Source organism: Lepisosteus platostomus, chromosome 2 (genome assembly GCF_059453375.1).
Source record: "Lepisosteus platostomus isolate fLepPlt1 chromosome 2, fLepPlt1.hap1, whole genome shotgun sequence".
Lineage (NCBI taxonomy): Eukaryota > Metazoa > Chordata > Actinopteri > Semionotiformes > Lepisosteidae > Lepisosteus > Lepisosteus platostomus.
In genome coordinates this window covers 65,605,298-65,677,386 of record NC_142612.1, presented here as the reverse complement: position 1 = coordinate 65,677,386, position 72,089 = coordinate 65,605,298, and the positions used below count along the sequence as shown (strand labels likewise).

The 72,089-nt window shown below is 36.6% G+C and overlaps 1 long non-coding RNA gene across 1 annotated transcript; it reads left to right on the top strand.

Annotated features, from left to right (window-relative positions):
- The first annotated feature begins 28,937 nt into the window (after positions 1–28,937).
- Positions 28,938–70,382, top strand: LOC148676815 (uncharacterized). Its single transcript, XR_015928636.1, has 5 exons — positions 28,938–29,165; positions 30,944–30,991; positions 51,090–51,171; positions 67,337–67,427; positions 70,263–70,382. It is a non-coding gene; the product is annotated as an uncharacterized LOC148676815 (long non-coding RNA).
- The last annotated feature ends 1,707 nt before the right edge of the window (positions 70,383–72,089 follow it).

Genomic DNA, 72,089 nt, shown 5'->3' with positions numbered 1-72,089 from the left:
TTTCTGGCTCTCACACCTAAGTTGGAATTGTGAAACTGACATCAAGGAGATAATAATGTGGGTGCTTTCTAATTTTATTTTTGACTAATACTTTGCCATTAAATATTTAGCTTTTGCTGACTTCAGTATCTAAGAAACTTTACAAAGAAGCCATTCCCATGGAGCAATGTAAAACTGTCTGTGCCTTGGCTCTTGTTTGCAGAGCAAACTGAGCATTACAATGCTGACATGGCCAGATAAAGTCTAAGATAGATCAGTAAAAAGCTGTGACCAGAATTTCCCAGGTGACAACAATACCATTGGTTATGCAGTTGAGTGTGTTCGCCTTGCAGTACAATCGCAGCTGCAGTGAGGGGCTGCTGCCTGTGAGTTAGAAATGTTCTGAGTGATGCCTGCACCACTTCAGGTGATGCCAGTTTTTGTGATATGGTGCCACAGTGCACTTTTTGAAGGAATACCTGTACTCTCATTGGTGAAGGTTATAGAACTGAGGTGAGTTATAGAAGTGAGTTAACTGCCAATAGTAATATAGGTATTTTATGCACCTGTAAACATAGAAGTATATAGATTTAAATGTCCGTCCATCCAATTTCAGGAGCTGTATGATCTTTAGAGTGTCGTGGTGAGCTAAAAGCTTGTGCTCAGGCATGCAAATGGCACAGGGCATACTGTAGGCAGGACTTCAAGGCAAGGATCAAGTCTTGGTGGGACCTGCAGCAGTGCTTCCAATCACACACATTCATGCCACCTGATATCATTAACTATCCCTATTTATTAATCTACTTCATGATATGCTTATTTATTACATGAATTTACTTATTCGTACAATCCTGCACGATAATTGTGCAGAGTAGAGCAATGAAATTTTGACGGCATGGATATCAGATCATGAGGAGCACTTTTCCATGGATCATTCATATGGACTATATTGCCACATATGCAGGCTATTTAAAACTCTGGAAATACACCGCATGCCCTCTGCTGGACACTAATGGTCATCTTGTACTGTATGGAAATGTGTTCCCTGTGGACTTGTTTGTACAGTATGTGCACAAAGGCCTATTACTCCAGAGCACAAAATTCACAATACAGTTATTTGAATAGGCAATAAAATCCATATGCACTCAACACAGTATCTGTACAGTACATAAATATATTTATATTAGCATATACATTTAATTCAGTACAGTTTTCTAATGTGTTATTTTTACATACACAGTAAATTAATGCATTAAGAATGCAGTGAGCCTTGAAACTAATACAATCATGACTGAATTATGGCTTCAATATAACCCGAAGTAATGCCTGTTATCACTACAAAACATGTCTACCTCTAAAATACAGTACTGTATATCAGAAATATTGAAATTATCAATATCAAAATGTCCTGAAAGAAATTACTTTATCTTCCATCTACCTTTATGTTTGGTAGCCTTTAACATTGTGTATCTCCCTTATCATTGCTGAAATCTGTGGGATATATAAAACATGTCAAATGAAAGAACACCTTGTGCTGCCATATTAATCCATGTTAATCTTACAGCAATGTTTTGTCTCAGATCCTGAAGTACAGTATTACAGTGGGAAAAGAACACATTTTAGATTTCATGTTATGTGGTTATGAGTTTCTAATCTTGCATTAGACTTAAGTGCCACATTTTGACAGAGGGTTGCAGGAACCAAAGTCAAAAAGAATGAGTCAGATATTACTCTGTCTGTGGAAAAGTACTGGAGCATCAAAATAGGCCAGAAGCTGGATAGCTTTAAGGTCCGGAACACTGTTAATGACATAATATTTCCTTAATAAAGAATAACCCTGAGGACAGCTCTTCAGAAAACTACTGGAGGAGGAAAAGGACCTGAGAATTTTTGGCAAGGTACTGTACCTAATTCTTTCTCTTCTTTCTGAAATATTCCATGATTTTATACATGCATATAAAGTACATACTATATGGTTCATGGTGATGATACTCTGAAGAAAAGTGTGAGATGTATTTTTTATTAAAATTATTTTATAACTACAGATTGGTGTCAAACAAGAAACTGTTCTGCAAAGTCATACTGGACTTCAGAAATACTCAGGTTCATTTTAAGGAAAGGGTACGCCTTTTCTAGTGTATACTAAGAGGTGTATGTAATTTCATTTTTATTTTTAAATAGTAGTTTCTTAATTCAGTAACAAACTTTAAGAACAATATTCCTATTCTTAAATTATTTTTTACATCAAAGTCTGACCACTGAAATCTTAGCAACTAATGGGCCCAAAATTAACAAATGACCCACTCCATACAAAATCAGTGGGCGGTATGTTGTTCAGTATTTTAACCTAATCTCTACTTTTTGCACTTAGGGGCCTTTAAGACAGGGTGGGCCTCCTTATCTTTATCTACTATTTTGTGGGGAAAAAATCCTTGTTTTCTGATGTTTGTTTTGTTAAATGGTGACTCATCACTAGATGTTTCTGTGCAGTAGAGGGATTTGCCTAGCTGGCGCTACTGCTGCCAAGAAGATGGTTGCTCCACTCTTGTGGCCTTTCCAGCCAATTCCCTTCTCCAGCGTCTGCAGACCCCTTTTCTTTCTTAACAAGCTCCCCATTGTACAGGTCCATGGGACTGGGGAGGGAAATGTCCGAGACTGGGGAGCGGCCTCAGACAACATCAAAGCATTCCTCAGTCCGCCCCTCAGTAGAGCAATCAAAGGTGGATCTTGGGGTTCTTGCTGATTGAGGAGGTAGGAAGAGGATTACCACCTAGTGACAATTTCAAGTCAGGGGGCATGAAAGAAAAGGGGATTTCCTGTTCTGTTCTATTCCTATTCTAGTCCAAAAAAGCCTTCACAACAAATAACTGTCTATGGACTACATACACTATCTGTATAATCATCTACTACAGGTTGAATTATTTTGTGCTGCTTTTAATTTTCATTCTCTGTGATATGTGGCTTGCAGTGTCAAAGAAATGAAAAACCCTTCAGTCCAACTCGTTTGGCTGGCAGTGAGATTTCAAAGTGGACTCTTAAGATAGTCTCTATTATAGTTATCTTAAAACAAAGTCATTAAAGCTGGGAATAATATTTACCAACTACAGTACACCCATAATTCCCACTATTCACTCAATAATGATTATGATTCAGTTACTCCTCCCAGATTCATAGCTGTATTTACGGATTTAAAAAAGTTCCACACTACAAACAATAATTTTAGTAAATTATATGTCGACGGATTGATCAGCAAACATTGCGTTTTTCAGAGTAAGATTGATAAATATCACAATCAAATTTCTAGAAAAAACAAACCGTGTATATTATTCAAAGAAATTCTTCTGTTTAAGCTAAACAAAAAATACAATTTTCAAAGAAGAATTAGGACATCCTCAGTTAATTGTCTCTGTAATACATTTTGGATGAAGAAAAAAAACATACAAGTTCATCAGTCTATACCTGGCCACAGTGTTACTTATTTTTATGTTTTTTTATATTTAACTTTGTGCATCTGTTGCCACTTCAAGAGGTAACTAAAAATATTCAGTTTTCATTAAAGCAGTTAAGGGAACTTTTTAATAACGCCAGATGTGAATAACATTTGTAGATGCTATCATTTAGAACTTTTTTTCTTTCTTGTGCCCTCTCTGTTAATGGAACACTATACTGTATACTGTAAAAATAAGTACTGTATAAACCTTGAAGTGTCTGGATAAAGCTACTGTAAGTTTAGGACACAGGATTCTTCTATTCTTAACAAGAATATTAGAAGATAACTGCAATCGTGGTCTCTAACATCAGCAGAAACAAAATTGCTTGGCAGGTCTCTCCACAGATAAAACGTTATCCCTGCTTTTTTGAGAAACATTCCCTTCCATAGCATCAATGGATCTCATCCTTTCGAGAGATTATTTATATGGAATTTTTTGCTGCTTGGATTAGTGGTGCCAGGGAATGGAATGAAGGCACAGGATACTACTGGCATGGCCATGTCTATTGCATCTTGGTCATTTATGAGAATATATGACTCACTTTTACAGTATCTCACCTCCCATGCAAACATTCCACTCATCTTTACACCTCTCCCTCCACCCCATCTTCACCCTTGCAGCAGTTCCCTGCTTCATTCCTCACAGCAGCGGTGAGTCTTCATGACAAACAAATAAAGTGAAAGGAACAAATACAGCAAATCAGCTTAGTGAAAACTAAATCCACAGATGTGATGGTGTGGTTTTTGTGACTTCCTGAATAATTTTTCAGATTCCCCTAGGAGTGATGTAGGCAGGATGAGCAGACCTGGATAGACTCATCACAGTCTTGTATATTTTCCATTTGAAAACTATCTGCCTGGCCCTGGATAGATACAGTAGAGCTCCAAATATTTAGAAATTGTTTTATAAGTGTCTCCAGCCATATGATCATCAAGTACTCTTTTTCTGAGGCCCTCTGAAATCTCTTTTGACCATGGCATGACATGTTTTCACTAATTATAAAGCCCAGACAACTACAGAGTTTAGGACAGGGCTGTCCAAACTCAGTTTTTGTTTACTTGTTACCCAATTATATAACTGCCTGGCTCTAATTTAATTAGAGAATTAATTAATTTAACCCCTTAATTGTGCTCAGGAAACTAGTAGTTCACTTACTATTTTACATACAATGCTTGTTAATTATTCATTATGTTCTACCTCATACACCACTGCATCTCAAAAAAACATTAGATTAGTAAATATGACCTTTGTTTTTTTAAGACTTGTTTGTTTTTCTCATAAGCATGGTGAAAAGTTATTTTTATAGTTATATTGGGGGTTCATAAACGTTTTCTTGGCACTGTAGTACCTTAGAAGTTAATACAAATGAGGATCTCATTTGACCTACAAACAGTGTCTGAGTAAGGTCCTAGCATACAACCTTGTGGAACACCCTTAGTTAGTTGATTAACATCACATTTTAAATAGCACATGTCAATCACTAAGATCAAATACGAGAATGTATACATGGACAGAAGATAATGATGAGAAGAAAAACAAGTACAACAACAGTTCTGTGTGTAGAATATGGTATAGACCTTACAGCCACTATAAGAGATTTCACAAAAAAGTGTGTGGGAATCAGTTTAGCTGTCCAGTACAGACAAGGCACTGTTTTTATTTTTAAAAGAATGTCATCCACTGTAAAATAACCAGTATATTATTACCATATAGCAGGGTGTTACATCCTTTAAGTGATTTTGCAGAACCGCATAACAGCAGATATTGCTTGGTTTTTGGCATTGTTGATCCCAGGGAGCCCTGGAGCTAAACAGTGTGCAGAGGGCACAATAATAAGCATCTGCTATGAAGAAGGCATGCAGAAACAAGGGAATAGACTATTGTCTGGCATTCTATTAGAAGCCAAAGCAGAGCTGCACTGGCCAGCAGTATCTTGTGTTTAAACTAACAGGGAAACGCATCAAGACAAAACCTGTGGCCTCATCTGTACTGCAATCTATGATTTCAGTCACAGGTTTGAAAAGCAGGAATGCATGCTTTGTTTCAGTACTGAATACAGAAGGATAGCTAAAAGCACAGACCTGTTAAAAACAGCAATCCAAACAAAATACCTTTAACTATATTTTACATTATTGGTATGTTACAAGAAGTTACACTGATGTTAAAAAGATTATTTTATGCATGGCAGCCCTGAATTGCAAGATGGAAATAATTGAAAAGTAAAAAAAAAAGTTACCAGTTTACAATCGTAGAAGTTATCTACAGTACATCTTGCAATCACTTACAATCAAAAAGCTAGCAACACACAAATTTGGCCACATAAAAGGAAAATCACGTGTTTTTATGTCAGAAAGTTAGTGACAAGAAACAAAAATGTGATCTGTTTAGAAATTCTCTAAAATGTTCAGAATGAGAGCAGAACATTTAGAGAGGCACATATTTGGCAGTGGAGAAAAAGTGATCCCAGACTGATTATGTGAACAGAAAAACATCCTACTACATATTTATACAGGTCCAGACAGATATTACAGATCTCGTCCCTGTCCTCTAATTAGGACTTCTAATTTCGTAGTGCACTTTCGGTTTCCATGACTGTTTTTTTAAGTTTTTTTCTTTTTGTTACTACCTTTTTAAATTATTGTTTTTTTGTTTATAGGTTTCTATGTTTCTGTTTCCAAGTGTTTTACACAATGTTTTTAAAACCGGTAACTCCGATCCAAAGAGGATATGTCCAAGATTAATAGTGGGCTCTGTTGTGGGCACTATTGGCGACGATAATTCAATCCAGTCTCCTCGGCTATGATTTCTATACCATATTTAAAAACAAAAAAAGATGTAATTCCTAAATCATCTACTATTATGAGAAAAGGATTCTTCAAACGTTAATTCTAAGAACAGCTATCACTGGCATGCAGTGCAGAGCTAAGCCATAACCTCAACCACACAATCAGATTGAAAAAAAAATGAATGGCATTAAGCTTGTCATTCAAAGGTCAAAGCTTACCAGTAAACAGTAACTAAGACAGAAAGTTTGAATTGTGGCTCTGTAATAGCTGTAGGCTACAGATGTATTTATCAAGTAGTTCTTCCCCGCTCCATAAATATAGTAATTGTTGCACCAGACCGACACCACCCCTGATTCAAAGTTATTCTGCTTTGCAGCAAATAAAACCTTTTATCACAAATATACATATATTTTGTTCTGCTCAGCTTAAGTGCAATGGTAAGCAGGCAACTGTTTTTCTTCTTCACTGCCCTTGTAACACCAAAATCTTCAATATACTGTATACTGTAGTACATACTGTACGTATTGCCACTGCCTTTTGGAAGCCTGGTAACAATTGTTTAACACCAAATCATGGTACTTTTCAAATCGCGGTGCTGCATTTCAGTTTGCACCATCTCTCAAACTGTACTGTCTGAGTTCTTCTCAGTGTGTCTGGATATTTTGCGTGTTTTGAAAGCAGTTTGTTTTCATGGAAATGTTGAGTACTGTATGTCTGCGAACTCAATAACCTACTGAGTGAGAGAGACTGCTATCAGCTTTCAGCAGCTTTCGTAGCTCTTTACCACAAGGACAGGAGAGAAATCTTGGAGTTCTCCTCTGAATACCCTGCTGAAGATGAAAAGCACCAGAAGAAAACACTTCTCTTGTTTGGTACAGTACTTTAAAACAAAATATCATTGGATTTGTGTCAGGCCTGAGATTCTGTTACGTGGCCTTTCTCATTGCTGTGGACATTTTTGTTTGTGATCCTTCATTTCTTTCCAGTAAGAATTATTGCCAGGGCAATGACTTTTTTACACCACCGTCTTTCCAAGTGCAAGAACAAAAGGCAACAGAGGGTAGGATCCAGTGTGTTAGCACACAAGATGTAACAAAAACATGACAACTAGACAAACAAAATAGGACCTCACAATGAAATTGCCAAGTGCACAGAAACTTCCTAAGTCTATATAATTTCTTTCATGTTGTATGGATTTACTATTTATTTATTAATCTAAAGTAGAGAAGGCTACTTGCAATTTCGCATACAGAACATATTTTGATAATTTATTTTAGAATTTTTATAATCTTCAGCGTAAGTTCATGCTGAGTGAGGTGTCTCAGTCTATAATTTTACTGGCTTCTCTACTTTAATTTCCCAGAAGTGGGAATGTTTTTCTAATGACAAGTAATATGTTGATGAGAACACTTGAATAAGCTCTTGGCAAGCTGCTCACATTCTGTAACGTCATTCCTCTCTGTTGGAAACATTCTGTTTTTTAAAACATGACCATCAATGGATACATTTAATAAACCAAAAGTATGTCCAGGACAGGATATATTGTTATAAAAAAAGTTTAATGGAGAGAAAATCAACATTCTTCATCATTTCACAGTACTACCAATGGCATTTTAAAAGCTTGTTGGGAATTGGATCAACAGTGTTAATCTTATTTTGAAATAGAAAAAGAAACTAAAAAATACATCAACGCTTAAAATCTCACGATGGGAAATCATGGCATTGAATTTAATTGTGGTACTGTATGTAAAAACAATACTCTATATGTATTTTGGGATTTAAAAAGGTTAGTTTAGATAATGCATTCCTTATCTAAACATTAATACAAATAAAAAATTAAATTTAATAACATTTTGGTCGTAAAAAAAACAAAGTGAATGATGAGATTTCGAAGAGTTAATTAAATCCAATGCAAACCATGAAATTGAAGTTACAAGGAACCCCAAAGAATGAAAATGGAACAACAGGGCCAGGGAATGGTTATTAAATTAAATACATTTGCCATTAAATTAAATACATTTGCCTTTCCTGATACACGATTAAATTACTTCACAAAGTATTTTGTTAACTTTCTGGCAGTTTCCCATATTTTTTAACTCTGATCTTAAAATGTAATTTGATATCCCCGCTGCTGTAAAAGTGTAACACATTTAATGTGTCAAAGCTAAGTAAAAATAAATCAAATGCATAATTTTTATAAGGAATCACACAGCAAAGATTCGATTTTCAAACATTCTAAGGGAATTAAAGCATGTGGATCATTTCTATAGTTTGTATATAATAAGCTATTTGTTTTTTTCATTTTCCAAATGATTACATTTACCAAATAAATGGTGCAAGGCTCAGCTAACGTGCAATAAATAATGATATGCTTATTAATGTATAGTTTAGAGAACTCATCTGCCTGCCAGTCTATCATCAGCACAAGCAGTTAAGCAGAATGTTGAACAAAGCACATTGTGAATGTATGTACTGTTGTGAAAGTCTAACCACATACATGGAAGTAGTAGTGAACATGACAAACACTATACAACTTTCCCATCCCCCCTATTCCCATGAACAATTTTATCTTCATCCTGTTGCTTCAGAGGATCTACAATTATGACTTCCAAATCATTTTAGTGTTTCCTTGAGTACCTCCTGTTAACTCACAAAATAATTGTTGAATTACATCATTTTCTTCACTGCTGCTTCGCATACGCTAGTGTAAATCGAATTGTGGAAATGGGGCAGTGCCAGCTGAGGGCTGAACATAAAACATAAAATCTGAGGTCCTGGTACTGCTTAATGAACATGACCGTCAACACATACAGTAAGAACATTTGTTTTTCTTTCCAGGGCAACTCTGGGACACCAGAATGAACTGTCAAAGCAAATCTTTGATATAGAGCAGAAGGGAGTCAGTGGGATATCCAGCCAGGGAGTGTATCATAAATGTTACTTTCAGAAAATTTCATCCCCTAGGAATACTGAAAAACTCCTTTTTTATCTTTGTTCTCATCTGTGGATTGAACCAAATCCAAATTTGTAATGGCTGCAGCTGTTTCTGCATATCCTCACAGGCTGAATGTGAGGCTGAAAGACCCCTCGTGTAAAAGGAACACCAGGATTCTACTACACATTTCAGTTAAATGGTGGTGGTGAAAAATACTTAGAAATGCTAAGACAGATGCTTTTAATAGAACTTCTGATTTGTAACAACCAGATTTCAACAAAATGCTTGCCAACAGCAAAAATAGGAATAATATTGCTATAATACAGGAGAAATCCAAACTAATACTGTACTGGTTGCACAGGAAATGCTGACTTGTTTGACAATAGAATACGTACAGTACACTTTTAGCAGCATTCTTTTGAATGTAGCATACCTAGCATAGATAACTGTGGAAATCGAAGAACAAAATGGGAAAAACAAAACTCTCCACTAGCTGATGAGTTGTAAGCCACCTATGAAAAAGCACAGTTCATACTGTTTCTTTTCCAGGATTTAATTAATTAGTGGATCTGAAGAGTTCACCAGTATAGCTAAAGTAGTTCCTTTTTATCTTTATCAACCATTAGGAAAACACAGCTGGACCGGATAAGGAACTAAGATGGTACCTACAGTACCAGGAAGTGTGAATCCCTGTGCAAACCACTTAACACATGTTCTCTAAAACAAATAATCCCACAGAGCTATGTCTGAGGACAAAGGCTTTTACCATGCTCCACACAGATCCGTAAAACACAAATCTTGCAAAAGAAGTGCACAGTACTGTGACACACTTTGTAAATGCGTTTTTTTTATTTGGCATGAAAGTAAAGCTGTGTAAACAGCTTTCTTCTAAATATTTTCTTTTTGAGATCATACATTCTTAACTCATTTTGGTGTCTGAAACCTTCTGTAACTGCCTACCATGTAAACCAGAAATTCCATGCTCAGCAGTAATTGATTGAATAAATAAAAAAGGAGACAATCCTGCCAAGAAAATGTCTGGAGCAAAACACAAAACTCTCCCACCTGGCAACTCCCATGATGTCCTCAGCAATAAAAGCTATTGTTTTCCTTTTTCAACACAGGATTAAAAAAAGCAAAGTTAATGAGAGCTGTAAGACCCGTCCATTTAGGTCATACACTGAAAACCTATTTTGTTATTGCAGTTGAAATGCTGCATTAGTCCGCTCTTATGACTCTTGAGTGTTTGTTCTTGTTTTAAAGCATGGACACGGACACTCCCATATCACTGTTTGGTTACAATCAAATTAAGACTAATTTGTCTAATCTAATCTTAAGACTAAGACCAACAAATTTGTCAAATTAATTGAGCTAAGAACATAAAAATCGTATTGGATTTCACATTCATGCCTGTAGTGTGCGCTACTGAATGCAAAAGATATTACCTCAAGTGAACAATAACTAAAAATTAGTCTTCGTCACCAGGACATTATACCTCATCTTTGGTGTTTCAGAAGAAAGCTTATTTTAGCTTTAGATTATTGCTTTAGAATGTATTATTTCTAATTTTACAATATTGTGTTGAACAGTTGTGCCATCTACCCTGTGACCTGTTTATCCTGGATGGACTCCAGATTGCAGCAGCCCTTACCAGAAATAAGTGGCTGTCTTATGGATAATTTAGCATCAACTGCTTGACAATATTATTACACCTTTAACATGTTTTTTTTAGGTAAAAGTGTACATTCAGATTTCCTTCCCTGAACACCCACTGACATTGACTACACTAGTCAAGCATTTCTCAAAAAGAGTAGGGGTGTAACCCTGGCGTCCTGGCCAAATTTCCCATTGGCCCTTACCAGTCATGGCCTCCTAATAAACCCCATCTATAAAATTGGCTTCATTACTCTGCTCTCCTCCCCACTAATAGTTGATGTGTGGTGAGCGTTCTGGCACACTATGGCTGCCGTCGCATCATCCAGGTGGTTGCTTCACATTGGTGGTGTGGGAGGGGAGTCCCCATTACCTGTAAAGTGCTTTGAGTGGAGTGTCCAGAAAAGTGCTATATAAGTGTAAGCAATTATTATTATTATTATTATTATTATTATTATTATTATTATTATTATTATTATTATAAGCCATTGTTTTAATACTCCAAGCACATAAACCATGGCAATGGTATGTCTCAAGGAAGCAAAATGTAATTTTTCGTCTTACCTTCACAATACAAAAATCTAAAAAATCAAGATAAGGAGGAGCTCTAAAGTTTGAATGGATTGAGCAGAAACAGAACTAGCATTAGGGTTATTAAAAGTGCAGATTACAGACTACTATTTCCAAAGTTGTTAGACCTGGCTACAATACTTCAGATTTGTGCCCAGAATAAAAGAGAAATGTACAGTATGGACTTTTTTACAACACTCATAATTAGGCTTTCAAGTGGAAACCTGTAGTGATTATAAGGCTTTTTAGGCTTCCAAATGTGACAGGGCTCATTGGTATTGGGCGTTTTTCAAAGGGTGACATCAAACATTTGGAACATGTGGATAACTCAAATTCTCCAATGACAGAATACCTCTGACACGGCAGAATGTACTGCTATCTGGGGAGGGGAGCTGGGGTTTTGAAGCTGCAGTTGTCTGTGAGCACCTGTGATCAAATCCTGGCAGGTGAACAGCTTCCCTCACATAAGCAGGGGAAGTCCAGTGAAAGTTTTAAAGAATTTTCCTTTCAAATTTTGAAAAACAACTGTAGTAAAAGATCAGGTAGTGCAGCACCATATTAGGTACAGTAGGTATACAGATAAGATATCAAAACCTCTTTTTCTTCTTCTTGGGATCTGCTTCGCCAGTTTAAGTGAAACCTGGCAGATTTCTTTAAGGAAAAGAAAAAGCACACCTTACTTGTTTATGAGCCAGCTGGAAGTTGTATGTCACTCTGTTTCTACTAGGCTCATCTTGCTTTCAAGACTTGTGCCAGTACATCACAATCGTGGTGAGATCTTAACATGAACTGAGGCTTCACTTTTACATACAGGTTTTGTGTGTAAACACAAAGCTCTTTGAGAAGATGCTTTTAAAAGGTGCTACATAAAAGTCAGGTTTAATATTAGTTCAGGTGGTTAGCTGCGTCAGCATGCGTAGGCTGCAAAGGAACAAGTAATAGGTTTATTCCATGCTGAAAAAAAGAAGAAAGAGAACACAATGTTTCGACCGTGGAGCCTTCTTCAGGTGTGAGAGAGACAGGGCAGTAGGCAAAGGTAATGTAGCGGGAGAACAAAGGTTGGGAGGGAGGAGGAGTGAGAGTCGGGAGCAGGGGACAGAAAGAGAGGCCAATCAAGAGGTGTGAAGTCAGAATGGGTGCAGAGAGGTGTGAAATGAAACTTCCAATGAATGGAGAAAATTTAAAAGAATAGTAGTCTGTCGTTAAGGGAAGGGAGAATGTGTGATCCTAGCTGCAGAATAATTTTAGTTTCGGTGGTCTTTCTGATGTATGAGTTCGGAAAACCGTCTTTGAGAACACAGACGGAGAGATTAGAGTGGTCGTGGCCGTCAGAGGTGAAATGAGAAACAATGGGCATGGAGAGATCTTTAATCTTCACAGCCCTGACATGTTCTCTGAAGCGGTCTCCGAGTCTCCTTCCTGTTTCTCCAATGTAGATGGCTGGGCATTTACTGCAAGAGATACAGTAAATAAGGTTGCTGGAGGTACAAGATGCTGTCTGGGTGATCCGGAACTGTCCTGAGGGGCCTTGAATGAGTGTGGTGGTGGGTGTGTACTTGCAGGTGATACAGCGAGCTCTGTTGCAAGGGAAAGTGCCTGGTGTGGATGGTTGTTGAGGGCGGTCAAGGGAGCTGTGAACAAGGAGGTTATGCAGATTAGGTGGTCGGCGATATGAGATGATAGGGTGATCAGAAAAGAGGGCCCCAATGGAGGGATCATCCTGTAGGATGGAAAAGTTGTGGTCAATGGTCCTGGGGATAGGAAGTGTGTTAGGGTGGTAAGGAAGCACCAAAGGAATGCGGTTGTTATGGCGGGAGTTCCTGATCGGGTTGATGGTCCGGGGGGTGTTTTTGGCTCGGGCAAGGGCCCTGTCAATCACACTGCTGGCGTATCCTCTCTTGATGAAAAATGAGTACATTTCGAGGGCTTGGTTCTCGAAGTCGATGTCATCGCTGCATAATCGTCTTAACCTAAGGAACTGTGAAAAAGGAAGAGAGTTTTTAGTGTGGTTTGGGTGAAATGAGCTGTACAGGAGGTAGCTGTGTGAATCCGTGGGTTTGTAATAAACTGAAGTGGACAGTCGGGGGTAGTTGATAGAGAAGTTGATGTCTAGAAACGGAAGAGTAGTGGAAGATATGGTAACCGTATATTTGAGGGACGGGTGGAAGTTGGTGAAATGGTGCAGGAAGAACTCAAGCTGATCGTTGGAGCATGTGGCAGCACCGGCGCAGTCATCAATATATCGTTTGTAGAGGTCAGGGACATAGCCAGTGTAGGAAGCGAAGAAGCGTTCTTCTACCCAGCCGACAAAAATGTTGGCATAGCTGGGTCCCATTCTGGTGCCCATGGCAACTGCACTGACCTGTTGGTAAAAAAGATTATTGAAAGAGAATGCGTTCAGTGTGAGGACCAATTCTGCAAGGCGTACCAGGGTGTGGGTGGGTGGATCAAGCACTGTGCGTTTGTCCAGCGTGTGCTTGAGGGCTGTAAGGCCATCATTATGGGGAATGACGGTGTACAGAGATATGATGTCCATGGTTAAAATGTAGCATTCGGTACCCTGAAATTGGAAATCATTAAAAAGTTGGAGTGCGTGGTTGGTGTCTTTGATGTATGAGGGAAGATCTTCAACCAGCGGTCTCATGAGGCTGTCGAGAAAAGATGAGATGTAAGTAGTTGGACAGTTACATGCTGATACGATGGGGCGTCCAGGGGAGTCCGGTTTGTGGATTTTGGGGAGGATGTAAAATTGAGATACCTGTGGATGTTCCATGATGAGCCAGTTTGCCTCCTGGGGGAGCTCATTACTGCTGATAAGAAGAGAAATGGTGGATACCACTTCCTTTTGGTAGTCAGTGGTAGGATCCTGTTGGAGAGGGAGGTAGGCAGAAGTGTCAGTTAGTTGTCTAGAGGCTTCAAAGATATGTAAATCCTTACGCCACACCACAACAGCACCTCCTTTGTCCGCTGGTTTGATGACGATATCATCCCTGTTGCGGAGAGACTGGAGCGCCTGATTTTCTCCTTGGGTGAGGTTAGACCTATGTTTACTGGGTATAGAGAGTGCCTTGGGAGCTTGATTAGAGCATTGGTTGATGAAATAATCAACTGGTGGAAAATGGCCGGAGGAGGGAGTCCAACAGCTCTGTTTGGGATTAATGTTGTTAATGACATCAATAACCAATAACCAATAACTTATTTAGCACATATAAGTTTAATATTATATGTGCTAAATTTGCACATAAGTAGAGACAGTAGCAAAAGACACTTTTTAGGACTTGCTAGCATTACAAACAGTTCTTTCCGGGCCCTATGCAGACGACACGATCCGGAATTGTGAGGTAACACTGGGGAAAAAGTCATGAAGGAGAGGGTATGGAGACAGGGGGCGCATCCAAGGGGTGCAGGTGTCCAGGGGGAGTGAGTCAGGGGCGAACGATCCAAGAGAAAATCCAAACGGGTAATCCAAAACAGACACAAAGTCCAAGGCCAGCAGATCCATCCAGGGGATTAAAACCATGAACCGGGTCGCGACCGGCGAAGGGAGGGGAATCAGGAACAGAAGGTTAAAAGCATAATGGAGCCAGACGCAGCAGGACCCCGGGCTCTCACTGAATTCAATGAGGAAACAGGAATGACGTCTGCGTCTGGCTTTTAAGGTGGAACGGAAATGTGCAGGTAATGGGAGAGAACGAGGAAGGGCTGGAGCGCCCTTAAGAGGAGGAGTAGCGATCGTGACAGCTAGATACTGTACCTGGCAAATTAAATTTAGTGTAATAATCACAGAAAATAGGTACAAGATATAAGGCACTGAAACTGAAGAAGCAGTTGACTGAAAGGGATTAGGGCAGGGTTTTTTAACCTGGGGTGCCAAATTAATCTAAGAGGTTATATATTATTATTATTATTATTATATTAAGAGGTTATATATATTATATGATATATTTCTGGAGTAATGTATAATTTAAACATTGAAGGCCCACCTAATACTGTGTAATGAACTTAAAACGTGTCATCATGTGACTGATGATGAAAGACAATACTGTACATGCACAATGCCACATCACAATATACACACACCTGAAGAAGGCTCCACGGCCGAAACGTTGTGTTCTCTTTCTTCTTTTTTTCGGCATGGAATAAACCTATTACTTGTTCCTTTGCAGCCTACGCATGCTGACGCAGCTACCCACCTGAACTACATCACAATATATATGCCTTGGCCAGTTATTTTTTCTCTCATCAATATCTTGAGCATCTAAGCAGGTGTAACAAACTACCACATACCACAACAATCAAAACTTAAAGTATAATAAAATCGTGAACACCAGACTACTGCCCATCAACAAGGTGTTAAAATTTATACACTTTTTGTTATAGCTAAATTTTGATATAATTAAATATTTTATTTTTTGAGAACTGAAATGTCTATTAGCTTTTATTTCTGGAAATGAATAATTTTATTGAGTCCTGAATTGAGGATAAGTTTCTTTCAAAATGTGATGTGTAATAAACGTTTGATTTTACATATGATATATTTATCAACATCTTAAAAAACACAAAAGCACAACCAAAACTGATCATTTCTTTTGGTGGAGGGTGCAGGGCTACCATGTACTGCTGTAGGCAGTGTGGGACTTCTAAGAGGTTAAGTACCCTCTGATTTAGTTGGTCGCATGTACTCCATCTTCTACACAAAATGGGAGTCAAAAAAGGCTGTACATTCTGTATGTTTTCAACACTGATACACAATGATTCAGATTTTGCCACATGTCAAAAATTACATTAAAAAGAAATATGTATCATTTGAATTATCATGATTATACTTGCAGTACAACACTTATAATATACCAGTTAGCGTTTCTGGCATAAGCAAGCACACAAACGTGTTATGAAAAGGGGGTGACACATTGTTCATAGTACAAACTGAACACTGATGCATGAAATCAAATTCTCTGGTCCATTTCCAATATATCTTGGGTGAGCAGGATATGCCTTAATGATGAAAAGGATCATGTGATCACCTCGTTAAGTGACGAATAAGGAAAGGATCAGGTTTAAAATTTAAATCTATTTTTAAGGGGTGGTTTGGGGTGGGATGGTTGGAGAATAGATTTTCTGTTTCGAATACTGCATTTGTTGAATACATACATACTATGTATTTGCTAGATACACAGACACCAGTTAATGCATTCCATGTCCTTTGGCTGAAGATGATTTTTTGCTGGAAAGAGCAAAAGATTACGAGACACCCAAATTCCAACTCTTTTCTCATTTTTCTTTTTTCTCAAGACATTCTAATTAATTCGACATTTTTATCTTTTGAAACGATGTTTTAGTTCGTATCTCTGATGGTGTAAATCTGGCATCTAAGGACTAATTCATTCAAAATTGAGTAACACCTGCCCCCTGGTGGTCTTTCTTTGAATATATACTGTACTAAGCATTACAACTCATTACTTTATTTATCCAACCATTTTCAAACTACTTTATCCAATACAGGGTCATGGGGCTGTCCAGGCAAGCAACAGGCACAAGGCAAGGTACACCCCGAACATGTTCCCAGTCCATCACAGGCCACACAGACAAACACACACTCATACCAGAGCCAGTTGTCCCAGAATCCAACTAGCCTAGAAGTAGTTAAACTGTGGGAGGAAACTGGAGCACCTGAAGAACCCCCCATGCGAACACAGGGAAAATATAAAAATACTCTACACAGATAGCACACAAGGTAAGGAACTGAGCCCAGGATCCCAGCTTTACAGTGCAGCAAAGCTAACCACTGCAACACCATGCCACCCTACTCTAGTTCACTTCAGCTTAATTCATTTACCTTTGTCTTGTCTTTTCAATGCAGAGTTCAAGCAGCTCCTCCAAATACATTTGGTCAATTGCCATTTTCAATAACTTCTGGAATGATGATTATCCATCAAGGAAGATCAATCTTGTGTGCTAAGACGTGCTAGTTACAGATTTAGATAATTTTTGCAGTGGATTTTGTGGAGCGATTTATGATGCTCCTGGAATGATTTTTTCTTGGTTGGAGAAATAACTGTTTAAAAAAAGACAGAAAAAGACATTGAAAATACTTGTTTAAACGTAGACCTTTCTGCTTCTAGCATAAAGATCTTTGAAGAGACTATTATATTGCACTACTCAATATACTGTCTGTTTGAAACATATTAAGCATGTTAAAGATGAAAGATTCATTAAATTAGATTTACATCCAAAATGGACAGAGTGTCAGAAAAGACTAAACTAGACAAACAGCAAGGACAGCTGGACCAAGATTTCTGATAGACCCATAGGAGGCAAAACACATCAGCCAAGAAGATATGAGCCAAGTAGAGGAGGAGAGATTGACATATTCAAGTGCTGGATCATGAAGATCAAGGATGCTGATGATAATGATGATGACATCATTGATGAGGATATTGTGAAAATATTTCTTCCTTGTAAAAAAATGTCAGACAAAGCTTGATTAAAAAGCCGCCTAAGCCCTTGCCTGATTTGGCGGTGAGCACCACTGCCAAAAGAAATATACTCTCTAATTTTACAGTGTATTTTGGTGTTTTATTTTAAATTGACCTTTTTATCATGATGTAATGTTAACAGCCATTTAATTTTCAAACAGGCCTTCATGCAAGGGATGATACAAAAACAAATAAAGAGGAGAAAATCTGAAAACATCTGAAAATCTTTCATTCTTGTTAGTATATAAACTTCTCAGCGTCTAATTTAGTTAAGCCCCAGATCTTTAGGTTTTTGGGCGAAGACTCAAGAAATGTATATGCATGTATAAATAAACAAAAACTGATTACAGGAAATCTGTAGCTTTGCTCAGTTTACAGAGACAAATGATGCCAAACATATGAAAATTTCAAGAAGAAAGGTTTGATTTCAACAGCTTGGCCTGGTTTTGTTTTAAAAACGACAAAATATTAGAAAAGGATCTTTGCAGGGCAGAAGATCACTTTATTCAGTCAGTAACCATCTATCACTATCAAAAACCTGTTTATTCCTAGTAAAGATTGTGGTAATCCAGACCCTACAGTATCTCAGAAGCATTGGAAATAGGGTACAATTACATACAGTACTCAATGGGACTCCAGTCCATCACATTTAGTCAGCAATCACCTATTAAAATCTAAAAGAGAATAATGATATTTCGTAATTCATCATTTTGTTTGGAAAACTAGTATGCAAGAAGTAAATAAAGCTTTTTTTGGCTAGCAGCTATATCACCCTGCAACTCACAACTGGCAGCCCATTGAAGCTCAACAGGCGTGAGCCTGGTTAGTACCTGGCTGGGTGACCTCCTGGGAAAAACTAAGGTTAGTCCTGGAAGAGGTGTTAGTGAGGCTAGCAGGGGTCGCTCACCCTGTGGTCTCTGTCAGTCCTAAAGCCCCAGTATAGTGGCAGGGACACTATACTGTAAAAAGAAAAGGCACCGTCCTTACCATCCTTCGGATGAGACATAAAACCAAGGTCCTGACTCTCTGTGGTCATTAAAAATCCTAGGGCGCTTCTCGAAAAGAGTAGGGGTGTAACTCCGGCATCCTGGCCAAAATTCCTATTTACCAATCATGGCCTCCTAATAAACCCCATCTATGAATTGGCTTCATGACTCGGTTCTCCTGCCCACTGATAGCTGATGTGTGGTGAGCGTTCTGGTGCACTATGGCTGCTGTCACATCATCCAGGTGGATGCTACACATTGGTGGTGGTGGAGGGGAGTCCCCATTGCCTGTAAAGAGCTTTGAGGGGAGTGTCCAGAAAACCACTATATAAGTGCAAGCAATTATTATAATTATAATAATTATTATTAAGTGTAACTAAATCTAATTAGTTGAAGACATGCAATGTCCAAGGGAACCAACACTGTTATCAGGGTTACATGGTTTGAGTAAAGGATAGATAAATCCATGTTTTGGAACCTAATCTTAAATACTCAGAAGCTTATTTATTTGTATTACTGCTATTTCTTGAACTGAATATCCTATTTTATGTGCATTTAAATGTCCTCTTCATTTTTATAGGTTAAAAAAATGAGACAAACCTGAAGCCATTATGACATCATAGACCACCCCAGTCATAGACCTAAGATTTTGATGTCCTCTCTCTTTCCACATGATGGCACCCATGAGCTGCAGATCATCATTGGATGCTTCATGAACTATATAATGACCTACAAAAATAAGTACTAACTAGTTTTATATTTGTTGCTATAATCATCACAGCAGATTTAAAATTTCAAAGCCACCCACTGGTGACAAACTAGGTCACAATCAACAACGTCATTTGATAATAATGGCAATTCATTTGTTCATCACTAATGTAATCCCTTTTATCAGTAGGGTGTGAGAATCCCATTCCAGCTTCAAAGCAGGTCTAAACAGAAAAAAAGATAAATACAATTCATTTGCTAATACAAACACATATTTTCCCAAGAAATTCATTAATAGCCTACAAAACAAACACGTGCAAGGACAATGAGCTGAAAGTATAAGAGGGTTTCATGGGATGATTTATGAGTGTGAATCTCTGAGTGTTTTTAGTCATTATTTAAATGAAATAACCAAACTGTACATGCACATCAATAATAAAAATAATCTTAATGTCTCTGAATTGGAAATAAATATGCAAAATGTGTTAATTCCAAATTCTAAATAGCAATAATACTAAGACTGTTATACAATATTAACACAGAAGTTCCTGCACTCATTGAATATTTGTATTATTACATGAAATACAGAAGACCACTTTTCCCTGAACCATTTATAGTGTTAAATTACACCGCTTTAACTGGAAGTAATGAGATAATTGATATTATGTGAGCTTCATTAATTGCACATTAAAATGAGCCACTGTATAATAATAAATTATGGAGATAGTTTTCCTATTAGTGTAAGCTTGACACTGATAGCCCACCAATACGATGATGTGAGGCTTCTGCATAATGATGTTGCCAACAGTGTTAAATGTAAAATTGACAGTACAGAAAAAAAGACACCTACTGTGGGATATACAGTCTTTTTCCATCTTATTTTCAGAACTTATGTATAGTATAGGGTTTAAAGGAACTGTATAAACCCTTTTCTTATCTGTGTTTATGCAGAGACATTTTTACAAGTTTGATAAGCATGCTTTGTTGTACCATAATGTAACGTACAGTATCAAATATATAACACTACAACCAAGAGATGAACAAACGACTGTATTAGATTGCGCTAGGATGCTGCTGAATTTTAAATTTGAAGAAAAATGAAAAAAAAAACAGAATGAAGTATTTTAATACCCATCCATTTTCCACTTACTTATTTCAATTTGGGGTCAGGAGGAAGCCGGAGCCTATCCCTGCAAGCAACAGGTGCAAGTCAGGGTACACCATGGGCAGGACACCAGGCCATCACAAAGCAGACCTACACAAACTCAGACACAGACACACACACTCACACCAGGGCCTGTTTTCCCAGAAGCCAATTAACCTACTAGTATGTCTTCAGACTGTGGGAGAAAACCCATGTGAACACAGGGAGAACATACAAACTCCACACAGACAGCACCCCAGGCCCACCACGGAAACCAGGGCCCCGACACTATAAGGCACTATAGTGCTAACCACAGTGCCAACATGCTGCTGAAATATTTTCTATGAATATTATATATACAGTATATATATATATTTCTTTCCAAGTATAAACAGAAATTATTTGACAATTGAACATAAAAGAAACCTTAAAATAATCACTTCTTTATCTTGCGGCTGCTGAGCATTTGTTTTTGAATCTACAGATTTGCTGCTTATTGTATTGATCTCCTTTGGAGAAGAAATTCCAGAAGATGCATCTGCCTTCAGAGGCATTAAGAGCACTGAACAGCTTTAATGGCATGACTGATTCATGCACATGCTGAACAGTCTTGCAGTGACACCTTCCAAGCCAAGGAGAGAGCCAGAAATACCAATATCTGGTTGAATTTTCCAACACATTTAAATTGAAGCATTTGTCTTGTACGGGTTCTTTTTTTTTGCTCATGCGTATACATTAATGCAAACAAAAATTGTTTTTTGAAAATTGAAACCCTATTTTGCGACATTTTATTGCCCCTCGGTTCCATGTGTTTTTATACCGAAACATTTTCAGACATTCTTTTGCCTAAGAATAGCACTGTGTGTTTGTTTTTAAGTGAGAAAGCACCTAACTCACTGAATTTTCTTTTCTTCTTTTGTTCTTTAATAGAATGAAATCTCCAATCTGAAACAGGCTGACAAATGATTCTCCTTGAAGAATCAATTTTTCCTAATTCCAATAGCTATTCTTTGTACCTGTCTAGTCTGAATGCAGACCAAAGCCTTGCTCTCTTGATAGGTCAGCTCAATGACACTGCTCTGAAACATGGTTCCCTGGATTTATCAGTGGCCATAATTAGGCTCATGTGTTTTTCTCAACTTGCTTCTTAACATCGTTGTGCAGGGGTTCTGTATACTGTAGGTACTCCGGTTTAGATGTATACAGAGAATGTTTATCTAATCAATCCATTATATTGTATCTGTAAAAAACATTTATTTAATTATAAGCAATAATTACAGTCATTAATTCAACTGATGAGTCTAACAAAAAATATTTTTCAACAACACGTATTAATATCCCCTTGGTTGACTGCACATGGGTGGAAATAATGTATTTTGCGTAAAACGCATTTTATCGTTGAACTGTAACCGAAGGGTTACAATAGACCACAACTAAAAACATAAAGAAGGGACAGAAAGCCAGGAATGTTAAAATGATACAATTTGCTATATGACAGAGGCATTTGTCTCTGCTGGTATTCTCCTGGAAAAACTAGACAATGTGAATTCCTTAATAAACATGTACAGTAGGTCTAGTGCAATTCTATTATCAAGTCCTTGAGAGGAATTTTAGTCCCCAAAACTGCTGATCCATTCAAACAGAAAATCAAGAGCTGATAAAGTATTGCCAGAGTTTTTCCATTGGTACTATTGAGTTTATAGATGGAAAAGTTCATTGCAATTTACCCTGTTTCTGTTTTACAGGAGGTATCAAATGAAGGGATATCTGAACAAGAACTTAACTTAGATGTTGCTCAAGGGACTGAAAAAAACAAATGCATTTGAGGTTGATTTTCATCTGTGTCACTGAATTTGTGACAGATAATATAACAAAAATGATTAAGGAATACAAAAGCATCCTTTGAAGCTTGTTGCCAAATCCTGTGCATTTGACTTGTAAAATCCATATATGGCTCTAGCGAGTAGTATCTGGGAAAATAATTTCCCAGAGGTAGACTAACTAATTGCAACTGAAAAAATACAGATTGTCACAGCACAAAACAATATTTTAAACATTGCAATTACATTGCAGTCTTTATTTACAAGAAATGCTTAAAGGCTAATATATATTTGGTTTTTACAGCATGTTCAGAATGCCAAGAATAAAAAATACTGTTAAGAATACTGTATATCACTGACCGCCTTGTTATTATGATATCTAGAAAAAGATCTGTTCAGGGATCAGTGCCAGAAATGTGACAAACATTCATTATATAATCATTTAAATAACAACAAAGATAATATACAGTAGATATAGTAATCTGACTCTGGCCTGGGGTCATTACTCCTGACCTGGCTTGAATGATTTTCAAACCGACACTTGCTGTTGTATGTGAAAACTCAGGAATAAAGGTGGGGATAACATTATCAGGAATAGCCACTGGGTCATAAGTGGAATGGTCACTCATTAGCCCCCTTTCATGGTAATAAGGCGGGATGACCATGGCGTACTCAGACTATAAAACCCACTGTAACACTTGCAATTTGGGATACTTTTGGAGATGCACCTTATGTGCGTCTTCTCCCAGTTTTCTCTGGAAATGGCCGTTTTCGTCACAATCTTTTCTCATCTCAAACTTTCACTGAACTGTGCTGTGACTCCTTGCAGAATAATATCTATCACGTTTGAAGGGCCAAACAGTTTTTTGAACAGGAGCAGTTTGTGCAATGGGAGACATTGCATCAAGCAGTTAATAACCCAGTTTGGATAGAAAAATTATCATATCAGTTTTTCAGATGAAAGTAAAAAGCTGCTTTGGTTATTGATGAAATCTGCCAGGTTTTAACTAACCTAGTCAAGTAGATCCTCAGAAGCAGGTTTCAAAAGATTTTTGAATATGTGGTTTAGTCTACTATCTTGATTGACACAGGACCTCATTTTTTTGTCACAAATTAAATGGTCCATCTGTCTCAGCAGAGAGTACCTGTCAAGTCTGTCTGCTTGTCATGCGCCAGGTCTACGATCACAGTTTAAAATAAGAGAATCAGATGAAAAGAAAAATACATACAATCATTAAATGCCCGACGAGTCTTCTCTGTTTTTGGAAAATTGTACATTGTTACCTTATGAGATTCATCTATCACAGAAATGTATTCATTGGTACAAACGATTTATGCAACAGTGTATACGGTACTTAAAAATGAAATGAGAGATAAAACCTATATACTGCAACTGTTCATAGGCACATATAGCACTGTACAAATTAGACTGGAAGTCTAATATGTGCTCTTTAGTGGGTAGCATGAATGTGTGTAGTGAGCAGAAAGACATCCATGTATTGGTGCTGTTTGTTTACTTATTTAAACAATTGACCCACAGGAGAGATCAAGGGGAACAAGTTCAATGTCTCTCTCCCACAGTTCTCAAAGCACCTGAAATTACCAGAAATTAATTACTTCCCCAGCATCCTGTCATCTTTTCTTGTTAAATAACACAAGATGAAAATGTATTTCGGACACTTGCGTCAATGGAATACATACATAGCAATTGCCGGATGAGGGTGTTAAAAAGGTCTGTTTTGACTATTAATGTGAACAATGGTTAAAAAATGGAATAGGGGTATTTAATTTAGATTTTCCTTTTTTCCAGTACATAATTTAAACCTCAGTTTGATCACAGTAAAGTTGCTTTCTCGGTGTTGATTGTTTTAAAAGATTCAATTTTAGACTTTAATTAATACAAATAAGCAAACATTACAGAAATGGACCTGACCTGCTTCCATTTAATACATGATTTTGTCTGCAAGAAGCAGAAATCACATTAATCTTATATGGAAAAATAAAGAAAATCAAGGCAGTAAAACAACTTGAGTCAGTTTATTGAATTAGCATGAAACTCAAAGGCTTTTAAAGATAATAATAGTACAACTACTAATAACACAGTTACTGGTAAAGAATGCTGTTTAAGTTGCTGCAGATAAATTAAGAATGCCCAATAAAAATTGACATTAACAAAGCATTAGTGATTCATTAGCACATTAAATGAACATTATTAGTGCATGTTAGACTTAACAGGTCATACCGTATAGTACATCTAGTACTGTACCTCCATTTTTGTCTGAATCCATGATGATGAAGAATGGTATGTACTCTACATACTGTATTCAGTGCTTCGGTGCTCTTTGTCTTAATAGCGGCAGAATTTCCTGTAGAGGAAAATGAGATGGTACTACAGAGATTCTGGTAATGAACACTGCAATCAGGTACTAGACTTCAAAAACCGCACTCAGTACAAAAAAAAATGTGTGATGAAATTATATACGATGATCTATATCTTGAAGAATAGCTCATATTAGTGGCAATGAGCCATTTTCTGAATGGCAAAAATGATAAAAGAATCGCAGCCAAATGATTGTGCTCAACACACTGATCTCAATAAATATTGCTTTATTTTAATGTTTGTCTTGTAGTGATGTCTTGGTTGGAAATGGATGTGCAATTCTGGTCAGCTATACTGTGGCTTTTCCCTATTCCTACATAATTCTAATAGCAGCCTGGAACTGGGGTTCATGACCACTGGAAATAGAGCATTGCTATGCTAGCAGGGGGTCCACAATGAATTTTCAATATGTGTATTGGCAGAGCAATGGAGGGAGACAGAGGGAGAGGTGAAGTGTGCTATCATCTGTTCCAACAGCTCTTGAAACAAACAAATAGAAAGTTCCTTCAAATGGATCAGCTGCTTAAATTGTTCCTCATAACTCCTTATTTCTGTCAGCAAACCACGGCACAGACTTGGTGACAGTAAATATGTCCGACCCTGCCCGCACCACATACCTTTCGCAAAGAATAAATAGAAAATGTGTGCTCAATACACAGACAGTTAATTACAAAGCAATCAATGAAAGAAATGTAGTCATCTTCATTAGACACTAGTTCTGTAATAAGGTTAGTGCCTGGAGAATAGCTGCATCTAAATTAAGACATTTAGTCTTGGCCTGTTCCGCTGTATACCAAGCAGCTGAGAGGTGAAGTACACATTCATAGCTGTAATTGTATGCGGTATATGTGTATTCAGGAAATAAAATAACATACTACCGCTTTCAGAAAATCTAATAGAAAACAGCACAACCAGCAACAGATCCATGGGTACATTAACTCGTATGATTAACTCAGCAAGTTTTCTCTACTTGAGAAATAAGGAAGAGACCCTGAGGTGACGATATCTCCTCTCGTCAAACAGCAGAATGAAACTAAAGCCTGAGCGGCATCACATTTGCATAATAAAGATTTGTTTTGAGCTTTAATTTTTTTAAACAGAATTTTTTCACATAGGAATTTTAACTTGTTTTTGGATTGACTAAGATTTAAAAGGTATGCCTCATAGTATATGGGTCCTTACAGTTTAAATAATGTTCATTTAAAGCTTATGGGGTTTGGTTTGGTCTTTCAAGTTAAACCTGTTTGAGTGATATAATATGCAATTGGGAAATATTCCCCATTTTAAAGCCATAAAATGTGGTCCTTTGTTGATGAATTTAGCTAGCTGCTTTGGTCTTGCACCCACAGGAGGATATAGAGGTTTGTTAGAGGACGCGCTCCTCCAACAGTTTGCTATCAAAATACCTGCTGTTTCACAAATTGTCAGACTGCACAATGCCTTACAGAAGATTTTATGGTGTTTTTAACAGACATTCTGAAGAAGGTCAAATTGTAATCTCGCGCATTCATTCTCCTATGTATTAATACTGGCTGACTGCCCACACTCTGTGCCCATCGTTTCTAGCACTCATCACCTTACAGCTGCCTCCTTGGTTCATTCCTCTTAAGTGAGGGGGGGCTGTGTTAGTGCTGATCTTCGGCCAGCAATGTATTTTCCTCAGCCAGGCAAGTTAATGCCAAAGTATTAAATACGTTATTCCTTTAAAATCATTGGATTATTTTTTTGTTAGAAGAATTTGAACAGACTACTGAAGTGATAGCTGGAGATTAAATACTGTACATTTTTTACTGATGATGCTCTAGGCACTGTAAAATGACTCAGCTCCACCAAATCTTGGCAATTCCTGGCCTGTTGTTCAACTCCACATGCAGCATCCCATTTGAAGTCTAAAAATTCCATAGGCAAGGCTAAATACAGTGATGTCTACAATCGGTGAGACTGCAGTAGCTCTCCTAATGTCTTGGTCATCAAACAACAAACATTGACTAAATTCCCAGCCCAGTACTTTAAAGTAAAACTGTACCCCTGAAGAAAATTCCCCACAAATGTGTCAAATCAGATTATAACAAAATTGAACAGTTTGTTTTAAAATACTTTTAATTTCATAATAGGATGAAAAAAGAAAAGGTCTCACAACACTGGGGCCTTTTGTTCAAATTTGGACCTACTGTATCTGCATGGAGTTTGTATGCAATACCTGTGTTTGCATGGGTTTCCTCTGGGTGCTCCAGTTTCCTCTGACTGTCCAAAAACATACTGATAGGTTAATTGGCTTCTGGGAAAATTGTCCCTGTTGTGAGTGCGTTAGTTTCTGTGTGATCTATCAATGATGTACCCTGCCTTGCAACCACTGGTTGTTGGGATAGGCGCGACCCTGAATTGGAGGAAGAGGTTAGAAAAGGAATGGATGGATGAAAGTAGAAACCAAAAAAAACCTGAGATTTAATTTAAAATAATTTAAATTTAGTTATCACTATTTTCAATCTTAAATAACATTTTTCTCCCGGACTACTTTCAGAAATACAGACTAAATTTAGTCTTACTGTACGACATACATAACTCGAAAGACATATAAACAAATTCAGATTTCAACATTTGGATTCTGATGATATATAGTAGTTAGTAGATTTAAATGTCTTAACTGCACAATCTAGCTACCTAGAATTTTTTTAATTTAAAACTCTTAATTTTATTTCTGGAACACATTTACACATTTCAGACAGCTGTATTTTTAAACTCAGCTAGCAGAAAAAAAATTAAAAACTGATGTCTTACTTCAGGGTCACATGAAGGATACAAAACTAACAACAACAGGGACCCTGTTCCTTTAAACAGACAAGAAACGTATCAGAGAGCACAAGGAAATCAATACTGGCTATGAAAGAAATAACTGAGAAACAAAGTTCAAGGACAGTTGCTTTGCCAAATGTTTTAAACTTTTTAAATAGAATTTAATTTCCTGTGCTCCTTAGTTTAAACTCATCCAACTGAGGTAGCTCTCTGGCAACAACAAATCCACATTTTGTATCTATACCTTAATTAAACAGTCTATCTGCCTACAGAAGTAATTAATCCACGAGTCTCAATTTTATGCTTGTGTTCATGTAAAAAAGATAGTGTTTGGCAATTCAGTAATTCTTATGAGAAGTACATGAGAATCCTACGAAACAATAAAATACAAATTAAATGATTAAAACAGATTTCTCAAACTTCTTCACTATGCCACATACTGTACTGCATAAAGGGAGATACACAGTTGTCTCGGCCTTGTAATTCTACAATTAATTAAGACTTGGCATTCAGCAGAAAGACTAACAAAATTGCAGGAGACATGGCATGCTCGTTGTCCTATTTTTCATCATCACAAACTTCTTACAGGCAATTCTCCTTTCTCTCTTTCACACTGGGGTGACAAAGGCAACTTCACTCATTCTGGAACCTGCAATTAGTATAACACAAATTTTTGGGATCTCCTTTTTATACGCATGTTTCTGTTCTACAACAGATGCCAATGGTGTTCCCTGGGGTTGGCAGAGTTATCTGTATTCCCAATGCAAAGGGAATAAAATACAAAATGAATATAAGGGAACTGGTTTACTCTAATTTTTGGTTTAATACAGGATAAACTCTTGGCTGTGGTATTTGAAACGGGGACTTGAACATTGTACTATATATGTGGCCATTTTCTCAGACAATATTCTAGATAATATAAATCCTTCCTCTCTTTCCATCGTTATTTGAAGCTAGATTCCAGTGCCCTGTGTGCACTCTGTGTAGGAGACACGGTGGGCATATCTTTATACATTTTGGGAATGTCCAGTAGTTAAGTTCTGGAAACAAGTCTGTTTTTCCATTAGTCTAAATAAGGATATTCCCTGTTCCCAGTGAGTTACCTTGCTGGACGGTGACTCTAATCTGGACCCCTCAGAGCGGCAGAAATGGACTTGGCTGGCTGGTCTGGCTGCAGTTTAACAGTTGTTGGCACTGTGAGGGAAACCTCCCACATTGCCTCGCTTGGCATCACTGGAACTTGTCCTGTCTTGATACTGTTTATAGGGGACTTCAGACTGCTTGCATTCAGTGGGGGGGCATGGGAGGCTTGAAGTGCTGCTTCCAGCCCAAGCTTTGTTATGTGGGGGTTCCATTGTAGCAGCTGGGCTGTAAATTAAGATTCTTTAGAGAGAAATCTGCAACATTGAGGAAGATGGCCGAGAGGAGATTGTACTTTTATGAGGTGAGCATTTTATTATATTTTTATTGGGAAAATAAAGACAACAAAAACATGTCTACAAAAGGAAGATACATAGGTGTCAAAAACATTAATACATTTTTGAACAGCAATAATAACCCCTCCATGTTTCATTTACATGGCAGCAGTTTAATAATTAGGCAGAATGAACATATGGCAGGTTGGTTTGTCTTGTGGGACTTCTATAATATTGTGTTGATTGTGGATTCCCAGGCCAAATCACAATGGTTTTCTGAACTAACGTTCACTGTGAATGTTGGGAAGAGTGAAATCACCGCCAGCAGAAATACTGCTGTGATCGAAGCTTCTCACGTCAGACCTCCTCATAGATGGTAGCTGTCGGTAATGAGGTTCTGATTGCTGTGCTCCGTGTCACTTGGAGAATGCTGCTGAATGGAAATGCGAGCATGCTAACTAGGAAGGTTATTAAAAACAGCTTACAGAGAGCACATTTGTTTCAAGCTAAGAAAACTGGAAGCTGATAGGCTTCAAATCTTATATCATACCGCTTTTAGCTTTTAAGACTGTAAAGATATATTATAATTTCTGTAAAACAAGGTAAATTGCAAGCAGCTTCAAAGGAGAAATGCTGGCAGATACAGAGCTCAGTGCTTCGCATACTAAATGTATAATTCAGTGCTGGAAAACAAATAATGATTAAGATGAAAAAGAAAACATTTTCGGAGAACCTTGAGTTCTGAAATTGTGCACAGCCAGATTTTGATTGAGGAGTCAATAAAAGAAACTTAAAAGATTTTGTAAAGCAAAGTGGTTAAAGATTTGTGTACAGAGTGAGTTGGGAAAAAATCAGCATCCAGCACACCTGGCAGGGATGGTTTTATCTTAATGAAAAGAAGCTCTGATGTCTCTCAGAATGACGGATGCCTGGGGTCATTTCATATAAATGTTGCTAGAGATTGATCTATAATGAAGCAGTCACAGAAGGAAATTTTCTTGGACAGCACGCCCACATACGTATTAACAGTGTTTTGGAAATGATCTATTTTCCAGTGATTGCAGGATTTCAGTGCCAAGCAGAAGCTGCTTAAAAATATCCATGCCAAATCTGTACACAATATAAGGGCATAAATTCCAGTTCCAGAGTTACTATACATCATGTACAGTATCACGGCATGAACATACAGTATATTAGTTTATTTAATTTACACATTTGAATAAAGAGGGAGAGAAGTCAAATAACTTCACAACACAAAATTAAAGGGAACTGTTTACTGTAGTGATGGGGAGGATTCAACTTAATCCATTTTCCATATCGACTTGGTCTCCAAGGGTGAAGATTGAGTTCACTGCACTATTGCAAAGGATTAAGTCAGTAATTGTCTGTCCGATTCTGGCCTAATGAGGATTCCTGTATGCCACCAGAAACACCCATCTTCTCTCCAGTGGTAACTGTGATTAGTAGCAAGACATGCAGCTTAAAGTAAAAGTTACAGCATTCTTCCATGTAAATGAATTGTTAACAATATTGTAACCTTCAAACTTAAGGAAATGAAATGATTGATTCCCATTGGATCTCTCCTGTTTTGCTGCTTAACATCCTTTTCTTTGGTAATTTAGGAGCTACAGCATGTTTTGTTGGCTATTGAAATCTTCTTGTAATGTTGCATTGATGTTTTTAAGTCCCAACCAATTAACTCAAAGATTAAAAGATTAATTGACTTTGAATCAATCAGATGTTAGGGTGTAAAATAGACACCTCTGATTCAGATGAGTATTTTACCTAAAATGTTGTGTACTTCCAGATTGCCCAAACCACCCTTTGATTATCCAGTTCATCCTGACGAAACAAGGTGAGGCCTAGTAATGCCGAAAAGAAAACTGCTTCACGTAACCAAATGTTAAAACTTCATGGGCTTTATTTATTAAACACATCAGATTAAAACAAAAAAGTCAATATTTCTTTTGTACCCAAAGTCGAGATGCCTACACTATAGATTCACAGTACATTAACTATTTATAAGTATAATCTATGTAATATATGTATGTATGACAATGTGGGTAATCAATGAAAAAGGCAAGCAGACGGTTAGGATAGTCAACAGAGTAGAATTTAAAATTGATGTTATATTTCAAAGTTATGTTACTAAATCAATGTTATCAAAGTTAGAACTGTACAATGTAGTAGGAAGATCTCATTTAGGAAATTGTGTACAATATTGTTTATTACATTACATAAATGATACTGCTGCTCTGTAATAAGTCAATAAAAAAACAATCAGATGCACTCCCAGCCTTACAAGTAGAGTATATCTTACACTGACAGGATAAAAGGGCTGAACATTTTTAGCCCTGAGAGAGGTTAAGAAGACTGCAAGAGAACCTGATTCATGTATTCAAAAAAGGCATTCACAAAGTCAACTCGTTGGACCTCAAAATATTCAGTGCAACACAAATCAGAGAACACAAGCTGAAACTGTAAGAAACTACTTTTACAACTGAGAACAGGAGGCACTTTGTCACACAAAAAAATAGTGGTGATTTGGAACAAGCTACCTAACTATATTGTTGAAACTGATATTTTGTCTTCTTTCGAGAAACAGCTAGATGAGAAACTGATCAATAATCTACTACAAACCTAAACAAGTAAGATGGGTTTAATGGGCTCCTCTGGTTTGTAACATTTCTAATATTTGTATGGATATACTGTAATGCTGGAGGACTCAGGTGCTTGAATTATAATAAGCCAAGCGTTTCAAATCAAGGACATGGGAGCACTTGAGGGTTTTCAGTGAATGTTTATGGATCCCCAGAAAAAAAACCTTACCTAAAATCTTGCAGTATAGAATATCACTGGTCCTCTTGCGTCTGTATACAATATCTGCTTTGAATGCTTATTAATAGTAGTGTTATTTACAATATTTACTAACATATAGATGTGTATTGAAATTATTTTCTTGAAAAAGGCTGCATCAATCAGAAAATGTTGAGAACTCCCTGGGTTAAACTATATGCTTAACCACCAAAAATGTTCTTATTGAAAAAAAAATGACAATCTCATTAACTTGATTATTATATTAATTAAAGAATGATAAAGATGAAAAATACAAATGACACATATAGCAAAGAATATGAAATTATTGTAGTCTTATCAAGCTGTACCTCTTGGTAATACTGTGAGAGGTGAAATTACTGTTTACTGAAAAGCTAATCTAATCATATTGCAGGAACTCACCTACTTTACATTACAAAGAGAAGCAACTGTGACTGGATAAGCTAATTATTTATCTGATATTTACAGCAGTGCTATTTTTCTCCAGTGTGGGGATGTGTTTTGTTATTACTGTATGTATTGCACTCAACACTGACTTTTAATAAGCTAAACCACAGTGAAAGCATGAAATTGGACTGGAAAAAAATAGATGAAATACAGGAATACCATTATCTTTTCCATTTAGATTTTATAAAGCAAAGTAAAATAAGTGACACTTGGAATAGGTAGTAGGATATTGTTTTCAGAACATTCCACCTCTTTTGACTTCTGACTAATATATTGCTGTATAAACAGGAAAAGTGCTGAGTCAATGTATGTTTTGCCAAGTCACATGTTTGTAAAGCGATTGATGTCTTCTCCTGAGACTGGTATGCAAAGGAACTTGTTGTGCTGGCATTATTTCTCATCCCCTTTACAAGTTTGTCTAAAGCTTGAAAAAATAGTGGCCTGCCTTCAGTTCAAGCAGTACGAATGAATCATCTTGATGGGAGTTGATTGGACTTACAAGATAATATCAGATGTAACAGGCTGGGTGGCACAAAGATTAAGGTAAAAGGCTTACTATCGGGAGGTTACCTGTTCAATCTCCTGTATTGCCTCTGATCCACTGTGTGTTACTCTGAGCATTTTTCTAGAGCATTGCTCTGTCCTTTGGCTGAGAAGTAAAACTGTGGTCCTATTGCAAACACTTCAACAAAAATAATTCAGCAGTATCTGTTTTGAAACTGTTTATTATACTATTCTACTATACTGTTCTTTTTGTATCCATGGCCTACAAATCAAAATGTTAAATGCTTTCCCCTACAACAAAACAAAATCAGAAGCAAAGGCCTCTCTTATTAAAATACACTCTGATTTCCAGTAATTTACCCTGTTGTTTCTGTCTAGCTGTGGGCTGATGGTGCTTCCTGCACCAATTTTTCAGTGTTAAAATGGGCTCGAGACCTTTGTATATTATCCCCATCTACAACCTTTTAACAATGCAAACTCACTCTGTGGGCCTTTATTTTCACAGTGCAGTAGTAAAGAACTAAGACAATTGGGAAGCAGAACATTTGCCACTTTATGCCCCTTTTACACTGACTTTGCTCAATCTGTTGTAATCAATATTTCCTTGTTTTTCAACATTCCACCTATTTGGTTAGGGAGCGTACCATACGGAGGTCAAAGATGAACACAAAGTGTAAAAAAACAAAAATCTGTGATGTTGTTCAGCTTCTGTGGTGGCTGGTTTACTTTTGTCAGCTCCACTGAATATAATTTTATAGCTGACAGATGGCTGCACAGCACGACATCCTGCAGGTCATCCAGATTTGCATATTAAAGCACTTTCTGGCTGTGTGAACTTCTTGAGTTTAGTTTGTTAATAATTATTCAAGTTTTTTTTTCCTCATGTCATAAAATAATTTAAATAAAAAAAACTTTCTTTATTTAATATTTTTTTCCAGCTTTTAAAATGTACTTAAGAGCCAAAGTAAATTCAACATTTATGCTGAGATTTAAACTTTTTCCCCCCGACAAGTCATCAAAAAAGCAGTCCTTTCCGTTTGAAACTTTCCGTTTGAAACTGTAATTGTGTGACATTGACTATTTTCTTTTTTATATATACCAACAAGCAAACATCTAAAAGGCAAATTTCTTAAAAAACCTTAAAATAACCATGGAGCTATTCTAATTCTACTGTAGTTATATTATCTTGAAATTGCTCCATTGTTTGCATGCTCAAGCTCGCCCACAAATTGAGTTTATAACAGGAGTTTGGGTAGAAGGATAAATATAATTTTAGAATCCGGGACTTTCCTTTGTGAATCTCTCTCACAGCCCCCTGGCACCCCATCTACCCCATTGTAGCAACACCGTTGGCCATTCCTCATGATAGTGAGGGGGATTTGGGTAGCCTTATCTTCAATGCTGTGCTGCCATTCCCTCAGATATGTGAGTCTGCCAAATATGGCATTTATTAGGATGTAACTAAATTACTGGATTAAGAGATATACAGTACAGTACAGATACACCATGTGCTACTCACTCTTTGCTTTCGTCGGGCAAAGAACACAGGTACTGTTTGTGGTATGTGCGAAGGTGTGGCTGGATTATCTGTATAACAGCAAGAAAGAACTGTAGTACAACAGTATTAGAGGATGACAATAGACAATAGGAGTAAGAAAAGTAAACCACTTTAATCAATACTTAAACTATAATAAATTAATGGTTACTTTTACAAAACATATGGTACACTTAAGTCAGCATTAAATAACTAATCTATATTAAATAACAGAAGTATATTACAGTAACACTGAGTTTACTAACCCTAGATGACTTTGTTTTATCATGAGTTTACTATAATTCTATAATATTATAGTAATAAATTTAGAATTGTATCACTAATACACGTTGTTTGTGTGAATATATCACATTAAAGGGATTTCACAAAATTACTAAATATTTGGTTCCAGTTTAATATTTTGGTATTTTGCAAGATCCCTGGTTTCATGCCTTCACTGTAATGTGTAAAGATATATACTGTACATATATTGAACACACATAATGTACTGTAAACCTTTCATCTTTACTTTCTAAGTGACTCCTCCTTGTTTATTACTGAATTTGCTTTTATACAAAAAGCTTTTCGAACTCAAGCTCTGAACCCGCGATTGGAAATGAAAGCAGTATAATTCTAATTTTCTTTTCCCGTGTAACCACTAACAAAGATTTTATGGTATAAGGCGCCTATGCCTTCCTGATGACTGACTGGATAAGAGTCTGTATAACAGAATAACACAAAAGGCTGAGGATGCAGCACGAATGTTGGTTTGGCATGTTGGTGGTGTGCGATTACACAGGCATTTTGAACTAGACAATAATATTTACAACGGACAAACATTCTAATCAGCTTCTGATTAAGTCTAGTCATTATGTGGTCTTCAAGTGTGGTCTTCATGTCATGTCATAGCTTCATGTGCAATTGATCAAAATTGCATTGTACGGATTGTATGATTTAGGAGTATTCAGGAAAAAAACATGCACTACTGTATATTTCAAATAAGACTTTTGTATACTCATAAAAAGATGTTAGATAATGTAAATGCAAACCATATACACTTTTCACTCGAGTACTTTTTAAAAGTTTTCTCTTTTAAATTTTTTCTCATAAAATTGAACACCTCAATAACAAACATCATAAACATACACATTTTACTCATCCCTTCCTATTAAAACAAATAAAAAAAAGTGTTACACTATGTGTTTGCAGAATTCAAAAGCTTTTTCAATTTATTATTAAAGAGCCTTTAGCAAACTAGAAGCTTCTAGATGCTTATAAATATTTCTTCAGAACTGAGCACTTTAAACTGGGGTGCTGCTATCAGCATTTTTTTGTTATTTCAATTACAAAAGGGATAGCAATAATTTATTGTGACCAGGCTCAAGTATGATTGAGGATGGCCATTGGCATTGCCAAGTGTATAATCTACATCAAGCTTTTTAGCTAACGTTTCAGTTCTGTCACACTTGCTGACATTCCTTGTAATAAACTTCGATTCAGTCCAAAATGGAGGTATTCGGAGCACTCCGATCTTTCATGGGCCATGTGCTGCCAAACGAGATACAAAACCACAAATAAGAAGGTAAAATATAATGTATTTGGACCTCTAATTTGTCCACCTCAGATTGCTATCAGATGTAAGACCAAAAGTAACTAAAAAAAAGTTATGCTTTGGCCTTAGCTGGAGAATTTGCTATACAATATTTTATTAATAATGAGGAATGATAGTCAGTTTCTACAATTCCTCAAATTATTTTTATCCTAAATTTATCACTGCATCCTACTTAAGAATGTTAAGGTATGGTTTTGCAGAGTTACAAAAGAATGTAGGTTATGAAAAAGCTTATCTTGCTTAATATACATAAAGCTGTAATCCCATTTGTGTAATATACAATGTTTTTCATGATTTTTTAACACATTTATCTAAAGATGTCATTATTGTATGCCTGTATCACATGATCCAGAGCAATACATGATTTTTCTTCCATTTTGAAAAAGAAGGTGCTTGTAGTATAATCTGTTTTAGATATTCTGTATTGCTGTAGTATTTTAACAAAGCCATCAGGAGTCTGGGGAAAGGTGAGACTTCACACATCTGTAACATAACCATGGTATTATACTGTAAGTTGTCAATATACTTTATATATACTGTATACACAGTGTAGCTGTGATTTTAATGTCATATAACAAGTCTAAAACATTTCAATATTCATATTGTTTAAGTACTAGAACACCAGTTAGCTGTTATTCAATTAAATTATGTATCTCATATTTATCGTATTACTGAGAATAGTTTTATTGACTTTCAATAGGTTGTCTCTCTATGCAGTAGGACTGAATTGGAAAAGTTTAAATCAGGGGCACACATTCATTTCTGCGAATCTAAATTAAAGTTATTCTGGTTAAATATGCCCATCATAAGGAGGAACTTACTCAATTTTCAAGATTGACATGCAATTTCTTCCATACTCAGAAGATTTATAACATTTATGTTTTGTGAATACATTTACATTTCTATTAAAAAACACTCAAAACAGCACTGTCATTTGAAGTATTAATTTTCAATTTGTCAGGGATGATACAGTATATTCAAACATTCAATTTTCTAGTCTTTTTTAAAAACAGACCTCCTGAAGTAGGTATACAGTAACTGTGTCTGAACTGGGGCCCGTTTTCTTTTAAGTGGTTAAGGTTTCATACAATACAGTTACAGTACAGGATTCATGATGACATGTTTATATCTCTTTCTTCTGTTTCAAACCAACTGAGCAGATGTCTCCCTTTTAGGTAATGAGTTGTTAACTTTTCATCTTTTGATCTTTTAATAATATTATTCTTAAAAGAAAATATAAAAAGGACAGGCACACCATTTGAAATATCAAAGTGTAAATGTCACTAATGATTTCCCTCTTACGTTGAAGCAGATTAAATTAAACCTTGGTTGAAGGAGGACAAGAAAACTTTTCTACGAAAAGTTTGTAGATTTCTTATTTTAATGATACCCACTTTCTTTTATCTGAAAAAAAAAACATTCTAATAGGCCTTAGAATTTTTCAGTGGACTGTAGGGAAAACTATATCAGAATCTGAAGATCATGCTTGCTCTAGTACTTTTGAACTCTTTCATAAAATTTTGAATGAGGACTATTAAAACTTCCTGGAGATAGTGACTGTGATATGATCCTTCAAAATATCATTTTGGAGTAATTTTGCTTCCGATACATGTTGACATTGCAGATCTCATTATAGGGCATATTTTTCAAATTCCACCCAAAGCATACAAAAGCTTAAAAATTCAATATGTTATCACAACTCTTATGATAATACAGCTATATTGATTTCCTCTGGGTTTTCCCCCTCTAAATCCAATTCAGTTTGTAGCTCCTGTATCAGGAGTATTTCTGTAAAGGAAGGGTATTCCTTGAAGATCTGAAAACTATAAGAAGCCAGTCATGGAATTTAATTTATTTTACAGCATACCTATTCAAACACTTTGCTGCACCATGATCAGCAGGTCTAAATGAATGTCAGATAGTTAGTAACTGGAAATCCCCCCGATAGGAAGTGCAAGAATATTTGCAATGAGTTTATTATTTGGGGCAAACTGCAATTTTTTTAACTGTAAACCTGACTGTGGACTCATCCAATTATGCTTAGTTGATGTTTGAAAATTTCACAGTGACAGCTCTTATTCAATTATGGCCAGTTCTATATAGCTGTGGGCTCTGTTTATGGAATTTAAGCAGAACTGACATATGCATATAATAAAAACTACCTCCTCAGCAGCCTTCTATTTAAATTACAGCTCAAACAGATATATTATGTATGCCAACCACAGCTTGATGCTCAGACCAAATGCATGTTAGAAAGGATTAAAGGGAAATAAATGGATTTTTTGGAGGGTGTATTCAATCATTAACTCCAGCTCTGAAAATAATATAGAAAAATCCCCACCACATACTCAGTGGTACATGACTACAGGAGCATTGCTCATGCATTTCCTTTAATCATTTTAAACAATATCAAGTCACTTAAAATCAATCTAATTATCGTAAAATGTAACATGTTTTATTTTTATCTGCATGGATATACAGTATTTTAAAATGCAAAATGTTTGCAGCCCTGTGCAAAACAAATGTAGTGCTTCTTTACTTTCCTGCAACCGACAGCCTCATCCTATCTCTCTTTAGTGAGACTGGCTTGTAGGATTTTCACTTCTAAATGTTTACATCTGTCGAGTCCCTCATTGCAGTACTGTGCACATTTTACCTACCACAGCACCGGGTTATGTAAAATAATCCCATTCTCCCTCTGCACTGATGCACGTCTCTCCCAGCTTTCACCTCAGTTGATATGTTATCCCACTGGGGGGACTTTTATTCCACTGCCATTGGTGCTGCTTACATTCACAAACATTTCTCATTATTTTGCAGAGATTTGTATAACTGATTTTCAGCACTCTGAGAACTGCTGCATAGCATTGTCACTTTCATCACTATTAACATGTCACTATTTATCGTCAATGCCTAAATCAGTTTTTAGGTCTATGAACACTGTGCACAACATTGGAGCAGCATTCATTCATTCACTCACTGCTTCCCATTCAGATTTCTGAACTTGACATCGACTATTTCTTGTCGATAAGCATAGAATGAGGGCACATTATCCTTCTGTGAGGAGTACTACGTCTTGGGCAAAAACCTGATAATACATCTATCTCAGAGGCAGATCTGCCATGGGGACAAAATAACAACAAAAGACAATTAACGACAAAAACACACCATTGAAGCTGGGCAATTCCTCAGTGGCTAAAATAAACTATTGTTTTCAACATACTGTACTTTCCAGGCTTTGGCATGGACCAATTCAGTATGAAGAGCCCTATTCTTTACTATTGTGATCCAAAGAAGATTACAAACTCTAGCAATGTTTTTTCCCTGTAATTCAGCGTCATGTCTAGTCCATATCCGTATTCTCTTGGGTTCATTTCTCATCCATATACCTTTCTCCTACAGTTAACAAATATTCTTTTCTAAGTAAGGAGTCCATATGTGCAATTCCAGCACAAATATAATTGTGAATCTGTGAATAAATCAGATGGAAAAACACCTTGAGAGACAGGGACACAAAGTTATTTTTGACAAAAAGAAAAAAATAGATGATGCTTACACTGTGTCATAATTGGCAGTTCTAATATTGCAATGTGTTGCTAAAAGTATAGCTTTTGGTGATTGCAAATTATTTGGAGAATGTCAAAGTGATCATCAAAATGCTCCATCATCAAATTGTCTTGTATATGATTGCAGCATTTATGAGGAGCAATCAACACACACAAATCATACCAAAGGAATAGTCACATTTTTCTCAGTTTCATGTAACCAGCAACAGGAAATCAGAAGAAGGGATAAATGTTAAAGAAACATTTTGTATCTTAATATTCTAAAGCAAAATTGCAAAAATAAATGGATGGATAAAGTGCATTATTGATTATTTTGTATATCAGAATATTAAGCTCAATAATGTAATCTTCTAGTCAGAATGTTACACAGACCCTGCTATTTTTAAACTGCTTTTTATTATAAATTTAGATTGTTCAATAGTTTTAAAACTTTTGTTCCTTTAGTATGAACATATTATATCTGTCAAGGTTTACTATACTGCATCTTTTTTATAATTTTATGAAATTGTCTGTTCAATGAGTATCTTGCAAACATTTTTTTTATTTGTAGTCCTTTAATTTTAACACAGTTCTGCACTGTTGAGATGTTACCAGCAGTTTTATTTGATGTTCAGAGCTTGTAAGGATTAGTTTAGAATCTTAATGTATAGACAGGCTGAAAAATTAAATAAATGTAATAAAAGTCGAATACATTTTTCAGAAGGTGGAAAGTTTTTGTGCCTTTAAAATAGCTCCTAGTTATAACAAATATGTCTCCCTCTTTAAAACAACTTCAGGCCTTATTTAACTCCTGTTGTCTTTTACCGAGTCATTCCTTCACCTCAAATTACAGGAAGAGTCCTAGAACCCTGCCAATAGATATATCCATAATCCTTAATTCACTTTCATCCAATCATTACCAAAGAGTCACTTTTTTCTGGTAAAGGAAAACATGCAAACACAAACATATGACAAGAGACCAACAAAATCTTTGTGAAATTTGAATTTCCCCCATATTTTATAAAAGTATATTTTTTTTACATAGGATATAAAAATGTGTGCGTTAGCACTTTTGCCTTTCAGTTTCAGGGTCTAAGGTTCAATTTTGTTCTCATACTGTATGTCTGCATTTATATGCTTGTATTTATTCCTTGTGTTTCTGTCGATATTTGCTGGGTGCTCTCCTTTTTTCTGACCTCTCAAAGGCAAGCAAGCTACAATTTACTGGCCATTCTAAACTGTCTCTTCCTCTGAGACCCTGGAATAGACAGTTACGTTCAGTTTTAGGGAAGTCATGTGTTCTCTCTCCCACTTTGTACCATCTGGAGCTTTGTGATAAGGGATAAACAGATGAAAATCTGTTCATACTGTATGGTCAATGGTCAATGTCCGATCATTAGATAAATCTATACATGTTGCATATACTGTGCATTTCAGGTATTACTTGACATCTTAAGAAAGAAGTAACAGCTGCAGACTGGGGGTGGCAGATTTCAAGACTTAAAGAATTAAAGGGCTTTTTTACCACCTCAATCCATCCCCTTTATAATCTACCCCAATTCATCCCCTTTATATTTCACACCACATGTCTTAATAGAGGCAATTACCTTCCCATTTTATTGAACAACTGCATTACACCAGAATAATCTGTGTGGGTATAATGACATTTTGATATGATTCCACTTGTCAGGACACTGACTCAATGTTCCCCGAGTAAATTATGTGTATTCCTTTAATGGATGTCCTTCATATTTACATTGATCACTTTGACATACTTCAAAGCCAGCTGCCTGGATACTAATAATACAAGTTTGTTTTTTATGATTGTACCATCTAAGTTGTAATGTATTATAGTCTCGGTCATATATGCCCAACATGTAGTTATCTTCACACTTTGCTTTGTTAGCATTTCTCACATGTCTCAGTACCACTTGTACATCACATCTTAAATGAATACATCTATCTAACTGGTTCTTCCAATTCAGGGACATGGGGGGAAGCGAAGTCTATCCTGACAAGTAAGGTGGGGTACAACCTGGGCTGGAAGCCAGCTCATCACAAGGCACACACCAACACACACACCCATACCAGAGCCATTTTTCCCAGAAGCCAATTAACCTACCAGTATGTCATTGGACTGTGGAGGGAAACCCAGAGTACCAGGTGAAATCTCACTCAAACACAGGGAGAGCATACAAACACCAGGCAGGCAGCAGCCCAGGAACTGAACCCAGAGCCCCTGCACTGTGAAGCAGCAAAGCTAACCACTGTGCTGTCGTGCCACTCACACTGATACATGTGACAGTGCAAAGTCACTTGCCTTTCAGCAGCATTGGGTGCCTCAGCATCTTTTCTCAGTCAGTCTCAGTCCCCTTTAGTTTCCACTTATTTCTCTCAGCTCCTGTCTTATTGTTGATCTTGAAGAAGTCCATGGGGTTTACTATGTCAGTACCTTTGAGGAGTCTGCATACTTCAATCCCCCTTAAATCCTCTCAAAGTCTTCTCAAGTCAACAAGTTTCAGTTTGCTGTGGTTTATACCAATCCTTCCAATGCAGAGCACTTCATGTTTTCTAGACATCTTAAAAGGTTTAAGAAGGAGAGGGATAAAATGTTCATTTAAAAAAAAAGAAGCAAATTGCTCAATTAAGTAATTCAGACCTTGTACTGAAGGAAATCTTTATCCCTCGTGAATTTCAAGGAGCCCTTACCCATTCCATGTTGCTCTTACAGTAAGTAGTCGAGTTCCAGTTCAAACTTCCAGGACTTTTAAAAATGTTGAATTATGTGAGGTGTTGAAATCTAGTGAAATAGTTACATAGCCAGACTGTCATCTGGGAAGGATAATCAAGTACAATTTAAGTTGTACCACTCTGCCTCTATGGAAACTGTCAATCTAGCCTGAATTGCTTCTTACTTTTACCTGAGGCTTTTAGTCATTCTTGTCTTGATTCAGCCACACTGATGTGTTTTAATATCTATTCAGACTCAGGGTCAATTAAAGCCTACTTGGGAGACGGCACATACAATACAATACTGGAACTGTTCCATACATAACCAGAGTCAGCCTGTCTCTTGAAATATCAATAGCAATTAGCAAGTTGTTTATATGCAAATTGACCAAAACATTTGAAATAACAATTTAGCTATATCTAATGCAAAGTGTAGTTCTTAAATGTTATGAGGGTGAAATAACTTACTTCTTCCGATAAGAAAATAAAAACAATAAACATGTACCTTCAAGGTCTTTTCTTATCAGCAAAATAAGGTTAGTAAGTGCATTCTTTTAAACAATTTATGTAAATGTTATTAACAGAAATCACTTGGAGTTACCGTCTAATTAGCAGTGCGTCATGGTGGTCCGGACACTAGATTTGTAGCTAGATGGTTTTATTCCTGGACGGGGCACTCCTTTGTGGCATGACAAGAGAATGTGATCACTGTTGAGGCAGAGCCCTGGATTAATGGCGACGCGTTGCCTTAGTAACCACGGCTGTGCTGGCTAATTAAGAAACATGTAAAGGTTTATTCCATGCTGGAAAGAGAAGAAAAGTAACACAACGTTTCGGCTGTGGAGCCTTCTTCAGTCGTCATAAACTCCACAGCCGAAACGTTGCGTTTCTTTCTCTTTTTAGCATGAAATTAACCTTTATTTATTCCTTTGCAGCCTACGCGTGCTGACGCAGCTACGTACTTGAACTACTTCTGGCTAATTAAGGACGAGTCCCAGTTGTGGGGGCCCTTTAAGAGCACACTAAGCACCACCCCGGAGCGACGAGCAAACCCCAGTAAGAGGAGAACTTTCCAACGACAGTTCCAGAGGAGATTGTGGCGCAAATCTGCATTTTTGCTTCATTTTATTTTCTATTTTCCTGTCTGATTTCTCCGGTTGAGAATTTCTATTTCCTTTTTTGTTTTTTGTTTTTTCGTTGTCCTCACGCCGGTGGCTCCACCCCTCAGATGGGGGCGTCGACTTTTATCGGTGTTCACCGCAGCTCCTCCCACTCCCACACTGTTACACCTTGTTACACTCAGATCGCTTCAGTTAAATAGCCATTTTCATTAAAAGGTAAGTTTGACTTTGAATACAATTTTCAACCAGAAAAATTAATCCTAGCACTTCCTCAAAACATGGCATTGTATTGACCCTGCAGACCACACAGGATTGCTGGTAATGCCATAACCTTCCTGAGGGCTGTTTATACATTTATCATCTGACTTTGTGAATTGATTAAGTTAACTGTGTCGTTTTGCAGGCAACTTCAGAAGCTGGTGGAGATGCCGGAGAGCAAAACACATCTGGTGCTGTGGGGAAAAAGAGGAGCAAGCTGTTGCTAGTGGATAGAGGACAGCTGTAGGCAGAGAAGAGCTTATCAATGGAGACCTACTGTAAAGAAGATTACTGCTACAGATGTTTAGGAAGTAGTGACTAGCTGTACCAAAGACCAAAAAACTGACATGTCAAGGATTGGTCCTACATTCCAGTGTTTACTGACAACCACCTTGTCAAATTTAGACTGCGGCAGCTAAATAAATGTAATTTCCGCAAAGGATATGAGGAGCCTGTGCAAGAAGAAAATTATTTAGTGCCTCAAAACATTTGATGGAAGAACAAAGTAGATCAATACACATAATAACACAACTACTGTACATGTGTTTGAACAAGTTTTTTGCTGATTAAGTGCTTGGAGCATTCTCCTATATGTGAATCAACTAGTTTATGTTTTCACATGTTACTGTATGTTTTTATTTTTGGTTCTGTAGGCTGCACCTATCCCTCGTCCTCTGCAACGTCATGTTAATATTGGTGAAGTAGTCTAGGACTGTTCCTAGTCATGAGCAGCAAAACTACTTTAAGTCATACACTCTGCTTCTGACTCTGAAGTTCACTCATTGCCCAGGACAACAAGGATTTAAGCAATCATGCAAATGTGGAATTTTATAGTGCAATTGGCTATTTGCAACAATGTTTCTACGTTCATTAAGGTATGGTGAGTAGCATTAAAACACACAAATGAGAATTGTAGCCAATAGCATTTGTTGTATTTTAATGTCTCTGGGTATATTTTCATATTTATCACTGCACAGAAGTAAACAGTTTTTTTATACAGACAGTTTGGCCTGTGAGGAATATAAAATGAAAAAAAAATGATAAGGGAACTCCAAGTCACCCCCTGATAATCTTAAAGCTCTGGGTTTTAATAAAATTGTTTCCAGGAAATGAGATAAACAGAGATCCTGCAAAGATAGGATCAGTAAGTTCAGAATCTAAATGCTTCCTTGAGAAGTATGATTGGAAATAAGAACGGTCCCCAGGGAATGAAAGACAGCACATGGCTCCTGTGCTTTATTCACTTATCAAGTGACACTATGTAAAGCTCGAGTTGTACATTTGGCACAGTGTGTGTTTCATTAAACAGTACATGTGTGTAGACTGCGATATTGTACAGATCATCACAAAAGAGTATTTTCCCTGCAAACAGTTTGATCTGACAATACCAACTGACAGCACATCTATTTCTAACTGAAGTATGGAACAGCCGTGTTGTTTTAAGATCACAATCTGAGGAGAAGCACTGCACACAATGTACATCAGAAGAATTATTTATATATTGTTATGAAGTTAATAAACCTGATTTTTTTTTTCTCAATAACAAAACATCAATAGCTCAACTACTAACATTTAAGGATATTTGTGTTTTTATGTCCAGTTTGTATTGGTACTGTATCAATAATGAGCACTTTTCAGGGTGGTATATGATTTTCTAAAGATATCGCCTAATCTTATTTTTGTTTTTCTATGCTGGGGGGCAAATCCTACAATTTAATAAGCAAAAACAGTCAATATAAAATGTTCATATTTTTTTCAACAGCATCAATTCAATTAATACGGCTTACCCGGTTTGTTTTTAGAGAGATCCTTTCATGGAATATAAGTACAGGTAATGATTAGAGTAGGCCTTTCAGTACATCAGCACTCATCATTTTTCTGTAAACTAATTGATTTTTTCACAGCATCCATCCTTAACTTGAAAGTTCCCACAATGTCTCTGCCTCCACTCCTGATAATCCATTTCATCCTGATAAAAAATGTTTTCTAAGTGTGAAATTGCCTTTTAACAAGTCTCCAGTTACTGTATACCCCCTTGTTTTGCTGTGGCTTGTAATTGATTCCCTTCAGAATTTTGAAAATCTTAATTAAGCTTTTATTTAAGCTTTTAATTTTTTACTGAGACTGAAAAGATGAGTTTTTTGACCCGTCAACATAACATCTCTTTATTCCCTTGGGATGTGCCTTGTTACTCTTCTCCAATGCTTCAATATCCTTTTTATAAACTGCAGACAAGAACAGTATGCACTACTTCAGATGCAGCCTAACCAGTGCAGTGCACTGTATGATTTCAGGATAAACTGTCTAAAATCTAACTAAGCATTTTGCCTTTTATTGCCTTCTGTGCATTGCATTGACACAGACAAGGTACTACAACCTCTAACATTCTGACCATTTCACACACTGATGCAAATGGAACCACAATGAATCCAGAGATAAAATAAACAAGTCCATCCCTACAAGTTTTGTAAATGTAATCATCTGATATCATCACAGAACCACTGTATATAAAATTATACATGGTGGGCTCCTCTTATAGGTTTTGCTCTGTGATATTCAGCTTCTCAGTATGGCCTTTACCAACAAATGAAATATGAGTCAGGCAGATATGCAGTTAGCAGTCAGGTTATAAAAAGTTCAAACCTGCAATGGGTCCCATATTCTGAACTTTTCCAATGCTAGCTAAAATGGAGATTGTTCATACTACGTAGAGCAAGAGAATAAACAAGAGTATCTTTTTTCTGACACTGTTACTTCTTTGGTCTATTTATTCATCTACTACTATGGGTCCTAGATGAATGAAAACATCATACTGCTCATAGCTTTAATAGACATTAGAGCGCAGAGATTTAGGTGCTGACAGGCAAACCAAGTATAGGATGGGCTTGTCCTTGTCTTTATTGCCAGTATGCTGTACAATTGCTGTTAGACTGGTGATGCAGATGACAGAAAAAAGTCCTTAGTGGAATATAAAACAAGATCAACTTCACTTAAGAAGATTATTCTTGTACACAAACATTTGCTGTGTAAAAGATAAAGCATGCTTCCATTTATCAAGCGACACTGCAATAAGATAACTTTAATTACATCTATTAACCACCAGGGGGCAGGGATTTTTTTCTGCAAAACTGCCTTTTCTTAGCACTTTGTGTGAAATGGGAAATAATTGGTTTGGAAGAGCCTAAAAAAGATCCAGAACACAATCACAAATAACAGGTTTCATGTTGAGTGCTGGATAAGTTTTGAGCATAACAGCATTAAGAGACAGAGTGCTTTGCTGATTTTGCAAATCACAGAGTGAAAATACATTTGCAATGGTATTGTGCAGCATATTATACATTGCCATTTACTGCCAGAAAGATCATTCATGCATTTCCAGTTTCCAAACAGTGTGTTCCTTTAAAACATTTTCTTGGATTTGAAGAATTTCCCAGTAAAACATTGTGGTACATTTAATAGCAAGACTGAGGTTTCCACATCTATGATGATAAATTTGTGTTTATTCCCCTCACCCATCAAATGAAATTTCATTCCTTTCATTTCTTTCCCACTTTATGTTCAGGGAAAGTCGATCCCTTCTAGTTATTTTAATCAGTTAATAACCTCTTGGATGACTGTAATAAATTCTTCATGTTGCCGCAAATATTTGTTGCTAATCATCTTCTTAATTCTGCATGTTAGGTACACTGGTGTCTGAATTTTTGCATGTGTTACCTCAGAGGTATTCATACAACACACTACAGATGACCATTAAGTCAATCCCTCTGCAAGACAAAATAGGAGAAATTAGGTGAAATACTATATACAGTTTTGAATAATTCCTATAATATACAAAAACCCAATTTATTAATTATGGTATATTGTATTGTTCTTCAAAAATAAATGCTTGCTGCATGATTCCGTCCATCCGTTTTCTACCCTCTTTGTCCAAAACACAGTCGTGGGGGAACCAGAGCCTCCCAAGAAACCCAAGACAAGATACACCCTGGACGGGCTCCCAGAACATAGCTGGACACGAACAGACAATCACACTAGGGCCAATTTTCCCAAAAGCCCATGAGCCTAACAGTATATCTATGGTCTGTGTGCGAAAACTGGGGCACCCATTGGAACCCCACAGTAACATGGGGAGAACATACAAACTCTACACAGACAGTACCACAGGTCTGGAATTGAACTGATGGCCCCAGTGGCGTTGGGTGGAAATGCTAACCACTCCACACTGCACAACTGTGTGACCCTGGTAAAGATATTGATTCTGGACAATTATGTGTGAAAATAATAAATAATACAATGAGACACACTGACTAGAAGATAAATTGTAAAAGTGAATGAAAAAAAGAGAAGCTCATATATAGCTTTAATTTGTAACAATGGATGGGGGAGAAACAAATCTGGTCTTTAATAGTCAATTTGTTTTTCTCAGCTTTGAGGCAAATCAGGTGGGTTCCAGATAATGTCAAGCCTATTAGCTGTTTCTCAAAGAGAACAACCTCAGTCGGACTGAATGGCGAGTATAATTAATTGGCAAAGACAATACCGTTAATTGGAAGATTTAAACAAGGTGACAGTGCCACAGTCAAAAACACACATTTCCTGTCTCACGCTCTTCTTTTTAATTTCATTTAATGGAATTTGCAAGAGCAGAAATCAGTTTGCTTGCTTGGAACTGGAAAATAAACGATAAAGCTACAAAAACAGACTCCACTTAAAAACAGAGCCATTAATGGTGTGGAAAATGAACAATTCCCCATGTAGGCAAGTGCTTTGCCTTCCAATATCTTGAGGTCAGACATCTTCCACAAGGACATTTTTGTAAGTCATTGCTTATTTTAATCATTTTAAAAATAAATATTTGATTCCAGATCCATTCATTATGGAAGAGTTAAATATAGGCTTTTAGTGACTCTGAACTCATAATTTGTTATCCATACTTTTTTTTTCTTCTTAAACCTAAGGGTTATAAGCAGTTTACAGAAAGTTTTTACTCTCATCTCTGGCTTTTTAAATGAATATATAATAAAAATTAACCGTTGGTTAAATGTCATCTGTGCCTTTTTCCACCCTCATTTTCAAGTCATGTTATCTTGCAAGTCCTGTCAAAACATTTCTATAGGAGACGTCCATAGAAATGTAAAGATATTAATACACATGGACTGCTTTTGACATGCTAAATCAGGAACACTACAGGCAGAGGTCAATGCCCCACAAAACAGGTCAATAATTCAGCAAAGTAATGCAGCCAGTCTTTGCTCCCTACTGGGAACTATACATGGCCTGAGGACAAACACGACATGATCACAAGTCCTTCAGCACTAAATATGCTGCATTTAAAGTGGTATTTACATAACAAATTCTCTAGAGGTCAGAGAAACTATAGATTGTATCAGTTGTTCATGTTTGGAGGCTTTAAAGTTTGGATAATATTTTCTCCACCAAATATATATATTGATGTCATGAAAACCATTAGGGTTATGTAAACCCACAATATACAGTATTATTTATAATAAGGAAACTGTATAACAGCCTTTAGACACTGAAGCCAAAAGTGGGATGAGTCAAAGGGATTTTTTTCTTTTTCTCTGTTGTTCGTATAAAAAGGCTTGGTGTAATGATGCACCTTTGATGGAAGATAAATAAGATGAGAGGACAAGATCAGTGGCACAGAAAATGAGCTGCCCCTTTACACTCCAAGAAAGTGTTACTCTCCCAGGTACACTTCAGGCACTTTTGTCATGTAATGAGTTGGGGGACGGAGGTAGTGGTAGCCATTATTGTCCCCAATGTGAAGAGGCACTGTGCATCTTCAGTTCCCAGTGGTCTGTATTGGGCATTTTCAAGACTTTCTTTCTATCCAAATGGGAAAAAACTGTGAAAAAAAGTGAAAAAGAGTCACAATGTGTGACATAGAGCTAATGCTTTATCTATGTTTCTCTAGTACTTTGTGAAAAAGTGTGATACTGTACTTTTATTGGGTTGTGGGATGACAATCTGAAACTGATTTAAAAAGGAGGTTTCCATTGCATTTTATACAATACCAATGTAATTTGTAAATAAAAACGTGGAACTACAGATCCTGAACATTGTAATAAAAAGGGACTCTTTTTGGAATGAATGGATGATTTTTGTAAAGAAAGACTTAATTTTGATATAATTGGCAATGGCATCCTATCATTAGGTCTGTGAGACTTCAATTTACACACAGTACAGTAGCGATTGATGCAAATGAAAATTGTAATACATTAATTCTGCAATATTTGAGCTTTATTCTTTCCTTGAAAAAAGCTCATAAAGTAAAAACATATATAATAGTTCATTGTATAGTGAGGGATTAGTGCTTTTTAGATTACATTCAGTTGTAATGCAGTCTGCTGAGGGAAACACTACATGCTAGCTTCTATTGAGAACCTGAAGAAGTTTTTTTCACTCGGAGAACCAAAGTGTCAAAAGGTTGTATTTTTTCACTTCTGAAATGTGAATTAAACAAAATATGCAATAATGGTGTGGTACAGGAGATTATTTGTGTTCTGGTCAGTGTGGACAACATTCTAAGGTGTAAAGGAACACAAAAGGTTTATTTTGTGCCGAAAAGAGAAGAATTAAACACAACGTTTTGGTGTGACACCCGAAGAGTGCTCCACAGCCGAAACGTTGTGTTTCCTTTCTTCTCTTTTCAGCATGGAAATAAACCTTTACTTGTTTACTTGAATAAACCTTTACTTGTTTATTAACACGCTGATGCAGCTACTGTATCTACTTGAACATTTTAAGGTGTTAGAGTATGATCTATTTACATGTGTTACAGGGTAGTGTACCAGTCTATATACAGTATACAGTAAGTAAGAAGATTTGGATAATGATTGTGCAAACTGTTGATTGTGACCAACCAGCAGTTTTCAGGTGTTATATAGTCATCCAAGTGAGGGAGGACATATTTTTTCTCATTTTTAACAGGCATACCAAAACATACCTTTATTTATGGGTTATTACTGTAAGTAAAGCTCTGAATTAGACTTCTTCAAAAAGCAGCTTTCTTACAAATGTAGAAAGTGAAATAGTACTTTTTAAACAGCCTCATGGCCTTATAGGACGGTTTTGCAGTACAACTGAGCCATTCGTCACAAGAAGAAGGTCAGTTTTGGCAATTATAAAGTGAATAACTCTTCTTTAAATAAGTCTTGGAAAGCAAAAGTTTCTCCTAAGGTAATTGTACTTGGAAATATTGAATGTTTCAAGGATCTCCTCTGAATGAGTCTGAAGTAATAAATTTATAGAGTGTACATACAGTACACACCAAATCACCTTCAAAAAAGTCCTTTGTAACTATTGCTAATAAATTGAAATGGCAGCAATATTGTTTTCTTCAGGACAGGATTAAAGGCCCTGATGAAAATGAAGTAGAAGACCTTGCAGGACTTTGAAGTTCATTTGAAAGGGCACTGTTAGCAGGTGAGTCTTTCTCTTCAAGACTCCTGATAAATGTTTTGCTTTAACCTTTACTGAAGGTGACATAAATCAGTTTCTTATGGTGAACTTACATTCCACCTTGAGAACACCTAGGCTTTATCAATATTAATGGATATCCTCCTTACTTAGCCAAAGCTATTTCACACTTGGTTAGCTAGGGTATGAGACTGTCTCCGGAGTTGTATATTTAGTGAAGTCTGCCTAAATATTTTCAGGAGCTCTGATTAGTATGCAAAAACTGCCACATATAGTTAAATACTATAATCTGTTACAAAAGTAATTTCTTTGCTTTTTCTTTATCGAGCATCTCTCAACGAATGTATCACTAAAGCATTTAAACTTTGCTTAAAGGATCTTAATTGGTAAATGTTCAATAAAGTACTAAGTCTTTTCCTTGGTGTTTGGTTTACAGGAGAGAGTTTTTTGCTGAGAGATCAACAAGATGGGAGTGTTTTTGTGATGAGTTTTAAAGGGTTTTGTATGATTCAAACTTTTATGTAAAACATTGTGCAATTGTGTAAAAATTAATTGGAACCAAAATGGGATAGAGCACAAATGAAAGGGAGCATATTTTGTTGACAAGGCCAAGAATAATCCAATATGAAAATTCTCATTGCACTGAACTTTGGGAACTCTCTAAAAACTCGGCACTGCCCTTTCAAAAAGTGAAAAAAGAAAATCAAAGCTTTTCACATTTAAATCAATAGCATTTACATTGCTCTGTTATACAAAGGTTAAATGCACACAAGCAGAATTACATAATTGCACATAGCAGACCGTTACTAAATGCCTATTTTTTATTCTTATTTTTAGTTTTTTTTTAACAAGAGACAGGTAAATCAAAGCAAGCTTCTCTTTCTCATAAAATAACATATTTCACATTAAAGCAAAATGCAAGCTAAATAATTCAACATGTAACTGTAACTCTTTAATAACTGCTACTTGACAAAGTTCTTTATGCATTTCCTCTTTTGCAGGCTGGTCGGTGTCATTAAGCTGGTTGGGTCGTTCTGTAACCTCTTTCAATGTGTGGCCAGCAGCCAACAGATACAGTATACTGTATATTCAGCATTCAGTTTCCCTCATTGAATGCAACATTAATGGCAGCTGCCTGGGTCCTAACTTTGAATTGGTAGATTCACCCAGGAAGGCCAAATAATGTACAGTATAAACTATAATTATGAAGGGATAGTTACAAATGTAAAGCATTACTTTCATATTATTTGTCCAGATAACAAACTACTTGCAACCATGCTCAAAGATATAAATGAATGAAAATACTGTAAAATACAGGATATATCAGAAAAATAGGTAACCCTATTCACAAAACATTTCAAAATATTTAACATACATTAGTATGTTAATATTTCGAATCATCATTCATATGATTTTTAGTAAATAAGTGATAATATTTTTTCCCAATTGGACCTATCATATGTAGATAGTGAATACTTTGAATGTAGGCTTTTACAGTGATTCATCAGAGATTCATTCATTTATAACTGCTTCAAACATTTGCAAATTTGCAATAAATGGAATATTTTCACAAAAACCTTAAGTATCAATCCAAGAGTGACAAGAAAAAAACGTTTTTGGGTCGATATCCATGTTTTGGGAGAAAATCAGAGTATTTTGATTGGTTCATAGTTTATTAAAAACAAGAACATGAAACCAGTGAAGCCATAAGAAAGGATGATAAAACTGGATAGCTCCTATTATCACATCCGTTTTTTGTGTTGCACAACCTACACCGTTTATGTTTAAGATATATCTTATAGCATTACATAAAACACCCTTAGGATCTAGCAGACCATGAAATAGAGTTTGCTAGGCTAAGCATTGAGCCAAGATCCAACAGAAATTCAATTTGACTGTCAAGATTTGAGGCAGTATAGATTTTATGCTTGTATGCCTACACTGCATAATGCCTTCAAGCAAAGGCATTAGTAAAGGGAAGTCAAGATTGCATGTAATTGTAAAAGCAAATCTACTTTGTTGCCATTTATTTCAGTTTCTAATTTCACAGAGTTTTGATCACCTTCTGTATAATACTTTAAGCAAGCTCCTTTATTTTCACCTGTTTGTAAAGCACAAATGAAGTGTTACACAGTCAACATGCATTTCCTTCTGCATTATATGTTGCAGTTATAGCACAGCCAAATGTACTACTATGAAGGAGAAGGGCATGTGGAAGGAAAAGAAGAAGAGGATTTTATCAAGCCATGCTGATAGACAGTATTAGTGGAAGCATCCATCCATTCATTTTCTAATCGCTTTATCCAATACAGAGTTGTGAAGGAGCCAGAGCCGATCCCGGCAAGCAACAGGCACAACGCAGGATACACCCTGGATGGAGTGCCTGTACATCACAGACACAAAGACAGAAACACGCTCACAGCAGACCACATTTTCCCAGAAGCCCATTTACCTGTATGTCTTAGGACTGTGGGAGTCAACCAGAGTACCTGGCAAAAACCCACACAAACTCCACACAGATTGCACCCCAGGTCTGGAATTGAGTTCAGGACCCCAGCACTGCAAGGCACCAATTTTGACCACTCCATCACCATGCTGCCTTAGTAGTAAGAAAACTTAATTAAAATATCAAAAATGGCAATAACTCTACAACTGTTATAAGATTTTATGTGAAGGCTGAAAAAAGAAATCAATAGTTCTGGCATAAGCCCAACATCAACTCATCTTTCAGTGCTTTATTGTAATGTCATCAGAGATTAATTTCTAATTCCTTAAGTGATTACCAACAGTTCTCACTGAAGAAAGATAAGGAGCAAAAGAATGTCCAAGACACTGTGGACTGGAAAAGGTTTAGAAAGGTGGTTGGAAAAGAAGATCTAATGCTCCTTGATTTGGGGAAAAATGGCACACAAGGTGCACCACAATGTTAAATATCTACAGTCATTTCCCCAACTGATGACTTCTGTACGGTCCAGTCTATGTGTTTTGAATCTTTGATGCTACTCACAGTTCACCTGACATCAAATAAAAACAAAACAGGAGTCACATGATTCCTCCATCTTGTTTCTCCTTATCCATATAAGATATTTTCGAGGACCTGTCATTTGCCACAGAAGAATGAGTTCACGATTAATGGTTTCTTTGCACATCATGGCTCACAGCAATGCCCTCTCTGCCCACGTGTGGAGAATGAGGAAGGGCAGACAGGCTCACCTGACCCAGCCATTTCTTCCAATCTCTAATCTTCTCATGGGCTCCCAGCTCTGCAGCGACATGCTGGAGGTCAGCTCCAACTGGAGGAGTGACACGTTACTGACCAGCATCACAGCAAGCCTGCAGGCTTTTGTGATGTCGCAGATGCTGTTACTTTGCGAGGTACCAAGATAGCATTGGCCAGCTAATCCCAATTTTGCCCCCAGCAGTGTTGTGCCAATTGTGTGCTGCTGCTTGGAGAAACCTGGTCACAGTTGGTTAGTGACAGGACCTACAGTAGCTTAGCACGTGTGAGGTCTGGATCACAGAGCTCAATCCGCACTTTTTACAACTGAACCACCCAGGATACCTTATTAGACCATGTTTTAAATGTGAATCATATCATGTATCAAACAGTAATCATGTAATTACGCATTTTACATTTACAGTTTATTTAAATGTGTTTCTTCCACATAAATGACACTGCACAAATAATAGATACTGTAGGAAAATCTAGCATTATTTCTGTTGATAACAAGCCAAGCAAAACTAGGTGTATTCACATTAAAATACACAAAATTCACATTAAAATACAATGTTTGTATATATACACAGTACAGTATATCTAGTTTTCACACTTCTTTTTCTTAGTGCATATTTACTGCATACTATGGAATATCCCAGATGGCCATGCCTATACTTCCAGTTGAAAGTTACTTTATTGTGTAAGGTGACTTTAATTGATGGTAAATGTTCTTTCCTGGCTGCCTTACATTAAATCATGAAATCTGCTTTGCAAGGTACCATTGACAACCAACATCTGGGATGATTTAATGCCATCTCTGTGCGCCATGTTACTATCAACGAAGGCTCAGACATGACAGCTCTCTGCAAGAAGATAAACTCAGATGAGGTTTTGAAGCCTATAACATACTACACACACAAAGTCACGTCTTCTGAAGCTGCAAAAGACAGATAGAATACGTGCATACATTAAACTAAAAGTCGGCAATGCTTGTGTGATGTGCCATTAACTAAATGTGCCCCTGAAGTAAGGGTGAGATATTGGACGCAATTGGCTTTTCCTTGGAGGCAATCAGAGATAATTTTCTTTTCCCAGGATAAGATACCCCGAGGGCTTTGAATTATATCTTCTTTTTTCTTCATTAAGAAAAATCTTCAGAGACTTATCAGCACCCAGCTTCCTCTGCCATTTCAGTGTAGATAATTGATTGCATTGAGAAGGATTTTTTTTTATTGGAAATGTATCTTTCCAAGGGAAAGAGATGTAACACTTAATTAAGTTTACCTGCTGAGGAAAGACATGACCATTGCAAGAGTGACCTTTAGTCCACTTTCATCTCGGGATATAATTGAAAGGACTATCCATCACAAAACTAAAATCCTTTAGTTCTAAGAGCAGCAATTAATGAAAATGAAAGCAAACAAAGACTGCATAAGTCTCCTATTTACATAATTTTGTATCTTTTTAACCATTTACTATATGTGATAATCAAGATAATATTACAGCAGATGTCACTTCTTATCATCAATCTGATTCTAGTGCAAGTACTAATATTTTACTACACACAATTCTTAGCTTACCATTAAACACATTTTTGGCATTTTGTCAGGAAATTACAACTATGTACTGTATATTTTGTAAAGGTTTCAATTATACAGATCCTTCAATCCACCCACCAATCTCTTTTCTCACATACCTTCTTCCTATTTCACAGTTTACTGTAACTGGCCATCAGGAACTACATTTGTAATAGCAGTCACAGACAGCCTTGTAAGTCTTTTTTGATGTTCAGTATTCTTGTAAACTATACCTCAGACCTGCTGTCTGTACATAGCATGTAATAAGCAATCAAAATTTTGTTTCGATCCACACCTAAAGCTAGTTTTAACAGAAGATACTAAGTGGATTTAATTAACATTAACTTTTATTAAAAGACATGTGGACTATAGAATTAAAAGAAAACAAAACAAGTTGCCCTGAACAGAGGAAAATAATAACAATAATAATTGCTTACACTTACCCACAGGTAATGGGGACTCCCCTACACCACCACCAATGTGCAGCATCCACCTGGATGATGTGACGGCAGCCATAGTGTGCCAGAACGCTCACCACACATCAGCTATCAGTGGGGAGGAGAGCAGAGTAATGAAGCCAATTCATAGATGGGGATTATTAGGAGGCCATGATTGGTAAGGGCCAATGGGAAATTTGGCCAGGATGCTGGGGTTACACCCCTACTCTTTTCAAAATATAGTCCAACACTTCTCTGGTCCAGCTAGACTGTCATTCCCTCAGTTAAACTAACTACGCATCTCAAATTCCTGAAGCATTCCACAGGGCTAGTCCTAAGCTATTGAGTATGAGTTTCAAGGGAATGATTGTCAGAGATCCCCAGAAAATAAGGTAAAGGCCATCATAGCAGCCCCAGCCCATGTGGTTTATGTCTAACCCAGTACGATGATGGATAAGGGCCCAGCCTCTGGCTGTGTCCCCACACAGCTGAGGACCTGCCATAAGGAAGCAACACGACTAAATAAACTATTGTTCTTTATTAAAGGGAATTTAGGAGTGGTAACTCTGGCACATAAGGAATCACCCTGCCACAATTTTCAGCTTTAAGTATATTTTCTTGTTTTCATATTCATTCAGATCAGCCCATTGACTACATTCCTGACAGATGTTTTTTTTTTCTGTTGAGTCTATCAAGGGCATTTTCATTGAATGTCTTACAGAATTTAAGCAACAGCGATAATTTTGCATGCATTGCTGCATGCAGAGATATATTTTTTTTTAAATTACAGAATTAACTAAAAGAACTTGAGCTTTTTCTCTGATGAATGTTAGCCTGAGTTCTGGTATCCTTGAATTACCCCTGATCCCATGCAATTCTTGGAATAGTGAGTTCACATCACATTTTGGAAGACTTGTATCTCACGGCCTCTTTTATATTGCACTAATGGGAATACAAACAGAGCTTGAGCACCACCTTTGTAGCAATGTTCAGCGTAAAACTTGTTTTAGTAACAAAATGGCAAGTAGTGAAAAATACTTTGGAAAGCTTTCAGGGTTATGCCCTCTGTGTTTTTTATTTATTTAATCTTCAGCACTAATTTCAGCAGTCTGACATTCTTTCATTTTTTCTGTTTGTCTTTTCAGTGGTTTTGCTGAGCGTGTTACCTTTCTGCCGCTATGCTGACTCAATCGCCTGGCTCATTTCCCTTCTCGGATGCCTAAGTTTGGATGTGTTTTGTCAGCGTCAGGATGTCTCTTTTTTGCAAATGTGGTTCCTGGTGTATTTATCCGAGTTGGATATGGCAGAAACCTATGTCAAACTGATTTATTTTGAATTCAATTCAAAATACTTTCCTCCGTAAAGGCAATTTAAGCAGCAAGCAGTGCAAATACAGTACAACGCATGCCAAATTAAAACAGTAAAATCATGCTAACATAGAAAAAAAAATAGAAAAAGGTCCATAAAATGATTATGTAAGTAACTTAGTACGTGCGCATTGTCAGGGCTGTGTCCTATACTACCAATAAAATAATAATCAATAATTTAGATATTAAAACATTAAAACATTTTTACACTCATTATTTGTGAGCTTGACAGCTTCGGGAACAAAGCTAAATTTTCTTCTCTTTGTCGTGCTCTGCAGAGAAAACATCTTCCTGAAGGAAAAAGTTCAAAAGACTGAAACAGGAGATGGGTCTTCAGTGATGGTACAGGTCTTCCTCAGGATCTGATGGACATAAAGGTCTTAAAGGCTCACCAATGATTTTGGAATTAAGGTTCACTTACATTTTGAGGGCATTTCTTTATCATTTGACTGAATGATGTGAACAAACAGATAAAAGAACAAGTTAAAAAACTTTGAATAAAAGAACGATAATTGTTGATATAATTTGTTTTTTCTTGAACTCCAAAAGAACTCAGTTTTCTCATCCATATAAGCACTGCTGGGATTTCTTCACAATGACATCAGTGAACTTAAATCTATCATCAAACACAGTGCACCAATAATAATATACTCAGTGGACTTTACCAACCAGAAAAGATAGACAACTATGGAATTATTACCTTTAAATTCTAATCAATACTGTTTTCTTATTAGTATTAGTATTTGTTTTGGTGGTAACAGTAATAATAGTAGCACTTTCTTTTGCAGTTATAATGGTATGAAAGTATTACTTAATACATATTTAAAGCTGTTTTTTTTCCATGATTTTACAGTATATTGTCAATTGTGGCCTTGAGACTTAAAATATTAATATGTACAGTACATTGGCTCCTCATAGGGAGCTTTATCATAAGCACGGGAACTGAAGTAATGGATGAAAAATGTTAAGAATTTAGTAAAAATGGACTAAATAACAATAACTGCTATTTCTAGAGCCACATGTGGGTTTTTACAATAGGCTTTATAATGGAAAAAAGCTTAATTCAGCCAAAAGGCAATCTGACCATTACAATTTCCATTATAATATAAAGTCAAAAAGACTCCCCTCTATGGCTCAATTGTTGTCTCTTTTGAGATTTCTTGTCATTTCTCTCCATCTTCATTTTCAGCTATTTTATCTCCAATTGCCATTGACAAATAGTCTCTACAGAGGAAGCAGGAGGTAGTCTTTGCACAAAGGGCTGCATGTATCCAGGACAAACTAGCCAGCTCTATTGTTGAAGCACGTTCCCTGCTATCCTTAAGAAATGACTCCTGGAATCCAAATCGTGAGGACCTGATGTTCTCTTATATGAAGTCTTTCTTGTGTTGTGTGTTTTTGCTAGGGAAAATTATGTCCTTTACATCTTTCTCGTACACCTGAACCTCTCTGAGTGTGAGTCAGGCTGAAGAGGAAAGAAAATAGGTTTACGCAGACAGGTTGATTTACACAAACAGGGTCAAAGACAAGGAATAGACCCCTATTGCGACCTGTCCAAAAAATGCGTGTTTCCTCCTACTCAGGGGAAAACACTCCATGAAGATTGAGACCTGGATTAAAACATACAGATTGCAGTTTGGTTGTAACTTCATAATGGTTGCTGGATTGTACTTGCTATTTAATCTGAGCTTTAGTCATGATACATAAAATATATCAGTCCCATTAAAAATAAATCTGAAAAAATAATTTCATTATGCAATGGCACTATTTATACGCAAATTATTCACTTGAGCGATTCTGTTCTTTAACAAGCATGAAAAGGCCACTGATTTGACATTAACAGTAATAACAATTATTATTAATAAGAACTTTATTTTACTATTTATTTTAATGAACACCTTAAAGTGTTTAATAAAATGCTGTTTTTTTCTGAAGCTAGTCTGAATGAGGAGTCATCAAGACAGCTTGTTAAAGAAACAATAAGTGCATTTATTTTAGATTCGAGGGTTTGTCAGATCAGCTGTCTTTTGCCTCTCTGCTTTGAGAAACTGCATTGCTGTTCCCTTGGGTCCTCCCACTCAAATGCTCACCTGCTGGGAAAAAGAAATCACCTGCAATTTTTCAGCAGCCCCAGCAAAACCTGCAGAAGGGTAGAGCAGCTGTCATTTACACCAGTTAACTGTTAATTCACTCTGCCTTGGTTCCACTTGACACTGCTTTAATATGCTATGATATTTGGGGTCCTTTTGGAATTGCATTCCAGAGCTGGATTTCTGTGATTGCATGGAAACCATAACTTTGAATTATGCAGTTATAAAACCAGAAATTAGAAAAACAGTCAAAACTAATCATTGATTCATTTTATTAATCATGTTTTCCTTCATTTCTAACGTCTCATCCTAATTTACCTGTAGGTGAAAAAATCCATGCACATAAATATCTGTGTTACCTCAAATGGGTTTCACATACTGCCATTCTTACCAACTGCTAAGAATGAGGTCAGTTATTGTCAGCACTACTTGGAAACTTAAAAATCAAATAAGATTTGGTTAAAAATCTGTTCACACCAAGATGTGCCCCACAGCTCTTTACAGCATCCTACTGAGTTCTAACTGCAAAAAGAAACAACACAGATTTAATCAAAGGAGCACCACATCTCTTCTGCAAGTATGTTTTTTTTTCTTTCCCCCACTCCTTTCAATTGGAAATGCCACCTGAGAGTTGTAGAGATCAGAGCGTGGATGTTTGATGACAGCAAAGGAAAAGAAAAGGCTGCACTAAGTGTTACCAGAACATAAGAATCTGTAGAGTCGGTTCAGCCTAGATGGTCACCCAGCTGTAAAAAAAAGTCAATAATGTGTCCACAGGAAAAGAAATGAAATATCTTGGCAAGGACATTGCAGATTGAGAAAACGTCTATCTAGACAGGTTGGCCGCAGATGTTTCAAAACCTCATTGAAGAACGTGATCTTTGTGATTCTGTTTAATTTGTTGTAAGTGCCTGACAATACTCATCTGCCTCAACATCAGAGAATAAGAATTAAAGCAACTAAACAGTCATTATGAAAATTTGTTTCCCGGCTTTGGTTCTGCCTTATATCAAAGTGCACTGCCTGGCTTTGAAGTTTTTCATCTCATTTAAATCAGGAGAAGGTGTACAGATATTTTTACAGGCTGGTGAATTAAACATTGTTTTACTCTTTTATACTACAAATGCAGACCTGAAAAACAACAGTGGTCTTCATCATTCTTTATATATATTTATGTGTCCTGCATGATGCACTTAAACAGCTGGAGTGAATGTGTACTGGGCCATTTCATTGTTTTCACATAATTATAAGACAGTAGCACATACAGTTGTCCCCACATAAGAGCAATTCTTTAGCTCATCCGATATCCCAAGATAGGAAAGTATTGTCTTCATTGTGCTGATTTTCTAACAGATCATAATCATCTTATTACTATTTAACTCATGGAAATAACCCATACATTAATCATGATCATTTAATTTTCTCTCCAAATGATGTGAAATAACTAGGTGCTCTGTTGCATAATAATATCTGTAGCGTTTGCCAAGACCTATTGCAGTAACTGGTGAACACAGCAATTAGAGGTATAATTGCAAGATGAGCCAAGTAAATAAAGGGACTATTGAATTTGCTAAAATAATTGTGAAGTGTTAAGCACCTGAATATGTTCTGTTTAGTGCCACACATGCCAGATAGACCTGTTGTCGTCAAAGGAGTGCAGTTTGACAGTCAAATTTTGAGTCTCGGCAGATTTCAGTGTTTTTTCCCCTTGGGTTTGGAATGCAGGTTTAAAAATGCAAAAGAACAAGTACAGGTTTATTCCATGCTGAAAAGAGAAGAAAAGAAACACAACCTTTCGGCTGCGGAGCCTTCTTAGGGCGTGAAGATTAAAAACATATCTAGTGTCCAGTACCACATTGTGGTTAAAGAAGAAACAGACCTTAGGGTTGGCAGCACCAGCTACAGCCTAGGAAAGTGGTTGAAGATATCGTACCATTAGAGCTCTCAGTCATCACTCTTTTAGCACACTACTGGCCCCTTCTCAGCCTACTCACCACTGACGCACGCATTAGCCTGAAGTCAAATGCCACCTAGAGCCATTCTCACTTGCTTTACCAGTATGTAGGCTGACCTTGAACTGCAGGATAAATGATTTTCAGAGCTGTTTCAGAGAATGTCAGAAGGCCTAGAACTACTATAACTGGGAATACAGGTTTAATATTTTTAAAGATTGATTTTTAATAAATAAATAGATTAGGCCTGCCAATTTTAACATTTAAGATTCCTCAATTTTTTTTACTTCTTTTTTTTTATTCTTCAGTATTTGCAATTCCATGAGCTTGTAATTCAGAATGTCTGACAGTGCCTTTTGGGCACCACTCATGCAACTAATAAAGAGCTATCGAATCAATCACGAATGCTTCGTACTGTCTCCTACCAAAAAATCACCAACTGTAAAAAGCCTTACAGCTACAAATGATATAGTGTTTGAGATGCTATGGTTTCAAAAGACTCTGAGTGACCTGCCTTATGATTTTAACAGGCTTCAAATTTATTGCAGGTACTTGATATGGTAGATGGTGGATTGTAAAGACAGCTGGTTAATAGCATCTGAATGTTTTATTTGTCATCCTGTTTACGATACAGTGTTTTTTATTCCTTTATTCTCTAGGTGTTATATATACAGTATCCAGTTTGTTTCCCAGAATATCACCCAGAGGTGAGACTGACACCACCTTTATTGCTGAAGTAAAAATGAAGTGAATACCCGATAAGCTTAGGTTCTTTGTACAAACTAGTCTATAAAATGTTGGGTTCCTTTCAGGCCTCACATTTTTCTACTTGAAATACAAGAAAATATAAAAAGTCTATTTCTCCATTCAGATAGTGAGTCAATAAAAACTGCTGACATTATGCATTTGGTCTAGCTTTACATAATAACACTATTGCTTCTATTACTACTAATGTTTTATTTAACCATATACAGTATGCCAGCTGAAGACATGTTTCTGTATACAATGACAATCTAGACAGTGCCCATTTATGCAGCAGAGCGTTTTAGTGGAATAATATTAGTTTATCAGCTTGTTTGAAGAGTATAGCAGCACTGCCTCACTGAGGATATGAACACATAACCTCCCAGCTACAACTGCAACGTGCTAATCACTGCTCTAACAGAATAGACAAGACTTGACAGGCAGATTGACTGACTTCTTTATAACTGCTATTCTTTGACTCACTTTTTTGTGATGAGAATTTTTTATTTGACCTGATTTTCAGGGATTGGTAATTGATTGTTGTTGAATTTCGGGATGGAAACAAAAGCAGGTAAAGATATTTGTTAGTTTTGGCCTTGTTAATTCCAGTGCATCCCCATGAAGACTCAAATTGCACAAATTGCAGTTTAAAGTAGGCAATCTGTGTTGCCTGTCTAATTGGTTGGATTTAACAAGGAGTGGCACAGTATCTATCTGTTCACTGGCTTCCTGTCAAATTCCGTGTGGACTTTAAAATCCTCATGCTCACCTATAAGGTTCTGCATGGCTTGGCACCTCAGTACCTGTCTGAACTATTATCGCCCTACTCTGCACCTCACAACCTTTGCTCTGTTATGCCCCAAGCTCTAGAACTCTCTGCCCAAGGATATCAGAGAGTCACCTACTCTAAACTCCTTCAAATCCAGACTCAAAACCGTCTTCTTTACCCCTCTGCTCCTCTGCTATACTTAGTACCACCATCCACAGTCTCCTCTGTGTATTGTAATTGCATTTTATCCTGTGTATTCTTTTTATTTATTGTTATTGTCATTCTGTAAAGCGCTTTGAGAAGCCACCTTTAAAGGCACTATATAAAATAAAGTTCACTATTATTATGTTACATCACCAAATGAAAAATGAAACAATAATATAACAACAAACTCCCAAATGCTTAAGCAGGAAGTACAAATGCAATCTAAGACACATGAAGAAACACAGAACTACACTGACTATTTGGGAAGAATAACAATCTCATAAATCTGTCAAGATCTTCACTGACAGAGTTAAGCAAAAAAGCTTGTTGTCTTTCATGGCTTCAACTCAAGCTACTAAAACACTTGCCCAACAGCCCATAATAATGCACTTCATCTGGACAATTGAACAGTATTGTCATTCTAATGTATATTATAAAAAGAGCACTGCACAAACGAGAGTAAAATTGAATTTAATTTTCACTGAATTCAAAAAGAAACCTAGAAACTATTATTATGCAATATGTGGACTGCCTTTTCAGATTACAGAATTAACAAACGTTCCCTTTCTAAGCATGCAATATAAAAATTTGCAGAGAAAATAAAGCAGGGAGTGTCTTCAGAGGTCAAATGTTAATGTTGAACCAAGGCTGACTTCTCCAGTGCATCATCGTAAAGTCATTCTCTATTTTCCAAAGGAATACAAATATGTTGTCTATATGAAAGAGGAAATGCACATTATAGCCCAAGACATTTCCCTACCGTTTTAGTGGAAAAAGGACACGCTTCATTTAACCAATTTTTTCTGGCTTAGTTTAGATTTGCTTTTTTCAGGGAACACACAGTAAGTGTGCATTCGAGAGAGCTTCAAGAGTGTCACAGTGAATTAGCCTCCCCAGTAAGTCTCTGCCTCACCGGACTTTAACTGTCAAGATGCAGAGGCATGCTATAGTTCTTCCCCGATACCTCAATGACTTCCAGGAAAAATGCATTTTCCACAATCTGCAGAACAAACTGGAAAACAAAATGAAAACTGTTTTATTTATTTTCTTGATTGGTCTCTTTGATTTACAAATTCCAGCTATTGCCCATAATTTTAAGTGACATGTAAAGCCATGGCTATTGTGCCTACCTGACCTGTAACGTAAAGTACCCTAATAAAGTGTGTCCAGTCCCTGAGCAAACACAAAGTGACTGGCCCTTGATTTGTTGTCCAGTCATGTACAAGCTTTCATCCTTGATCTGTCACAGGGTTTTACCACCAACAAAAGAGTTTTAAAGCCCTTATTTAGTATAGAAATTGTGTGTGCCCAGATCTCTTTCTCCAAGACTGTGCATTTCTTGTCCAAAATGAGCTGAAAATCAACAAACCTACAAAACTCAATAAATTTCTGACCCAATTGTATGCTATTTAACACACTCGCAAAAAACGCAAAAAGGATTTAAGTGTGCAGTGTTGCATAGGAAAAGGCTAGCCTTTGCAATAGTGCTATGGGCAAATCTCATCAGTGTAAACAGTGCAAAATGTCTGATAAGCCTGATTAACTTTTTGGCATCAATCACCTCTAGAGATATTTCCAACTTCTACCCATTTCACAGCTTACAGTTGTCAAGGAAACATCCTGAGGTGCTCAGGCAATCCTGCTTGTAAGCACAACTGTCAGACGTGATGACTGTATCATGACAAGGTGTAAGAAGCAAAACTGTGCTTTTCAAAGCTGGAATAAATACAGCTTTATGACTGCATTTTCTTTAAAATTAAAAATTCCCAATAACACCAGCAATGTCGAAGCTTCTGGTTATCATTAGAAGCTGGAATTAGGTGGATAAATTCTATTTGTTATTTTGGCTGTTTCGCCCATTTACTGCAACATTAATATAATCAATAACTATTTGTGACAGTAGCAGGCCTATCAGCTCATCTTGTGTGTCTGCATTGATATCATGGTAACTCATTCTTATCCCATTATTTGAGGAACCCCATTGAAACCATTCCTACCGCATGTCTGGACACATTTTCTCTGTGTATCAATTTCACTGACAGCACAGTTAATTCAAGGTATCTTATTAGAATGGATTGGAAAACTCAAGAAAAAGTGACAGATATTTGGGTCTAGAATATTCAATATGTTTTTTTATTTCTATATTTTAAGGGATTGGAATAAAAAAATGTTATTCCTAGTGGAATGTTATCTTTGGATAATGTTTCCTTTACTAATATTACAATATCCCAAAAATAATCCAGTGCCAAACTGAACCTACATACAGTATGTTTTTTGATGATCTCAGAGTAGGGTCAACTTTCTCAGCAGGGAGGTTAAAGTGAAAGTGACATACTGTATGAAGGTCACAGAAAAAAGAAACCAGACATATCACTGATGTATTGTTATTCTTAAATGTGCACCTTAATGTAAACTGAAATGATTTCCATCTGGTAACATTTAACATTGGATTGTATGTATGTCTAACTGTAGCAATTATTCAATGGCATGTTTTAATTATATTTCTTACATAACACATGGGATAATCTTTAGGACTTTATATGTGTGCATTTGCTCAAAAAACTGAAAATGACAAAAACTATCAACCTAAAAATAATTATTTGTTGTATTTTCAAAGTCTCAAAGCTCCTTTACAGATATCTAGGATCTCATTTTTCTACTATACATACACTATTTAGAAACCAACCTCTTCACTCTCAAATTAATAAAAGAGCATGTACCATGCGAGTCTAAAATTAGAGCACATCAATTAACATACATATTCTTCAACAAAAAATGTATAACTGTTGGCATTTCAGCTGTGCAAATGACTAAATCTGCGCAATGGCTCCTTGTTAGAGAAAATTCAGGAAAAGAGTCTAATTCATTTCTCTCAGTAATGAGTCCTGTGGGACTGTGCTGAGACTGTGTGAGAGTCAGGTTGAGGTGTGTGGCTGCTGACGCCATCTGAAACACTTAAAAGTATCCCCTTTAGTTTGTTCATTGCAGCTCTGTCTTGTTGGTTTTGTAAGAAATAGCATGAAATACTGTGAAATAATTATGTTGTTCTGCAAGCAAACCCTTTTCAAATTACCACTTTGTTGGCTGCTACGAACTTTTCTACACTTGATGTGTGTAATTGATATTGTTCAAATTTATAGAAGCAGGACAAAGTGACAGGCTGACACATGACTAACCACATATTTAAAGCAGTACAGACATTCCACAGGGGAGCTGACAAATACGTCCAAATACAAACTAACTGCCAAGAACTGTTGTTTAAATTCTGTCTGTATATATACATTTTCAACATTATTTGGTTTTCTCTCACTAACCGAGGAATTTAGTTCACTGAGACAGGAATACAAAATGTTATATTCATGGCACCCACCAATTTCAGATTGTGATTAAGGAATTGATTCTGAATAAGCCCTTTTTTAGAAAGCCCAAAACAAAAAAAATTCAATGATCTGCATCTGCAATGTACAGACTTTGGATCATCCATTGGAGTCAGTAATGTAAGTTAGCAGTATTTTATATTTGTTTCTGTAATCCACATATTTTTTTCCAATTACAGAATTGATTTTTGTTTCAATAAAATGCTACTATTTTATTTTCAAAAGAAAAACAGGGAACAAGTAAAAGCTTTTAAGCCAGTGAAGGAGTCTATTATACTCAAACATCAGAGGACAACCAGTGGAAGACAGCTACAAGATTTACTTTCACACCAAATCAGAAAAAAAGCCTTTTCATCTGAACACTCATTAGCAAAATCAAATGAGACATGCAATAATACTTTTTACACACTAACAGATGTTGTTTTTTTCTGCTATAGGGCAGTGCTTTCCTTCAAAAATGAACCCATTTAAATCCTCCCCCAACTGGCTGTGACTGGGGGGTCTTCTCAATTCTGCAAGGACAGACAGGTAATACCATATGTGTGGGAGAAACACACAATTGGGAACAACAACTAAAAGCCTATCATTTTTTTCTGCTGTGTTAAAAAAGGGCTGCATTGTGCCCCTAGTAAAAGGACAGATTATTTCTTTCAGTTCAGCATTTATCAGTCAAAAATGTATTTTTTTTAAACCTTGATTCATGTCTTTGGATTGCAAAGTTACCATTAAAAATGTACTTCACAGAACTTTCTAAAGTTTTACTGATAAAAGTGGGTATTGATAAAGAGAAATCTTACAGTGGCTGTGTCCTTAACAAGTATTCACTAACCAAAATGGGAGACGAAAATAAACCTGATTCAGAGAATTGAAAGGATTAAATATGTTGTAACATATTTAATGAAACGTGTTCTCGGTTATAGCAATGACTAACATGGTTCCATCAATGTTAATCTTGTAATGCGGTTTTAATAAAGTGATTGAGTTCCGTGGCCTAAGGAGACATTATAATGAAAATTATGAGTAATGATTATTTCAAACACATCTAAAGGTAAGCCTGAAGAAATGTTGTATTGATCCTGGTATCAAGCTAATACTGTGAGTAAAATATATTCCTACCCTTCAGCAAACACTGCTTTAAAAATCTGTTGATTCTGATGTGATATGATGCTTCCTAGGGGACTTCCCATGAGGGGGACTATTTTAGGTGATATTTTATGGTAAGGTCCTTTTGCTTAGTAGTCTCATTGAACTGAAAATCTTTTAAATACAATAAAGACCAAATAATTTGGTGTACACAGTGACCTGTCAACAAAGACTCCAGTATTAGATTAATGTTACACAGCAGACTGGCTCAATAGACTTTCAGATACCCAGTGAAAATGACAGAATCTTCCACATTATTAGCTAAATTATTTGGCTATTAAAAGAAATCTATTGAGTTATGGTCATATTTATGCTAATCTTTTAACACAATAAATGTCCTTAAATGTTTTCAATAAATTTAGTAATTATATTGTTTCATAGCCTTTTGAAAATAAATTGACATTTCTTATCTTTTCAAGTATTACACTACTTTTCTAAAATTCTACATGGCAGGAGAAGCAATAAAAGGATGAGATGTTAGAATGCCTAATAAAATATGGTAAAATATGTTAAGATTATACAATGGTAAGACCTCATTTTGAACACTGTTTTAAGATTTACAAAAACAAGGTTGCCAGTCTGGAAATCAGATCAAATAAAGGTCCATTAATGGACTCAGGGTAATATTACACATGGAAATTAAGCAAATGATATGAATCTCTTCAGTCTTGCACATAGATGCCTTTCACACAGGTGATTTGAAACAAGTACAATATATAAAATCAGTAACAGTACAAATGTAGTCAATTCATGTCTATTCTCCTCGTGTTCTGGTGGGTTTCCTCAGGGTGATCCGGTTTCCCTCCCCAGCCCCAAAACACACTGGTAGGTTAATTGGCTTCTTGGAAAAAAGGCCTTGGTGTGTGTGCATGTTTGTGTTTGAAATCTGTCTGCTCTGTGATGGACTGGCATTCTGCCCAGGGTGTACCCTGCCTTGTTCCCATTGCTTGCCAGGATAAGCTCCAGTTTCCTCATGACCCTGAGTAGGAAAAAGTGTTTAGAAAATGGATGGAAGGATTTAGGACTGAAAAGGGGAAGGAGGTAATTCACACAAATCACAGGTGTCTGGAACAAACTGCCCGGGATATTGGTGTGTTGTTGTATAATACAAAATGTAACAAATTCTAAACAAAACTGAAGCAATTTAGCCCTGTTATTTACTACAAATGTAAACAGGATTAATGGCTGCATGCATTTTTAGCCTTATTAACTTACCGTGCTTTCCCTATAATGTCTAGTTTTTTCAGTGTCTTGGGTATACAGTATATGGATTTATAGGTAGAGAAATTAAAGCCAAAAGTTGTTTACATGGTTTCTATGGGTTTCACAAAATTGATTAGAGCAGTTATCACATTTCCCTCAGAAATCGGTGCATACTTCATGCTAGCAATGTTTGACAAGAGAAGCTTAAAGCACTTTTAGGTTATTAAGTTTTCAGTCAGAGTAATTACAGTGTCTTCTCATAGTGTCATTTTTCAGCGGGCTTTACCACTAATCTCTTCACAGCAAACCAGTTTTTCTCTGTATATGTAAGAGGAAACCAGCCTCTTTTTGTGACTTTTTGGAAATCATTTTGCACATTTATTTCTAGATGGCAAGTCCAAAAATGTTGATTAAATTGTTAATTCATTGACATCACCTCAACAACTGTGGAAAACAACAGACAGATCCTGTCGAAATCAGAATCATACAGTGAGAATTCTGGAAAGCTAAATCTGCGGAAATAATAATTGGCACTGTTACCAAGCTGAAAAAAGGTTATTCACTAATTTATAAAGATAATAAATATTTATTATTTTATTAATTACCATAGATGTTTATGGAATCACAGATGTATAGACTGATACCCTATTTAAGTCACTAGCACATTCTATGTGTCACATGCTGGAATGAATGAGCATTCAGTGAATGTGGAGGAGGTATCACTGACAGATAGGAATAATATAACATAATGTTTAACCTCCTTAATTAATAAATGTATTTTACTTCAATTACATTACAGCAACTGTACAGCTTTTCATCAAAAAGGCAATGTCTTCTCTTAGCATTTAAACATAATCCTGTTTTTTTGTGAGAAACAAAAGGCATCTTGTTCTTAGAACTTAGAAAAACAATGTACAGTATGTGTTTGTTGGAAGAGCATTCCTCCCCCTCCTTGTAGCAATGAAGCAGGTCATCGAGCGTCCTTATGAAATAAAGCACATTTCATCTCTCTTTCAGTGCCTCATCTGTTTGGTGACACACCTCTATTATATGCCTCAGAAGTCTCCTGACCCCCTGCAAAGCCTGTACCATCTGTACCCTATTGAATACATGGATATTAAAAGCCTTAATACTTTACCCTGAGCATTTTATATGAAATGTTTAACTTGCTGACAAAATCTTTCTTCACCATAGCATGTCAGATTAACACACTGGTATAGAAATTCAGAAGGAGGATTGAAAAGCTTTGAAGTCTCAAACGAAGACTAAGAAGGAGCTCTAGCTGTAAGCCTCTTATCTTTAATACATCTGTCTTTCTCTTTTCTAGTATAATTGCACAATAAATTTATATCTAGTGGTGCCACTGAAAAATGTACTGCATGTCAGGGTGTGCATTACACTTGAGCCATGAGCTCTGAGGTCACGTCCAAGCAGTCACTTGACTTAAGATGTCAAGTCATATAATATTTATAGGGTTCAGTTACCTAGATAATTTTTTCTCCTGCTTGTTTCTTGGTTGTTTTCTACTAGATTTAAGCTCCCTTACAGGACAACTAAAAACATGCTCTTTCATTCAGAGTTTCCAAAGGAACGGTTTGTTTTTCCATTTGTTTTTTCAATTGATACCCTCCCATTTGGACAGTGAGCTACATCCTGTGCATTGAGAAAGCAATTGTTTCTGGCAGGAAGACTTAATAGCCCCCTACGGGAAGGATTTTTAAAGAATTTTACTTTTACATATTATAATAATAATTGGTTACACTTATATAGCGCTTTTCTGGACACTCCACTCAAAGTGCTTTACAGATAATGGGAACTCCCCTCCACCACCACCAATGTGCAGCATCCACCCGGATGATGCGATGGCAGCCATAGTGCGCCAGTATACTCACCACACATCAGCTATCAGTGGGGAGGAGAACAGATTGATAAAGCCAATTCATAGATGGGGTTTATTAGGAGGCCATGATTGGTAAGGGCCAATGGGAAATTTGTCCAGGATGCCAAGGTTACACCCCTACTCTTTTCGAGAAACACCTTGGGATTTTTAATGACCACAGAGAATCAGGACCTAAGTTTAACATCTTATCTGAAGGATGGCACCTGTTTACAGTATAGTGTCCCATTACTATACTGGGGCATTAGGACCCACATAGACCACAGGTGAGTGCTCCCTTCTTCTGGCCCCTCTAACACCAATTCCAGCAGCAACCTTAGTTTTTCCCAGGGGGTCTCTCATCCAGGTACTGACCAGGCTCACACCTGCTTAGCTTCAGTGGGTTGCCAGTTGTGAGTTGCCGGGTGATATGGCTGCTGGTATTATGTTATTATTATTTAACCCAGGGGCATATACAGTTATTTTATTTTATGTGTGTTACACGGGGTGGAAATCAGTTTATTTATAAATTTTAAGCATTCAAAAATTGTTCATAATTCATGTAAAAAAATTGAACAATGTATTTGAAACCCTCAGTGGCCCTGACAGTCAACTAATTCAAATTCTCCAGAATAAACAGTAAAACATGAACTACAGAATATAACTGGAAACTACCGGCAGCTGCACTGGGGGGCTGTGGAAGTCAAGAACAAGCTATCCAGCTACTGTATTGTACAGTAAATCATCAAAATAGAAACAAGTAATAGGTTTATTCCATGCTGAAAAAAAAAGAAAGAAAACACAACGTTTCGGCCGTGAAGCCTTCTTCAGGTGCGAGAAAGACAAGGCTCCACGGCCGAAACGCTGTGTTTTCTTTCTTTTTTTTTCAGCATGGAATAAACCTATTACTTGTTCCTTTGCAGTCTACGCATGCTGACCCAGCTACCCACCTGAACTATCAAAATAAA